The 60,948-nt window shown below is 35.6% G+C and overlaps 7 protein-coding genes across 9 annotated transcripts in view; 3 read left to right on the top strand and 4 right to left on the bottom strand.

Moving 5' to 3' along the window:
* Positions 1-746: 746 nt before the first annotated feature.
* On the bottom strand, positions 747-7,416 carry LOC140784478 (succinate--CoA ligase [ADP-forming] subunit beta, mitochondrial). The gene is made up of 12 exons (XM_073131917.1): positions 7,013-7,416; positions 6,665-6,775; positions 5,768-5,879; positions 4,844-4,908; positions 4,145-4,222; positions 3,624-3,698; positions 3,334-3,486; positions 3,082-3,216; positions 2,676-2,840; positions 2,329-2,451; positions 1,128-1,199; positions 747-1,022 (listed from the first exon to the last, which is right to left on the bottom strand). The coding sequence occupies exons 1-12, from the start codon at positions 7,112-7,114 to the stop codon at positions 945-947; spliced, it is 1,269 nt and encodes a 422-aa protein (XP_072988018.1). The 5' UTR covers positions 7,115-7,416; the 3' UTR covers positions 747-944.
* A 1,571-nt stretch (positions 7,417-8,987) lies between these two features.
* LOC140784010 (pentatricopeptide repeat-containing protein At2g13600-like) lies at positions 8,988-11,102 on the top strand. The gene is made up of 6 exons (XM_073131188.1): positions 8,988-9,169; positions 9,584-9,659; positions 9,813-10,089; positions 10,190-10,258; positions 10,529-10,705; positions 10,822-11,102. The coding sequence occupies exons 1-6, from the start codon at positions 8,988-8,990 to the stop codon at positions 11,100-11,102; spliced, it is 1,062 nt and encodes a 353-aa protein (XP_072987289.1).
* Positions 11,103-11,305: 203 nt separating this feature from the next.
* Positions 11,306-16,730, bottom strand: LOC140784149 (protein disulfide isomerase pTAC5, chloroplastic). 2 transcript variants are annotated; one of them, XM_073131380.1, is made up of 6 exons: positions 16,036-16,730; positions 13,803-13,898; positions 13,561-13,653; positions 12,557-12,797; positions 11,666-11,703; positions 11,306-11,573 (listed from the first exon to the last, which is right to left on the bottom strand). In XM_073131380.1, the coding sequence occupies exons 1-6, from the start codon at positions 16,582-16,584 to the stop codon at positions 11,460-11,462; spliced, it is 1,131 nt and encodes a 376-aa protein (XP_072987481.1). In that variant the 5' UTR covers positions 16,585-16,730; the 3' UTR covers positions 11,306-11,459. The 2 variants fall into 2 exon arrangements, with proteins under 2 accessions (XP_072987481.1, XP_072987482.1); XM_073131381.1 differs by having other exon boundaries at positions 11,306-11,564; positions 16,036-16,650.
* A 640-nt stretch (positions 16,731-17,370) lies between these two features.
* On the top strand, positions 17,371-21,585 carry LOC140784148 (beta-glucosidase 18-like). The gene is made up of 12 exons (XM_073131379.1): positions 17,371-17,799; positions 17,919-17,985; positions 19,120-19,178; positions 19,256-19,331; positions 19,430-19,504; positions 19,597-19,684; positions 19,816-20,068; positions 20,153-20,268; positions 20,367-20,619; positions 20,708-20,810; positions 20,892-21,000; positions 21,162-21,585. Exons 1-12 carry the CDS (start codon positions 17,683-17,685, stop codon positions 21,367-21,369), a joined length of 1,524 nt encoding a protein of 507 aa, XP_072987480.1. The 5' UTR covers positions 17,371-17,682; the 3' UTR covers positions 21,370-21,585.
* Positions 21,586-21,679: 94 nt separating this feature from the next.
* LOC140784147 (pentatricopeptide repeat-containing protein At3g09040, mitochondrial) lies at positions 21,680-26,946 on the bottom strand. 2 transcript variants are annotated; one of them, XM_073131377.1, is made up of 6 exons: positions 23,744-26,946; positions 23,046-23,117; positions 22,763-22,908; positions 22,554-22,666; positions 22,005-22,297; positions 21,680-21,891 (listed from the first exon to the last, which is right to left on the bottom strand). In XM_073131377.1, exon 1 carries the CDS (start codon positions 26,919-26,921, stop codon positions 23,772-23,774), a length of 3,150 nt encoding a protein of 1,049 aa, XP_072987478.1. In that variant the 5' UTR covers positions 26,922-26,946; the 3' UTR covers positions 21,680-21,891; positions 22,005-22,297; positions 22,554-22,666; positions 22,763-22,908; positions 23,046-23,117; positions 23,744-23,771. The 2 variants fall into 2 exon arrangements, with proteins under 2 accessions (XP_072987478.1, XP_072987479.1); XM_073131378.1 differs by lacking the exons at positions 21,680-21,891; positions 22,005-22,297; positions 22,554-22,666 and having other exon boundaries at positions 22,808-22,942.
* Positions 26,947-28,985: 2,039 nt separating this feature from the next.
* Positions 28,986-57,743, top strand: LOC140783544 (UDP-glucose:glycoprotein glucosyltransferase). The gene is made up of 37 exons (XM_073130449.1): positions 28,986-29,366; positions 29,975-30,388; positions 30,503-30,656; positions 33,829-34,000; positions 35,722-35,795; positions 35,906-36,002; positions 36,149-36,261; positions 36,352-36,467; positions 36,860-36,917; positions 37,202-37,354; positions 37,514-37,612; positions 37,740-37,904; positions 38,979-39,047; positions 41,230-41,318; positions 41,419-41,581; positions 42,161-42,295; positions 42,371-42,476; positions 42,567-42,661; positions 42,749-42,861; positions 42,994-43,204; positions 44,058-44,126; positions 44,288-44,433; positions 48,834-48,935; positions 49,718-49,865; positions 50,167-50,223; positions 50,297-50,427; positions 50,530-50,618; positions 50,693-51,036; positions 51,123-51,218; positions 51,573-51,634; positions 52,642-52,744; positions 52,846-53,004; positions 53,141-53,281; positions 53,405-53,448; positions 53,936-54,050; positions 57,052-57,204; positions 57,280-57,743. Exons 1-37 carry the CDS (start codon positions 29,200-29,202, stop codon positions 57,457-57,459), a joined length of 4,902 nt encoding a protein of 1,633 aa, XP_072986550.1. The 5' UTR covers positions 28,986-29,199; the 3' UTR covers positions 57,460-57,743.
* Positions 57,744-59,805: 2,062 nt separating this feature from the next.
* The window catches only part of LOC140784009 (subtilisin-like protease 4), a 1,968-nt gene continuing 825 nt past the window's right edge, over positions 59,806-60,948 (bottom strand). The window contains exon 1 of the mRNA XM_073131187.1: positions 59,806-60,948. This exon is cut by the window's right edge and continues 825 nt beyond it. Within this exon, the coding sequence (XP_072987288.1) occupies positions 59,806-60,948 (1,143 nt within the window).

The following is a 60,948-nucleotide window of genomic DNA, read 5'->3' as shown; positions in this document are numbered from 1 at the left end:
GTTACTTTTTTCTCTGCAAAGATGAAAAGAAATAGAAAGGAAAAGAAAACTATATTTTCTCTTTTTTTTCCTCTCTTATATATTCAAACAAAAGAATAGAAATTATTTCCTCTATTTTTCACTTCTCTGTTTCTTTTTTTCCTCTCCCCTCCTCTTCTTTTCTATCCTATTCCCTCTATCCAAACATAACCTCCTCTTCTTTTCTATCAAATTCCCTCTATCCAACCATAACCTCCTCTTCATTTCTATCCAAGCAGAACGTTAGTGCTACAGTACTTAAATGTACCTATTAATATCTGTATCACTGACTTGGTTGTTAGTATTTGAATTTTTTTTTATATTAAGTATTTGAAAATTTGAATCAATGAAGATGTACCTATTTATATTGGCCGCCAAATTCCGTACTCTTGGACCATGCATAGGTGGGAGACTCATTTATCAAGGTTAATTTTATCATTTATGACCACATTACAGTGAAGCTATTAGCAACAATTCTACAAGTTATTTTTAGATAATAGTTCTAATAGTGTTAGCTAACGGAGGACTCTTGCAATCAAGTTGTTACGGCAAAGCTAAACCACGTTTCTGGCCTTGTGCCAATCATTATCACAAGCTGTTTTACTCTATCCAATTAAATTCATTTTCTGGAAAAGTATATGGTTGTTTGCGAACATTCATTTTGGATAGAAATTTTACATCACGAGAACTTTGGATTTGTGAATGACGCACCAGAATGGGCAACAAGATAATTCAAAGAGTCATCCATTTGAAGATGGTGGAGGCTGAAAACTTGTGTTCAATTACATTATTCCAACGGTCAAACTCAACAGAAATTTGCTAGAAATAATTTGATACCCAAAATTTGTAGTTCATGCTCCCATGATCTATCATAGCATGGGTTTGTTTTTATAAAAAAAATCCAAGAATGACATCGGCCACAAATTCTAATTTGTGGCTGCCTTCACAGCTTTCTCTGCAGCATCATCCAGATCCTCTGCGGTGATCAAGGTCATCCCGCTCTCCTATAGTAACACAAATATCATCAAACGATGTTATATTGGCTTCTTCATTTCAGGGGTATAGGAGCTCAATGAGGTTGAGCAAGAACCACATCATAGAATCCTTACCTTCAGAATTCTTTTGCCTTGATCAACATTGGTGCCTTCCAAGCGAACGACAACAGGGACTTTCAATGAAACCTGAGAAATATAGTGAAGAAAGAGAACAGAGTTATTTAGTTGTAATGGTGGAATTAGAATTACAATTCAACCGAAAAAAATGACATTGTCATTAATAAGAAATAACTTTAGATAAGAAAATAAGGTTACAAAAACTATGCGTATTGAGCTAGAGCATGTTTTATATGGAACCCATATGACAGGAAGACATCTCAAAGCAAACCCACCATAAAAACAGTCAGGATTGGGATCCTTTCCACATGGTCAAATCAATTTGAGCAACAGAATCTGGATCAGACAACAGAAGTCTGACAGAGATGTTGGATATTTCTGGTTCAAAATTAACAGATTACATGATAAAAGAATTTCTGTGACACCCATTGCCAACAAATATCCAGGAAAAGTACAAGAACCAAGCCTCTAGCCCCAACTATTTTGGGTCGGCTATTTGAATATTTTTTCAGCATTCATTACTTTCAAATCTACTTTCATAGTTTTGTGGCAGAAATTTTATTTTGGCTGCTATAATCTTCCAGCTGTATCTGGGGGCTTGAGACCAGCTGATGAAAAGTAGCACAGTAAGCACATGACATGCAGGGCTGAAGAACTAGAAGCGGTGACGTCCGTAATGATTCCATCTCCTAGGGCATCAATTCCTAATATTTCAGCCAAATTTAAAACCCACTGACATTTAAGTCCACGACTAAAGGATAGAATGCATTTAGCTCCCTATTGTTATTGCAAGTTTGCAACCATAAGTAAAAGTCACATGAAGTATATAAATGTAAATATAATACCTGACAGAGCCAAAAGAGGTTAACAAAAATCCAGTCCACCAAAAAGGCTACAAAGGAAATAATACAGAGTTTGCAGAACCGTGTTAAGAATTTGTCTTTTAAGAACAATTCCTTCTAGAAGAAGTTACTTGAAGAAAAGAATGTACTACTGTTCTCAATTTACCTCATTTGACTCCTTATTGAAACCTAAGGTTATCAGCACTTATCTACCACAACCACATTTAATTAGCATAATTATTATCCCATGCAGTCATGATAACAAGAGGAGTTTAGAAATGTTCTGATAGATATAATCAAAGTGATAAATGTGGTTGGTTGTTGAACCAGAAATAAACATAACATAAAGTATAAACCTGTTTAGCTGCGTTGACAATTCCACTTGCTATCACGTCACATTTCATGATTCCTCCAAAAATGTTAACCAAAATAGCCTTCACTCTGTCATCAGATGTTAATATTTTAAATGCTTCCACAACCTGAGCAAGAATCATATAATATAAATTAGCATTCACAAGAAATCTTGGATGTCATAATGGACAAATATCTGAAGAAGACTACAATCAAGATTTTTCCTTAGATGATTTTTCATCGTCACGACACTGTTTTTTTCATGCCTATATCTCACATGGCCATTCGACGTAAACTTTGAGCAGGCAACCATACACCAAAGAGCAGTTAGATGTTCAAATGCAATATATACCTGCCCTTCAGATGCATTGCCACCAACATCAAGAAAATTGGCAGGTGTTCCACCATGCAACTTTATAATATCCATAGTAGCCATGGCAAGTCCTGCACCATTCACCATGCATCCAATTTCCCCATCCAACCCAATATAGTTCAAATCTGCTTTGGCAGCAGCAACCTGCAAAAGAAAACAGGAAGTGAGAATTAAATATCAATGAAATTTTTGGTGAAATTGAAAAGTGGGAAAATCAGAAGTGGAAGCTTCTAAGTCATACAGACCAGAAAAAAAAAGGATATTGTTTGGCTCACCAACGTTCAACCAACAAAAGTACAAATTAAGTCAACAAGTAGCCTTTCTAGACATACATACAAGCAAACAGTTAACAAGTTCATCAGGAAGACCATAACCGATGTTGTACCTCTCTAGGGTCTTCTTGTGATGCATCACGGAGGGCAAATATTTCCTTCTGCCTAAAAGCAGCATTATCATCAAAGTTTAACTTCGCATCAGCCGCTACTAGCTGGTTATCAGATGTCTCAGCAATTGGATTTATCTAAGAACAGAAGTAATCATACTAATAGGTTAGGAAGACGAGCAGAAGAATTAGCAGATTTGTGTCAAACAGCTAACAGAAAGAATTGAGAGTTGAACAAATTTCTAAGTGGATTGCCTCTAATTGTGTGCAGTCACATTTGCAAAAAAGTTCATATAACTTCTTCACTTGTTCTATTGAAGAATTTCTGTCCGCTACTTTCGGTTCCAAACCATCAACAACTTTAGCTGCATCTTCATCTGTTATTCCCTTGAACACATCAATTGGAACCTTGCCATAGAAAGAAGGAAGGTTAAGATGTCATCTATGAAATTATAAAAATAATGGAACTCTCAGAATGAACTGAACCAGCTAGCCATGTCATGAAGATATTTTCCTGAGAAATGAAGAAACTACGTATATATTACCTTAATAATCATATCTGGGAACTTCTCTGCAAGGTCTTCAATGCTAGTTCCCCCCTTTCTGCAAGCTATTATGAGCTGAAATAAAGGCAGAGCAGTAAGCTAAAAGATGAAGAAAAGAATGCACAATGACTAATGAGTAATTAATTCCATAATTTGAGGAAAACAGAGTGAGTATTTAAATGATTTCAGTGGTAACATTTCTTATGAGTATGCTTATTAGTTATTACAAACAACAAGACAGTGAATACAATGCAAAAATCAACGTGTATGCTTCATACAGCATCAATGTACACTGCAACAATATCCAAGTTTACCAAAAGTTCATAAAATAAATGTAGATAAAGAAAAATAAAAAGGAACTCTCTTTTCCACTGTTATGGTAAAATTGCAGTTACATTATACACCAACAAAATCAGCAAATAACACATTCTAGAATAAACCAAAAATATAAGCAAGTGATCTTCAAGAAACAAAGAAGCTGCATGAAATAAGAAAGGCAGGCTCTTGATCTAACAACATACTGGGCCAGCAGTCTTTCTATCAAGGGTGATGGCAAAGTACATCTCGTTAACAAGTGATAACTTCTCACACAAGTAGACCTGCAAAAAAACAAAACAAAGCAATTCTAAGCATTTTAACACTAAAATGCTAAAAGAAAATTACTAAACAAGTACTAAAGCATGGTGCATGTGATGACATACACCTAGTGCTACATTAGCAGCATGAAACCAACAAAATTTTAAACATCTTGTCTTTTAATGCACCTACATTTTTATGCACATCTCCAGCCAAATATGTGCATTTTGCAAATGAAACATCTTTTATTCTCTTTAAAACAACTCCCGACCAAAACTACTGCTAAGCCTAAAAACACTGGTGTAATGGTACTAAAACCCTGTGTTCCATTTGTTTACTATACATAAAATTTACAAACCCAAAATGGTTTCCTCGTTTTCTATCCTCACATTTTTCTGCTTCATTCTTCCTCGACCGTGTCTACCGAAGCTAACGGAATGTTGTGGTTAAATTATAATTGGGGATCTTTCTCAAGCATAAATGGGAGAATGCTTTGTAGGATAAATAAACTGTGTATATTTTGTCAAACAATCAAAGTATACAACTCATACAGGATGTCTTGTAGGAGAAACTTCCATGGCTATAACAAGGAGAAACAACAATTTAGTTACAACAACAATGTCCGTATATCAGTAAACACTAACCTTGCTCACAATCTTCCCTTGTGGGCCAGTTTGTTTGGTGACAAGAATCTGGCCAAGCATTTTACCTGTAAAGGAAATGAGCAGTCTAACTAAAAACATTGATATTACAATTCTTGTATGTGAATATTCAAAATTATTTTTTCAGCAATAGCTTACAAGTAGACAAAATGAACAAGCTAAGCAAGTTTAGCAACCCAAATTGAAGTGCGCCAACAACATTCATTAAACAAAATTTCAAACATATAGCTCATTAGATCCACTTTGAGAGAAATTATAAATTTCTTAAACAATTTTAGACCATTATCTTTCAGGAGGTTTTACTATACTACAAGTTGAGTCAGTGCTTAGACAATACTGAAAGAAACTTTCACAGTTATGAATACAATATACACTTTTTTACTGAAAAAATATACCATTCTAATGCATACTTTAGTAAATATCTGCACAGACTGGCCATGTAGTGTGAGAACAACCTCTTTTTCTATGTGATAAAGCATCAGTAATTAATAAAAATTGTAAATATGTTTCTTGGCTACTCAAAGGTCCCTTTGCAGAAAAGAGAGGAATGAGTAATGCAATTTTCAAATTTTTGTGCTAACATTAAAAATGAGTAATGCAATTCTTCATTTCCATCATTGAATCCTAAATACATACTCTACTTAATGTTCCCACTTCCTCATAAGAAACCTATACGCAATATCAAAATCATTGCTTAAATGTTATTAGATTTTGTGTGACACATTGAAAAATAAAATAAAGAAGACTATTTATCAAAAAGAATCTGAAAAGAATACAATGAAGCTAGAATTGAAACCGATCGAACCTGACTAAGATGTTTTGTTTTTTAACTAAGCCAAAACCGAAACTTCGAACTATGATAAATAGAATGCAGATAAATATATTGAGTTACAAGATCTCTTGAACCTGCTATATCTTCCACCTCCTCAGACTTAACAATATGCACTCCACCCTTTAGTCCACTTTTGAAGGTTCCCAGGCCTCTTCCACCAGCAAGAATTTGGCTTTTAACAACAATCTGCACAGTCATCTCTAAGATGAGTCAGACTCAAGGAATATGATTACATCAACGAATATGAAAAGAGTGTAACATCCAATTTAGAGAAATTGCTGGATGAAGAAGAGAAAACTTTATGAATTCTTGTCGCATAAAAGATCAAAACTCCTTTGCTTTGCTACTGCTTATTATATGTTTCCTATTTCCTAACGCCAAGAAACTGATAATAGAGTGAGTAGATAATATTTTTCCTCTCATACATTTAAATTTTTTGTTTTCTTAGCAATAAAATGATATAAAACCATTTTTCAGCTGGGCTGGGACTACAAACCAGAGCATACAAATAATATCTGAACTTTAAGAAACTCATTAATCTGGAACAAGTGATGGATGAAGCTTTTCTATTTCATGCATTTACAGGCTACTACGGAACTGCAAATGACAACAAAAAGATGAGAGCTGAACAAACATATGATTCATAAGTTGTTCTCCCAGCAAACCATTCAAGCTACTCCCAGAGATAACCTAGGGAATGAGTACAGGCTTGATTTAGAAACAATTAACAGTAAATCTGGTATCTCATTACATTGTTGGCAATCAATTTAATCACATTACAACAAGCAATCTGCTCACAGTGCTGTTGCTTTGTTGTGCTTCATTCTCCATACTTACCATTTGGAAATTAATGTATTTATCAACTATAAGAAAGAAGATAATAGTACTGACTAACAAATTACTTGCCTAATGTCATAACTAAGGTAAATATCATAATCTACAGAAAAAAAAAAGGAAAAAGAAAAGTATACCTCCTTTTCATTAGGAAACATACTCTTGATGGCATCCTTAGCCTCTTCAACAGACGAGACCGCAACTCCTCTTGGAACGTTTACCCCATATTTGCCCATCAATTCAGCACCCTGCCCCCGAAAGGCTACACAAATTAACACTATACACCGACATAATAAATAAAATCCAAAAACATGGAAAAAAAATGTCAGATCAACAGTCTAGAGACATCAGATTACACGAAGGAAGCATACAAGAGAGAAATAGCACATACTTATTTAATTCTCTTTTTAAAACCTATTTCCCCTAAATTTTAGATAAGTGAATCCAGAAAGGCATAGGCTCAAAGAGAGGGATCGGATCGCGACCTGGTACTCGTGGATGTTGAGGCGCCGCAGCTGCTGCTGTTGCCATCTCCCCGCGAAGGAGAGAGATCGAGATACGAGCTTTCCAATCGATCCCCTCACCATTCCTCCTCTAGCGAGGTCGATCACAGTAACCAATCGGAAACCCTAGAATCGAGGAGAATCCTTAAGAACGGGGGAGGAGGAGAGAACCCTAAAAGGTTTGCCTTGGCTCTCTCCGCTGCGTCCCGTCTCTCTAATTTTACTGCTGAAAGAATATTTGCAAGCAATTGGATTTAACCGAAAGAAAAAGGGAATTTTCACTTTCTAATAATAACCCTCGACTTGTCTATAATTGGATCCATCCCTTTTCTTCTTCTTCTTTTCAAGTTTTATTTTGTATTTTCCCCCTATTTTTATTTTAGCTTAGAAGGCTCTTATGATTGATTAACAGAACTAATTAAATTAACAAGCCTTCTGTTAGTGTGATCTTACTCACCATGTTAAATGGTCAGTTATTGAGAAAAAAAATTAAGAAAAGAAAAAGAAAAATTATGGGAAGAGAATCTTGACCTTCCAGTTGGCCTGTTGGGTCGAGTTGGACTTGGAAAAGTTAGAAGCACGACAGCCGCCTTTGAGATTTACTAGGCGACCAAACAATTTGAAAATTATATTTACACAAAAATGGAGAACTGTAAAATATCTAAATTAGAGAGAAAACGAGGAGAAAAATGTAAAGGTAGTCGGAAATAGGAAAATTTATTGTCTTTGGACAAAAAGAAATATTGAAATAACATCTGGAATGTCAAGGAATCAAAGTTCAAATTTTAAGAAAGGTTTTTTTTTTTAACCCCTATGTCTCTAATTACTCCACTGAAGTTCTTTTTATCAAACTAACTCTTTTTATAGTTCATTTATCCAAATAGATAATAACCAAATTTAATATTAAAATAGCACCGTAGCCCTAAATAAATTTAACGTTTTATATCAAAAAATTTATTTTATAAAACACTCAATTATTCAGTGTTCTATACTTATAAAATACTAAAGAGTTAAACGTTTTATTAGAAAAAATTAAAAATATAAAAATAAAAATTTGGAGGAGCTATGTTGTTGGTTGCGGAGAATTACTATGTAATTTTAATTTATAGTTTTTTCTCCTTATCTTCACAAACGACATATTTTTATGATTAAATATATTTATAAACTTTTTTTATATTTTTCTCGTTTGAGGTTTGATTAAGCTTCAATCTAAATTATTATATTTATTTTTATTTTATTTTTATAATGACATATTATATGTCTAGAATAAACTATCAATTAAAAAGTTATAAAGATATTATCTACGAAATGAGTAGTTAAGTATCTTAATAATAATTAAATAGTTCAGTATTTTTAATTAACAGTTTAACGTTTTACGTTGTTTAGATAAAATATTTAAAAAATTAAAGTAAAATAGACGTATTTTGATATTAAATTTGGGAAACATGTCGTTGTTTGGTCAAAAACTCTCATTCCACGACCATCGTTTTGAAGCGATTATTCGGATGCAGACTAAAGCCCTGAACCAGACTGACAAGCTTTGCCCTTTTCTCCTCCTCTAGTCCTCTTCGTCTTCCTTGTTCCTCTCTTGCCACTTCCTCCCCCGTTTCTTCGACCAGAACCACTCCCTCAGCTCCATTTGCACACTATTCCTCGAGATCCTTATATCTATACTAATCTACTAGTCTCATACCCAAAACAATGCCTTCAAAATCTCGCCTACTACCCGTTAAGCCTCAAAGAGCACAAAACTCCCAAAGCTGCAAGACATTGCACGCCAGAACATTGAGGCTTGGTTTCCATTTGTCCAACAAGCTGGGAACGCCCTTATCGACATCTACGCCAAATCTGGCATTTTGGGTTATGCCCAGAAGGCCTTCGACCACCTGAGGAACGCAATGGTACTGCTTGCAAATTCGATACTGGCTGGCCACTCAAGGTGGATTCTCCCACTGAGATGGTATGTGCTTTCCGATCCATCCGGTGTTCCGATGATTGGCCTGACCAGTTTGGCTTTGCCATGGTTCTCTCTGGGCCTGCAAGATTGGTTTCTCTTGATTTTGGTAGGCAGGTTCATTGTGATGTTACCAGAACTGGATTTGGTTCCAATTCATTCTGTGAGGCATCTCTGAATGATATGTACTTCAAATGCGGCTATGTTTTTTATGCTCACCATGTTTTTGATGGGATAAGTAATAATGATATAATCTCTTGGACTAATAAGTAATCATGATTTTGGTAGGGGAGTTCCTTAATTAGAATGTATGCTAAATGCAGCGAGATAAGAGATGCAGTAAAGTATTCTACTTTCGTGGTGAAAAGAATGTTGTTACATGAAATGCAATGCTTGGTGGTCTTGTTCAGCATGAACAATCACAGGACGCCGTTGAATTGTTTTTGGAGATGAGATGACGTGGGCTTCAGACTGATGAGTTCTCTTATTCTAGCTTTTTGGTGCATGCGTTTACTAGGAAAGTTTAGATCTGGGAAGACCGTTGCATTCTGTCATAGTAAAGATTAATTATTATTCGAGTTTCTTTATTGGATATGCAGTTTGGATATGTATGCCAAGTCTGGAGAGTTGAATGATGCCAAGGCACAGTTGGAGCTCTCATTCCCGATAGGGATTGTGTTATTTGGAATACCATTATAGTTGGACTTTTACACAATGAAGATGAGTAGCAAGCATCGAATATGCTCAAGAAGAGGAGGACAGAACCCGATGAGATCTCCTTTGCTAGTCTTGTTAGTGCTTGTTCTAGCATACGAGCAATTGAGGCAGGAAAGCATATTGACTGCTTGGCACTCAAAGTTCAATCCGAGTTCAAATCATTTTGTTGGTAGCTCCTTAGTTGATTTTCTATGCAAAACTTGGGGATTTGGAGGTTGCCAAGAAGGTTTTCTTAAGATGCCTGCAAGGGGTATACTCCCAAGAAATGCTCTGATTGCGGGTCTTGTCCAAAATGATAGTAAAGTTGAAGCTTTTGACTTGTTTAGCCAAATGCAAGCAGGTGGCTTACGCCCATCTTACTTCACTTTTGCAAGCATTCTTCCTGCTTGTACTGGGCATCTTGGACAGTGACAGGAAAATAAGTGCACTGTCACACTGTAAAATTTAGTCTTTATATGCTGATGCTTTCTTAGTGGTCTCACTTCCAGGCATGTATATGAAGTCCGAAATGCTTGAGGATGCTAATAAGCTTTTCGTCGAGATGCCAGGGAATAAGAGTTTGGTTTTATGGAAGGCCATCATTTCAGGACATGCTTAGATCGGTTATAATTATGAAGCATTGTCGTTGTTCTGGAAAATACGCAGCTGTAACTTTCCGCCCAGTTTTGCTAGTGTTCTAAAAGCTCGTGCTGACTTAGCTGCTTTCAGTGATGGCAAAGAGGCTCACAGGCTCACCACCAAGGTTGGCTTTAGTTCTTACGAAGCTACGAGCAGTGCACTCAGGGACATGTATTGCAAGTGTGAAGATGTAAATTCTTCCTTTTAAGTCTTCAAAGAATTGAAGAACAAAGAGAATGCTATCTCATGGAACTCTATGATTGTCGGGTTTGCGCATAATGGTTATGTTAAGGAAGCACTTTCTACATTTCAAAAGATGCAAGAGTCGCTGAAAAAGCCTGATGATATTACTTTTCTAGATTTTCTTGCTGCTTGTACTCATGCAGGTTTAGTCTCTGAAGGCGTTTCTTTGATGCCATCACCAGATAATATAGAATAGCTTCTAGGGTGGATCATTATGCCTGTCTGATTGATCTCCTTGGTCGTGTTGGCTATCTTAAAGAGGCTCAAGAACTCATTGATGAACTAGCCTTTGAATCCGACAGCATGACCTGGTCTACATTTCTTGCAGCTTGCAGAATGCACAGGGATGAAATAAGGTGGAAACTTGCAGCAGCAAAGCTCAATAAATTGGAACCAGACAACTCTTCGCATTATGTATTGCTTTCTAATTTATATGCTGCATCTGGTAATTGGGTTGAGGCTAATATAGGGAGCAATGCAAGAAAGAGGGATCAAGAAGTTACCTGGTTGTTGTTGGGTTACAGTGGAAGTTACAACTAGCTCATTCATAGCAGGAGACAAATTCCACAACAATGCCAATGACATCTGTGAAGTTCTGAAGGGTTTGATTGGCACAATGAAAAAATCTGGCCATCTTGTTGAATATGATTTACTCTTGCTGGTTGAACTTGTTTGAGATCTTTGATTGTTCCATTGCCTACCATTTTAGAATGTGCGCTTGGAAGAACTGGTGAAAAACTCTCTGCTTGAAAATCTAACTCATTTATTTTGAATAAATGGAAGTACCAATATGACATTTTCATATATTTGAAGTCAACTCATTTCTTAATTCTTACTATTAATCTGTTTTCTTAAGCAATAACACAAAAATGGTGTGATATTTACAGCAACTTCCAACTAATTCTCAATAGTAGTCTTCCTCCCTTCACAAACATCACAGATTGTGTAACCCAGGCCTTCACAATATGGACATTTAGTTCCTTCATCAACCCACTCCAAAAACTGCAAGAACTTTGGTGCTCAATAATGAGAAAGAGCAGATATATGAAGAAAAGAAGGAAATAGTGGGAGTATATGTTCTCTAATATAGAATAGAAACTGACCTGTGGCTCAATGTTGGGTTCACCAGATCCATCACATTCTGTAGGAAAATAATTTTTTTCAATAAGCCTAGTGTTTTCTAAAGGATTAATAATTGTGTTCAGATGATGTGACAAAATGGTCCAGAGTAAGCATATGATTCAAATATACTACTGATGAAATTTGAGTATACTAGGAGTTAAACAATGACATGTTTACTGGTTCTCTAAGAGAACACAGATGTCAGAAAACACATTTCCCCAACTGAAGGTGAGAGCTGTAGTTAACCTGCATAACATGGAAATTTAAAGGTCCAGTTCACAAGAACATTGAGAGATCTAAGTGGAAGGTTGTGTACTGAATTAACACTGGTCATAAGGAACGAATCTAAAATGTCAGAACTGGTTCTGACACACTATCTTGAATTTGTGGCACTCAATTGTGGCACCCTCTTGATATGTATACAGTTCCTAAGAGATTTTAATCATCAACAATCACATAGGGACCTGTAACTTAATCATAAATTAGAATTCAAGGAATTGTATCCCGACAAAGTTCAAAAACTAATATGCAATGCTAATTTCCTAACCTAGAAAAGATAGCAAAAGAATGTTTGGTGGATGTGTGTGGATAAAAATATTTATCTTAACCTTGTTGCTGTACCAAAACAGGGTCTGAAGGTAAGTATGTAAGATGAAATGTCATACAGCACCAACTGTGATGTAGTTTATAGCTAAAAGTACATGAAAGCATGGTATTGTGAACATAGTATTTCACAATTATTCTTCTAAGGGAATACAGACGCATTAAATTAAGTTTTCTCATAATCCAAAATAACTGCCTCGAGAGTTGTGATGAATGATTTCCAAGGGCACAGATGCAAAAGAATATAAGCACTGTATATGCTTTAGTACCTGTGCACATTAGACGCCCTTCTCCACGACATGTGAGGCACTTTGTAGCAGACGCATTACTTCTGCTGATGGGTTTATTCTTCTGCAATAGCCTAGATGGCTCTTCCCACCTGTTTTCACCTAGAAGAAACACTCTGTTTTGAGATACCTCAACTTCTAAATCACCAGTTTCCTTCACAACAGTTTGCTGAATCTCTGCAACTTCTGTTACAGAAGCAACTGCAGCTCCATTTTCACCAACCTACCAGAAAATTCAACTTTTTCCATTAGAATTTTCACCCATAAATGGTAATATTACCGATTTAACATGTGAAGTATCTACAAGAAGATGCAATAAAAGACGTGAATGCCCTAAAGTAATGACAATCCTAAATTTACAGTATTTTCATGTAGGAAGCAAACATTTTGGTTTGATGTGTCGCAAGATAGTGAACTAATAACTCGTAAGATAAAACTAACTGTGCAAATTGGATGGCACTTAGTTTAAACTTCAAAGTGCTGCACAACAAATTGAAACTACGGTATCTCCATATTAAGCAAAACTCAAATTCTTTCTTGTTAGCCTCTTTCTAAGATGCACAAACTTTAGATGGCTACTGCTCAGTTGCATGAGCTCATATTGCAACCAATCAGGCAAGAATTCCTAAGTTACAACTGGTCTTATAGGTTCAGGCCACACCGCTCTTTCACGATTGCATCTGAGTTTGCCTTGACTAGTTACTATGAAATCATATAGGTCTGATTGTTATGTCAGTAACCACTCATAAAATTTGATCAAGTTGTCAATAAACTGATCAAACATTTTGGGGATTTAAACTATGGCCTATAGCTATATGCTTGATGAAAAAAAGAAAAAAGGACTTCGGATGGTAATAAAATTTGTGAAGGATTCCAATAGTGAAAACCAGAGAATATCCTGGAAGCATCCGGCCTAATGCAAAAGTGCAGTAAATTTTTTTTTGTAACTTGAAGCAACAGAAAGAAATACGACTTGCAGCATTTACATTCAAGCTGGAACCTTTCATCCTCTGCTCCATAAATAACTTTTCAAGTAGCTCTGATGTCATAATCCCATCCTCTGGGGTCCCTAATGTGGCCTGCAAAATGAATGTGTTACTCTCATGTCATGCTGGTGTATAAGACTGTAAACAAAGCATACACAAATTTTATTTTCCATAGAAATTATGAAATATAGCTATCAATTACTCTTGAAATTGGTTCACTAAAAATATGAAAAACCACAAACCTGCCACGTTTTCACTGCACGTTCAGTCCCACTTGAGAAGTAAGAGTATTCCGTATCTTCTTCGCCTGAATAAAAGCCCAGACTTTCCAATGCTTCCTGCCCAACAGCCATTAGAAAGACATAAGTTTTTTAAGATGGTTCCACATAGAAATGGTACAACCTGAAAAAGCTGTTTGCAAACTTGGTCCTAATTAGACAAATTCACCATCAGTGTCCAGCTACCCTAAATGTATAACAAGCATCCAACAAGATCTTGATTTTTGTATTCATTAATATAGGTATGAAAATCATAGAGAAAGCTGTGATATCCCAAGTAGGTATAAACAAGAAGAAATTTTAAAGATAATGTAGTGAATTTAACTGTGTTTGTATATTTTTGCCTTCCAGTTAAATAGAAATAACATGGTGCACATTCATTTAAGCTTTGTTCAAAAGAGAGAAGTTTCATAATTTTGTCAATTATTATGACCAAAGATGGTGATGCGAACTGGGTTAGCTCGAATCACATCATAGAAATATTGGGCTCGATGAATCGAATTTAGTTATCTTATTTATTCTGCTTATATAGTTTAGTTAGAGTTTTAGTATATTAATATTTAATTAATTAGCTAAGTTCAGTTCAATTCAATTTTGCACAGTTGTGAAAAAATAATTAGAAGATATTCATCAGATGTCTGAATATTATGAAACCACTTAGATAAAATCGAGATGTCATGATCTACAACTTCTATATTCAAAGTCTCTTCAGATTCTATAGATGGCTGAATAAAGAACTAATCCGAAAAGAATAAAAAAGATTGATTTAGCTAAGTCATGTTTATCTCTAATTCATGCTTACTTCTAATGTAAGCTTATAAAACAAATCTTAATATGAGTCAGATTAGGACTAGCCTCTATATATATGTGGAGTGCAACTCTAATTTAGGAATCAATCATTAAGCAAAGATTATTCGGTAAAGGCTTGTCACCCCTAATCTCTTCTCTATCTTCTCTTGGTCGCCGACCAAACCATCTCCCACAACCGAGCCATCTTCTTCCTCCTCAATCTCTACTCTCTAGTTTACAACCAAGAGCACTTCAAATTCTACACTAATCCACCATTCACGTCTATCCCGCCACCACTGACCTTTGGTCGTTGTACCCAACATAACTTCTAATCTACTCATCCGATCGATAAGATTTTAATTGTATTAAATTTCTTACTTTCAGAAAAACAATATATCAGAATCTTAGCATGTTCCAACGATTAAATCAACCAGCATTGCCTTTGAAAATTCTTTTTTCAAATCTGTTTAGAACTGTTATGAATTGGATTAAGTTGGTTCGTAACATATGGTCACTTAGTGCGTAGGAAGCATGTCATTGGGCTTCCTTACTGGGATATCCTGATGTCCAAGTACTTCAACAGAGAGGAATGCCCTACTATCTGGGCTAGTTTTGGCATCTGCACTTCTATGTCTAACATTTTAGATTTACTGTCAGCATAGCTATCTTATGTAAGATATAAGTTTGATATACATTGTATACTTTTAACCATAATATTTCTTTATAATTTGCACTTCAAAATGCTGCAAAGCATTAATGAACAAACAACTAATAGCTGACTAGAGTCTCATGACCTAGTCTGAATAAAATACTATGTTTAGTATTCTTCTTATGACCAATGACTGACATCTTTTCCCCAGATCTATTACATCTTTTTGCAGAAACAGGGAAGCCCTTATAAGTTATAACTTCTTAATCCTGTGTAGCGTACGACTGGAAAAATATGATTGATCAAATATGCTTCAAAGAGGTGCTGTTCATTCTGGTTTTTGTTGTAAAAGCAGCGATCCTCTAATTTCTCAGAATATTATGACCCTACAAGCAATATAACTTAGAGAATGCAAAGCTTTAGATGGAGTCATTGTTAAATAATGCAGTACAATAATTGATGACCGGATCATAAACTTTTCTAAGGATCCTCCAATTATGGCTTATAAGAATCAATATCAGATGAAATAGCGTTTACTTTAATTTGTTAAAGAAAATGACAGTCCGAATATCCTCAAAGAGGCCAGCTTCTTTATATGATAAGTTATCGATCATTCCAGCAATTCGTAAAGGTAACAAACTCCAATGATTCTCATCAGTTTCAACTAGTAAACTAAATTGGTGAAATAGAAAATGCAAGCTTATCCGATTTAAAAATCAAAACAAAACCAATATCATGCAACTGTACTAACAGCCTAACCTGCATTGCTCGAACGTCCTCCCCTTCCGCTCCCGTCCTCAGCATCCTCCGCTCAACTTGCCTCTCCCAAACCTCCTCTTTCCTCTCCTCCGCCACTTCTGAAACCCTAACTTCCTCAAGCACCATCTCTTTCACATCAGCCTCCTCCACCAGTGCCAGTCTAGACTCTGCCGCCGCAATCCTTCCCTGCTTCTTCACCACCGCTTCAATCCCCGGGCGGTCGCGCTCCAACGCCTCGATTCGAAGCCGGAGGGCGGCGATCTCGGCGAGGAGGGTCTCCCGCTCCGATACCCATCGGGATTCCTCGCGGAGCCACCTCTTCTCCTCGCGGATCCATCTCTGCTCCTCGCGGAGCCATCGCGCTTCCTCCCGCTCCCAGGAAGACGGAGAGGAGGAGGAGGAGGAAGAGGCGGAGATGGGGGATTTGAGGGAGAAGCTAGGGATTCTGCGCACGCGAAGTGGAGTGGCGAAATGGGATTTGAGGGGTGGGCGGTGGAGTCCGGAGAGGAGTGCGGGGTTGGAACGATGGAGAGGAAGCGTCGAGGCCATTTGGGAACGTTTAAGAGAAGTGGCGGGGAGGGAGAGATAGGAGAACGGATATTTAGTTGTTCTTTTTGCATATCGCGTCCAGAATTTTCATCTTACTATAAAACCGTCCTCTTTGTGCATATTTATAAATAAGCCCCTTCATTTAGCTATATTCACAAAAATAAGAATCACATATAATTGGCCTTCCACTGAACTTTTTCTTTGTACCCAAATAAGCCTTCATAATAAACTATTTTACCGTTCTAGTTTACTCATCAAATTTATTATTAAAAAAGGTATGTTTGAATTAATTCAGCTAAAATTACTAAATTGTTCAACAATTTATATAAATAATAAATTGTTAAATAATTCAACAATTCTACAGTTTATGGAAAAAAGCTAAATAAAACAGTTAGCTCTTGAGTAACTGAGATAGAGACGTAAGATTTTTTTCTCTATATGATTAATATTAGAAATAAACAGTTGAACGTTTTAGCTAAACTTTCTTTAATAATAAAATTAATAAGAAAACTAATATAATAAATAATATTTTAAGGCGATTCAATTCGGTCAAACGGCTCCTTTCACGACATAGTTCGAGTTAGGTAGGGCGATGCCATCTAAGTAAGTCACACCAGCACGATATGGTGTAGCACGAGAATCCACGGGAAAGATATGTTCGAATAATATTCGTAGATTACAGACTAATAAGTTATCCATCTAGATTAGTAGACCAGGAATAAATATCACGGATAAGTACTGACTATTTCTATATGTATCCCCCTAAACATGTGACTCGTAGGTTCCACGTCCAACTCCGACATAACTCATCAAACCTCTTTAACTTCCTCGGAGGAAGCAACCACCGCTGACTTATTTTCACATCGCCGAGAAATGAAACGTTAGCACACGTGGCAAAAATGGGTGGTCTATCCCGTGAACTAGGTAAGATTTTTTTATCTTGCGGGATAGGGATTCTAAAAAAACTATGTCAAACCATCTCTTCCCCCTATAAATGAGAGCAAAGAGAAGCACCAGAATGCATTCATCTCTCTTCTCCCCCCCTCTATCGCTCTCTCCTCTACTTTCCATTTCTGAGACATCTTAAGGGGTTAAGATATGAAGTATTACATGGCGCTTGCTGTGTTGCTTGGTGTGCTCTCCTTGGTTGCTGCCATAGAAAGAAGCGACTTTCCTCCATTGTTTCTTTTTGGGACGTCGACTTCCTCTTATCAGGTAGATTCATCCACTATATCTTCTTCATCATGTATGCAAGAGAGAGAGAGAGAGAGAGAGAGAGAGAGAGAGAGTTTTCGTTTTTCTTTAAACTAATATGAGTGCATTATGAATATTAGATTGAAGGTGCATATTTAGAAGGTAACAAAAGCTTAAGCAATTGGGACGTGTTCACCCACATTCCAGGTAAGTATTTAATCACTTGCGAATAGTTTTCTTCTCTTTTAAGGAAAAAAAGAACTTTTTAAGGGGTTATGTTTTGATTTAGTATATAAAATTGAGTGCATATATTATTTTTTTTAAATTGATGCACATTTTATTATAATATAATATACGTAATTTATATAAATAATGCATACTAAATCTATTATTATAAAATAAATAAAATTTTAATGTACTTAAATAACAAAGTCCCTTTTCCTTCCGGCAAGAAGGAATCAATTACTTGTTTGATTTAATGTCTGTGCAGCAGCCAGAAGGGCCAAAAGTCAAGGTATAACGTCAATAAAAGCCTATGTACAAGTGTCAAAAGGAACAGACAAGAAATTAATCAGGGATCCAAATAATTACCAACTAGGGCACATACTGGTCTCTGTTTTTATCTGAGGGTTTCTGAACTGGTTCAAGAACCTTTAATCTGAGACAGTATTTTAATTTTAATTTAATTTTTTTTATACTTAACCAAGTTGACTTTTTTAAAAATCAAGACTACAAATTAGACTAATTAATCAAGCTCGGGGTTTAGCTCTTAACTATCCTAAATTAAGTGAAATATTTTTCTAATAGTTCTAATGTGTAATTACCTGTGTATGGCATAAGAATGAGTGCAATAATATATATAGAAAGATAGTGAATATTAGCTCAGATGAAAGCATAACACATGAGAATATAAAAAGGTATCAATTATGCAATCTTTTGCTACAACGTCTGAGGAATAAAAAATCGACAACAATTAACCAAGAAATAAATATCTATGCTGAGATCATGATTAATAATATGAAACGTGTAATATGCGGTTCATAGAATAAATATGAGATGTCAATTTCTATCTGTCTAATTATATACCTAACTCTGTCCTAAGTAACTACCAATCACGTAAAATAAACAAGTTTACTGCGCACGAAAAGCTTATGTCAATTGCAATCAGATGTCATCCGTTGGTTTCTCTCGATTCTTCTATAACTCCAGACTTTAATTAAAACCAAATATTTTAACTTATGAATCTATTATTTTTGCAAGGTTATAAAATTATTCATTTCTTCTTCAACGATCTTCTTCTTTTCTTTTTTTCTTCTTTTTTTTTTTTTGAAAAAACTAAAGGTAACATCAAGGAAGGTGACAATGGAGATATTGCCGATGACCATTATCATCGTTACATGGTGAGCAAATTATTCATGTTAGAGTTGTACTGGTATGAATATAAGTGGAAAATTGACTTTATCTGATTCACTAACAGGAAGACATTGAATTGATGCATTCCCTTGGGGTGAACTCCTATAGGTTCTCCATATCATGGTCTAGAGTTCTACCAAGTGAGTTATTGCTCATGATGTGGTAATATATGCTATCTTTTATATTATTCGTGCAAATTTTGATTCAGATTTATCAGGAAATTATATGAAATGAACAGGAGGTAGGTTTGGGGAGATAAATTCAATAGGCATCCGATTTTACGATAAACTAATTGATGCATTACTGCTCAAAGGTACCACCTATCTTCTAGCTATCACTGCATAAAAATAAATATGTAGAAATTAAGTTACTAAATATTCTTGTGTTGCTGTTTAATTCGATCAGGAATACAACCATTTGTTACACTAAATCATTATGATATTCCACAAGAACTCGAAGTTCGATATGGCGCATGGCTGAATTCAGAGATACAGTATATTTTCTTTACTTCACCTCACACATTTTGTATCTACCTATATATTCATGCATGCTAAGTTAGTATCATAATTTGAGAAAGACTGGTACAAGAGCTTGACATCCTCATTTCATTCTTTTCTTATGCAGGGAAGACTTTGGATACTATGCAGAAGTGTGCTTCAAAGCATTTGGTGACAGAGTAAAATATTGGAGCACATTTAACGAGCCAAATGTTTTGGTGAAACGTGGCTATTTAAGGGGAAACTTTCCTCCTAACCATTGCTCAAAACCATTTGGCACTTGCCCTAATGGCGATTCCGATACAGAGCCATATGTTGCTGCGCATAATGTAATATTATCTCATGCAACTGCTGCTGAAATATATAAAAAGAAATATCAGGTAGATAAGTGCACTGCAAGAGAATGTATCAGTATTTTTAACATCTATCTATAGCTCTTAGACTATGAATCTTTGGCTTTGTAGGTGAAACAAGGAGGCTCAATCGGCATTGTACTGTCAGCTGTGTGGTTCGAGCCCCTTCGAGATATACCAAATGATCGATTAGCAGCTCAGCGAGCTTTGTCATTTGATGGTCCATGGTAAATACTATGTAGTGTTTCTGTATTTGGATTTACAGATAAAGTTTGTAAAAGGTTAAGAATTGCTCGTTTACATGATAATATTGCTTGAATTGCAGGTTTCTTGATCCCATAATTTACGGAGACTATCCCCCAGAAATGCGTCAGGTATTGGGCTCAAATTTACCAACATTCTCATTTGAGGATCGAAGGAAGTTGAAGTATAAGTTGGACTTTATTGGAGTTAATCACTATACCACTTTGTACGCAAAAGACTGCATGTTCTCCCCATGCAGAATAGGAGATTCTGATCAAGGGAATGCGGTTGTTTTCACCACTGGAGATAGAAATGGGCTTCCCATCGGCACTCCGGTCAGAATTTTTTTTTTTACACGCATAGCTTTCATAGGAACTGAAAATAATATTGTGCGAAATAATTCATTTAGATCTTTGTTTGTAGACTGCAATGCCAACCTTTTATGTTGCTCCCGATGGCATGGAGAAGATGGTTTCCTACATCATGCAAAGATATAACAATCTTCCTATGTTCATCACTGAGAATGGCAAGTGATAATTAAATCATGCTGTAAACTCTAGAGATGTACAAATTATTGTGCTTAAAATGCTTATTTGAACGGAATTAGGTTATGCGCAAGGAGGTGAGAGATACACTTCAGTGAAGGATTGGCTTGATGATAAGGATAGGATAGAATTCCTTAGTAGCTACCTCACATCTTTGGCTACTGCCATGAGGTAAATGCAAAGTTTGATATGAAAGTATTTAAAATTTTCACTATAAATTATAAGATATATACTTCATTAGTTGTCTCTTTCAAGAAAGAGTATCATCTAATATGGATGGAGGAAGTATTGATGATGATAATAACGGAATGCTAAATTTGATCGGCTTGTAGGCAAGGTGCTGATGTGAGGGGCTACTTCATATGGTCTCTTGTCGACAATTTTGAGTGGTTATATGGCTACACTCTAAGATTTGGGCTCTATCATGTGAATTATGAGACGCAAGAAAGGACTCCAAAATTATCTGCAAAATGGTACAAAAAGTTTCTTGGAGGCAAGAATAAATTGCAGAAGATGAGCAATTATATGAAAATGGTGTGATCGACATTCTAGCTAAGATGGAATTATATATATGTACACATCATGTTACTATCTCATAACATGATGCACTCCGTATGTGAGACATATTCATAAGAAAGTATGTTTATGAAAGTATGAAACATCTATATGTATATATAGTGGCATTTTCTTTTCTTTCCAATCGGTATATGTAACACATTCTTAAGAAATTATGTATGTATATGAGTTTGAGCAGTAGGACATATATCTAATAGTAATAAATAGTTTAAATGACAAATTTCCTATATTAGTCAAAGTGAATTTCCTTTAATACTTTAAATAACAAGAAAACTTTAGAAATTTTCTGATAGATATAATTAGTAAAAGTGATAATAGTGGTTGCATGTTGAACCAGAAATAAGCATAATATAAAGTATAAACCTGTTTAGCTGCATTGATAATTCCATTTGCTATCACATCACATTTCACGGTTCCTCCAAAAATGTTAACCAAAATGGCCTTCACTCTGTCATCAGATGTTAATGTTTTAAATGCTTCCACAACCTGAGCAAGAATCATATAATAGAAGTTAGCATTCACAAGAAATCTTGGATGTTATAAGGGACAAATATATGAAGAAATCTCAAATCAAGATGTTTCCATAAACGATTTTTCACCTGTCACAACTCCAATTTTTCATGCCTGTACTCACATGGTCATTTGACGGAAACCTTGATTAGGCAACCATACAGCAAAGAGCACCTAGATGTTCAAATGCAATATATACCTGGCCTTCTGATGCATCCCGACCAACATCAAGAAAACTTTTATAAAAAAAAAAACATCAGCAGGTTCCGCCATGCAACTTTATAATATCTGTAGTAGCCATGGCATGTCCTGCAACATTCACCATGCATCCAATTTCTCCATCCAACCCAATATAGTTCAAATCTGCTTTGGCAGCAGGAACCTGCAAAAGAAAACAGGAAATAAATATTAAGTATCAATGAAATATTTGGTAAAATTGAAAAGCAGAAAATCAGAAGTGAAGCTTCTAAGTCATACAGTGATACAGACCAGAGAAAAAAAAGAGAGGATATTGTTTGGCTCACAAACATTCGACCAACAAAAGTACAAATTAAGTCAACAAGTAGCCTTTCCAGACATACCCACATGTAAGCAAGCAGTCAACAAGTTCATTAGAAAGACCATAATCAATGTTGTACCTTGAACAGAGAGCAAATATTTCCTTCTACCTAAAAGCAGCATTATCGTCAAAGTTCAACTTTGCATCAGCCAGTACTAGCTGCTTATCAGATATCTCAGCAATTGGCTTTATCTAATAGGTTAGGAAGGCAAGCAGAAGAATTAGCAGATTTGTGTTAGACAGCCAATAGAAAGAACTGCAAGTTGAACAAGTTTCTAAGTGGATTACCTCTAATAGTGTACAGTCACATTTGCAATAAAGTTCATATAACTTCTTCACTTGTTATATTGAAGAATTTCTGTCTGCTACTTCAGTGCAAAACCATCGACAACTTATGCTGCATCTTCTTCGTGATTGAAAACATCAGTTGGAACCTTGCAATGGAGAAAATGAAGGTCAAGATGTCACCTACGAAATTATACAAATAATGGAATTTTCAGAATCAACTTAACCAGCTAATCATGTCATGAAGATATTTCCCTAAGAAATGAAGAAACTACGTACATATTACCTTAAAAATCATATTTGGCAACTTCTCAAGGTCTTCGATGCTAGCTCTCCCCTTTCTACAAGCTATTATGAGCTGAAAAAAAGGCAGAGTACTAAGCTAAACGAAAATAAAAAGGAACGCACAATGAGTGATTAATTTCATAATTTGAGGAAAACAAAATGAGTATTTAAAATTTTAAATGATTTCATGGTTAACAATAAGTGATTAATTTCATAATGTGCATGCTTCATACAACATAGTAACACTAACAAGGTGAATACTTGGCAAAATCAACACTAACCACAATAAGAAACAAGGTGAACATAGACAGATGCAAAAAAAAAGCAATTAATGTACACTGCAACAATATCCAAGTTTACCAAAAGTTCATAAAAAAATGACTAAGAAGGCATCAGCTTTCTTTTCCATTGTTATGGTAAAATTGCATATACTTATACACCGACAATTAACATATAAACGCATGCTAGAAGAAACCAAAAATATGAGCAAGTGAATCTTCAAGAAACAAAGAAACTGCATGAAACCAAAAAGGCTAGGCTCTTGATCTAAAAAGAAATGACTAGTTCAACTAGAAAACAAATTAATATAAGAAATGAGTTGAACATCAAATATCTGAAATGTCGTATTAATACTTCTATTCATTCAAATAAATATTTTCTATCAGAGTAAGTTCTTCAGAACGGTTTTTCCAAGCGCACCTTCTAAAATGGGTAGGCAATGGAACTATCAAAGATCTAAACCAAGTTCATCCAGCAAGACTAAATCATGTTCAACAATATGGCCACATTTTTTCATTGTGCCAGTCAAATCCTTCAGAACTTCATAGATGTCGTTGGCATCATCATGGAATTTGTCTCCTGCTACGAATGAGCTAGTTTTATTCTCCACTGTAATCCAACTACGACCTGGTGACTTCTTGACCCCTCTATCTCGCATTGCTTCCCTGACAATCTTAGCCTCAACCCAATTACCAGATGCAGCATATAAATTAGAAAGCAATACATAATGTGAAGAGTTATCTGGTTCCAGCTCAATGAGCTTTGCTGCTGCAAGCTTCCCCCTTATTTCATCCCGGTGCATTCTGCAAGCTGCAAGAAATGTAGACCAGATCACACTGTCGGGTTCAAAGGGTAGTCCATCAATGAGTTTCTGAGCCTCTTTAAGATAGCCAACACGACCAAGGAGATCAATGAGACAAGCATAATGATCCACCCTAGGAGTTATTCTATATTCTCTGGTCATGGAGTCAAAAAAATGATGACCTTCAAGGACTAAACCTGCATGAGTACAAGCAGTGAGAACACCAAGGAAAGTAATATCATCAGGCTTTACCGGTGACCCTTGCATCTTTTGAAATGTAGAAAGTGCTTCCTCTGCATAACCATTTTGTGCAAACCCAGAGATCATAGAATTCCATGAGATTACATTTTGTTTATTCTTCAATCCTTTGAAGACTTCAAAAGAACAACTAATGTCCCCACATTTCGAATACATGTCCATGAGCGCAGTGCTTGCAGCTTCATAAGAACTAAAGCCAGCCTTTGTGATGAGGCTGTGAATCTCTTTGCCATCACTTAAAGCAGCTAAGTCAGCACAAGCTTTTAGAACACTGGCAAAAGTGGCCTCATCTGGGCGGAGATTACAACTGCGCATTTTCCAGAACAACAACAATGCTTCATTACTGCAACCAATCTGAGCGTGTCCTGAAATGATGGCTGTCCATAAAACCAAGCCCTTGTTCTCGGGCATCTCAACGAAAAGCTTATTAGCATCCTCAAGCATTTCAGACTTCATATACATGCCTAGAAGTGAGACCATTAAGAAGGCATCAGCATATAAAAGACCAGATTTTACTGTGTAACAATGTACTTGTTTTCCTATCACGAATCCAAGATGCCCAGTACAAGCAGGAAGAATGCTTGCAAAAGTGAAATTAGATGGGCATATGCCATCTGCTTGCATTTGTCTAAACAAGCGAAAAGCATCAACTTCACTATCATTTTGGACATGACCTGCAATCAGCACATTTCTTGGGACTACACCCCTTTCAGGCATCTTTAAGAAAACCTTCTTGGCAGCCTCCATATCCCCAAATTTTGCATATAAATCAATTAAGGAGCTACCAACAAAGTGATTTGAACTCAAATCGAACTTGAGGGCCAAGCAGTGAATTTGCTTTCCTGCCTCAATTGCATGTATGTTAGAACAAGCACTAACAAGACTAGCAAAGGAGATCTCATCGGGATCTGTTGCTTCCAACCGCATCTTCTTGAGCATATTCAGTGCTTCCAACTCATCTTCATTATGCACAAGTCCAACTATGATGGCATTCCAGGTAACACAATCCCTATTGGGAATGAGCTCCAACTGTGCCCTGGCATCATTCAACTCACCGGACTTGGCATACATATCCAATACTGCGTTTCCAACAAACAAACTCGAATCATAATTAATCCGTATTATGACAGAATGCAACTGCCTTCCCAAATCTAGACTCTCCAAGGAAGCACATGCACCAAAAACACTAACATAAGTGAACTCATCCATCTCAAGCCCAAGTTGCTTCATCTCCAGGAACAATTCAATGGCGTATTCTGGTTGTTCATTCTGAACAAGACAGCCAAGCATTGCATTCCATGTAACAATATTTCGTTCACAACAAAAGTAGAACACTTTACTAGCATCTCTTATCTCGCTGCATTTAGCATACATGTTAATTAAGGAACTCCCCACAAAAACATTTGAATCCAGCCCAAGCCTAATTGCTTCAGAATGTACTTGCCGACCTTCATCAAGGGCTGCTAGATTGGCAACAGCACTCAGCAAACTTCCTAGAGTAGACCGAGTGGGCCTTAGACCCCTGCTTTTCATTTCCTTATAGAAACAAAGAGCATCAGCATCAAGGCCATTCTGAGCATGCCCTGAAATAATGGCATTCCAGGCAACAGTATTTGGGGAAGGCATCTTCAAAAAGAAAGTTCTTGCATCTTCAAGTCTTTTCAAACTAATGCAGGCAGAAATGACAGTCCCATAGGTCACTTGGTCTGGTTTTCCACCTGTTTCCTCCATTATTGAAAATAACTCCAATGCTTCATCAAACATGCCAAGCCGCGTGTAACCAGCAATTATATTAGTCCAAGAGATTGTATCAGGATTACTTATCCCAGCAAAAACACGACGAGCATCAAAAACATGACCGCATTTGAAGTACATATCAATCAGAGATGCCTCGCAGAATGAACTGGAATCAAACCCAGTTTTGATAACATCGCAATGAACCTGCCTGCCAAAATCAAGAGAAACCAATCTTGCAGACCCAGAGAGAACCATGGCAAAGCCAAACTGGTCAGGCCAATCACCAGAACACCGGATGGATCGGAAAGCACATACGACCTCAATTGGAGAACCCCACCTTGAGTGGCCAGACAGGATCGAATTACAAACAGTTCCATTGCGTTCCTCGAGGTGGTCGAAGGCCTTCTGGGCATAACCCAAATCGCCAGACTTGGCATAGAGGTCGATAAGGGCGTGCCCAAGCTTGATGGACAAATGGAAGCCGAGCCTCAGTGTTCTGGCGTGCAATGTCTTGCAACTTTGGGAGGTTTGTGCTCTGTGGGGCTTTTCGTCGAATGGGTAGTGGGCGAGATCTTGAAGGCACTGTTTTGAGTATGAGATTAGTAGATCAGTATAGATGTAAGGATCAGAAGGAATAGTGTGCAAATGGTATTGAGGGAGTGCTTCTTGTTGAAGCAATGGGGAGGAAGTGGTAAGAGAGGAAGAGGAAGAGGTGGAGAGAAGGGAGAAGGTTGTTGGCCCGTTTCCGGGCTTTAGTTTGGATCCAAGAAATCTCTTCAAATGATGGGTCGTGGAATACATTTGACATGCCTTTTACATGCTACTAAGGTACTGCAAATGACAACAAAGAGCTGAGCTCAACAAACATTTTATTCATATAAGTTGTTAAATATATTTTATCCCTATATTTAATCTCAAAATTAATCTATATAATTCAAAAGGTCTTAAATTAATCTATATATTTACTACTAAATTGAAACCATCAATTTTTCTGTCAAAATTAATGGAGCATGTCTAAATAACCAAAATATCCTTCGTGTTATTAGACAAAAAGATTGGTTTTGATTTGATTTTTTTTAATTCATATTTATTTTGTTCCTAAAAATTTAATTTAAGAGATAATTCTTCTTATAAACTTTGAACTATTGGCGTTTTTCATATATACACCTAAACTTTTTTATCACCCATGTAAACCCCCTTCACTATAAATATTTACATATACAAAAAAGTAACTATACTGAACTAAACAAATAAATTATGAATCTAAGGGATATATGTGGTAAAAAAAAGTTTTAAATTGTGTAGAGAAAATAGTAATATTTCACTGATTCTAATTACAATTATTCCTAAATTTTAACTTAGGAAATGAGTAGACTCTGCTTGATTTAGAAATAACAATAGTAAATCTGGTACCTCATCACATTGTTGGCAATTAATTTACTCATTTTTACTAGAAGCAATCTGCTCGCAGTTTTGTTGCTCTGTTGTGCTTCATTAATTCCAATGGATTTAAGAAAAAAAAGGTAACTTTCACTTTCTAATAACAACCCTCGAGTTGTCTAAAATAATTAAGATTTCATAGATACATACTAAACATGGTGAGATACGAATCAAATCCAATTATCCTAGTAATATACATAGAACTCAATATGCATAATTTTCATATGAACTCAAAATAACACTGTGCAAAATTATTCATCATCTTAGTTCTTTGTTTATAGACTGCAACGCCAACCTTTTATGTTGCTCCTGATGGCATGGAGAAGATGGTTTCCCGTATCATGCAAAGATATAACAGTCTTCCTGTGTTCACCGATGAGAATGGTAAGTGATAATTAAATCATGGTGCATAATCTAATGATGCACAAATTAATTATTTGAACTGAAATAAGGTTATGCACAAGGAGGTGAGACATACACTTAAAAGTGAAGGATTGGCTTGATGATAAGGATAGGATAGAAGAAGGTAAACACAAAGTTTGACAACCAAAATAGTTAAAAGTTTCACTATAAAATATATACTTCGTTAGCCTCTTTCAAGATGATAATTATGGAATGCTAAATTTTGAAGGGCTAATAGGCAATGTGCTGTGAGGGGTTACGTACTATACATGATCTCTTAGACTTGGTTTGAGTTTAAGTTCCGAACTCAACTCAGATTAGTTTATTTTATTTCTTAGTCTTAATTTTTTTTAAAATAAACTTAAATAAATATAAGAAAGATAAAAAATATTTTAATTATTTAATTAATTCATACGAATTCTTAAATTCAAAGCAAACAAAACATTATCGATAATTTCTAGTTGTTATATGGCCACATTTCGGATTTGAGAACTATGAGACGTAAAAAAGAACTCCATGATAGTTTCTTGGAGGTCGGGGGCAGAAGATGAACAACTATTTGAAAATGGGACGATCAACGTTCTAGCTAAGATGGAAATATATATGTACGTACATCATGTTATTGTCTCAAAACATGATGACATTAGACATATTCATAAGAAAGTATGTATGAAACATGTGCATATATATATATATATATAGTGGCATTTTATGAGTTTGAACAATAGCTAACTTGATATATGTCTGATAGTTATAAATAATTTAAGTGACAAATTTTCTATATTAGTCAAAGTGAATTTACTTTAAAATTGATTAATTTTTTTTTTAAAGACGTAGTGAGTCTAAGTTGCAGCACATATAAGTGCTCCACTAAGTAACAGCCACGTGCTTTCGAGTGATCTTGGCCGTTCACAAAACACGTAACCAATCTAAGCCGTGTGATCACATTCGCAATTAGAATGTGTACACCGATCGAACGGCTACGAAAGCATTAATTACTTCAGATAAACTTTGATTCCTTCTATATTCCAATTCGCTTAAATACCCCCTTCGCCTGGGCTTAGCGCGGCCACCAAGTCGACGGCGAAGTCCACTACTCTTGGATCCTTCCAGGATCGGCGAGCGGAGATCGAAACCGTAGGCCTGTCCGGAATCCTGAATGGAATATCATAATATTTTCCATTGAATCTTGGATCGATCGCGCTAGTAACCGAAAGTTTCTGTCAAGGATCCTCCGATGGAGGAGCTCCGTCTCCGATCTAGGGTTTCTTTAGGGTTCTTGATCTCGCTGCTACTCTTGAGCTCTGCTGGGATCTTGTGCGTTGCCGGGACCCCGCGGCCCAAGAACGTGCAAGTCTCGCTTCGAGCGAAGTGGCCTGGAACTCCATTGTTGCAGGAAGCCAGGTGTGTTTGGTTTTGTGCTTCCTTTGTTAGATCCTAAAGTGTAACGTGAGACTACTTTAGTGTGAAAATTTTGGAATCGAAACTCGCTCCTCCGTATTGGTTGTGTAGTTGTGTTTCTATGTGCAGAATAGAACGGAGAGATCTCTTCTTGAAATGCAGAAGATGTTTTGACCTTATTCATGGTACTATTGGAAGAAGAAAATGTTTCTTATTTACTGCAATATATTAATATTACCTTCAGTGCATGCAGACAATGATGCATTGGTTGCTTGTGTTTTATATAAAAGTGGAGATTCTGTTAGGAGGGATATTTAGTTTGTGTTTTGCTTTGTAAAGTTAAAAGCTATGAATATGAAATGGCCTTCCAAATACATACCTCAAGAATAAGTATTTTGTACACAAACTACTGATATTTTCTTCTGTTCCTCTGCATTTGATGAGATTACTTTCAATGCAATTTATAGCTGCACAGCATGAGCTAATTATGGTGTCTCTTGTTTTCACTCAGGATTACTTGCTGAGTAACTTTACTTTTTAATATATACATTTATCTATGTAAAGAATGAACATTGATCATAACTAGAAGTTATTTCATTATTGCCCAACAGTGAATTGCTCTCTAGAGAATGGAAGAACTTATTTTGGGACTTCACTGATCTTTGGCTACAACCAGATAAGGGTTCTGAGTGTCAGACAGCCAAATGTTGCCTTCAGAGAATTGTTGAGGATGGCCGCTCATTTCTAAGCGAACACCTGGGATCAATTTTTGAATTTTCTCTTACTCTTCGATCTGCATCACCTAGATTAGTGCTTTACAGGCAGTTGGCTGAAGACTCTTTATCTGCATTTCCTTTAGATGATGACATATCAGTACTAGGTACTAGTGAAGCTAATAGGGAGATTTCTCTCAAAGCCATGGATCCCAAGAGTTCCGGAGGAATTTGTTGTTGGGTAGATACGGGTAGTGCATTGCTTGTTAATGTTACTGAACTTCTCTTTTGGATTAACAACTCAGCCAAACAGTAAGTGCCTCCTTTTTTGTTAAAGTATTACACCTTTGTGCCTATTTCTGACTTTTTTAATTATCTTTTGAATGAGCCAATGTAACTTGAAACAAATGTTGCATGCATGGACAGAGCTGTTGACTCTTCTGAGCAGCCTGAGCTTTTTGAATTTGACCACATATATCCTAGTTCAAGTATTTCTGGTCCAGTTGCTATACTGTATGGGGCTCTTGGGACGGACTGCTTCAAAGAACTTCATGTTGTCTTGGCTGAGGCGTCTGAAAAGGTTTCATAGTAATTATACAAATGTTTTGTCATACTTTACAAACCGCAAATTGAGATTTTTATCGATTGGAAAAATATGACATTTCTATGTGTCACTAACTTATAAATAATATCATGTCCTTGAATTATAGATATGACCTGTTCTGGTATAAATTTTATGGTAGTTAAAGGAAGTATAGATGATATGATATTACAATCTTGACTTGCGAAGTTTATTCTTATTTCATTTTAGTTTCATTTTATGAATGTTATGTAGTACTACTAGTGTTGAAGTTACATCTTATGTAGATTGTTTTTATTCTGTTTATTGCTGCTAATTTATGTAGCTAATGAGCTAACTTAGCTAAATGGGCGCAAAAGTGCTATGTATCTATGGAACTTGAGGATAACATTTGTTTTTTTTAATCCTTAAATTTGTACATTAAGATTATGGTATTGTACACCCTACTTATTGTTCCTAAAAAAACTAAAAACTAGTAAGTAAATAGTATCAAACTAAATTCAATACAAAGGTAAATTTATTTTAACTATAAGTTTCCATTCCTTTTACATGACTATATTATAACCAAATTCTTTTAGATAGTCATGAACCTTCGTTAATTTTAGAAGTAGTATCATAGTGTCCTCATTGCTTGTATGTATATGTGCATCGTATAGAATGCCAATAGTAAGCCATGATAGACCTAACCAACTATTATGATTATGTTACAAAGTGAAACATGAGAAGAATTTTTCATTATAAATTTATTAGTTTCTAACCCTTGCAAATGACTGGTAAACCGTACACAGCCATAATTCACATTAATTATTTATGTCTCTTAGGTTAGATACATTTTAGATTTGACCTAAATCTTAACAAAAATTAATTTCAGCCGGCACGACCGAGACGGATCGGTCGAATTTGGCTGAAACCAATTGATACAAGTCGATACCGGTCAAAATTGGACTGGAAGGATCCAGGTTATAAATGGATTAGTCGGGTCATAAACGTGTTATCGTCTTATAAATGAGTTGGCGAGTCATAAATGGGTTAGTGAGTCAAGTCATAAACGGGTTGGTGAATCAAGTCATAAACGAGTTAATTGGATTGATGTAATAAATATGAATACAACTTATTTATGACCCAAGCTTGATTAGATTAAACCTAAACCTCATTTAAAAGTCGGGTTACCGTGTTGAGTTATTGAGTTAGGTCAATTTTTGTCACCCCTAATTTTAATCATAATCATATTGTCTTCAAAGTTAGGGGAATTGATGGAGTGAGCAATTTCCTCGGAATATATGCTATCATGAATGTGCCTACTAGCGATGAAAGCTATTTGCTCAGACCCAACTAGTGAGGTTAGGACTAGCTTAATCTTGTTAGCAAGGATCTTAGCCAAAATTTTGTAATTAATATTGTAGAGGAAAATAGGCCTAAAGTCTATAACCTTGGCACGATTATCCTTCTTAGGAATAAAGGTGACTAAAGTCTACCCCTATGTCCATTGAATGGTAGAGGAGTGTTAAAAATGAACTAAGGAACTTACCAAGAATATCCCAATATTTGCTATAAAATCCAGCATGGAAACCAAAGTTTGAAAAATCAGGATTGGCTTTTTGAAAAAATGATACGTATTTGCTGGATTGGTCGCTTGGATTGAATCAAACTTTTTAATTAGGTAAAATTCTAAATATTATTTAAAATTATAGGAAAACTTTTAAAAATTTAGAAAATAGTTTACCAAAACTAAGAAAATAAAGAAAGAAAAATTATGGTGCAATAAATATTGAAAGGAAAAAGAGATTAGGAAGAGAGTGAGAAAATTAAACAAAAGAAAGAAAAACCAAGGTGTAGTGAAGAAGAAGAAGAAGAAGAAGAAGAAGAAGAAGAAGAAAAGAGAAGAAAAAAGGAGAGAGTGGAAGAAATAAAAAAAATTGAGAGAGAAATAAAAAAAATTAAAAAATTATATATATGAGTTTGTCGAAGTTCGTCGGAGTTTGCCGGAGAATCATTCCGTAAGAGAAATAATGGTTATATGATAAGGAGAGTAAAAAGAGTGAAAAAGAGAGAGAGAGAGAGAGATCTTGGATTGGGATCGGCCGATCCGATGAACCATGATGGAAACCATATGACCGGGAGCTTTCCTAATCGACATAGAGCAAATGGTGTCTTTCATCTTACACAGGCTAATAACTTTGAGAAAATCATCATTGCAGACAGCTATCAAACAAGGGTGGTTGGCCAGCCAGCTAAGGAGTTTGTCCCCTCATTATGATTGCACCAAAGATCCCTCTAAAAGACCACAAAAATAAATTCAATACCCTGGCAACTAGTGATCATGCTACCACTTTGGCCAGTAACGAGGTAATGCAATTCTTATGGCGATAGATCTTAGTGGACAAATGGAAAAGGCTAAATTTTCATTCCGTCCCTTAAGCCAACTAACCCTAGATTTGCTATGCCTTTTTATACTAATCTGCCTAAGCAAGGATCGAGACTTGCAGATAAGAACAACAAGGTGTCAACTATCCTCAGCACAGAGAGGATTGGAAAACTCTTTGCGCTCAAGATTAGAAATGAGCGATTTGCCGTTAGTCAAATTAGCTTCCAATCTACCAAATAATGCTTGTTCGAGTATAAACGAGAATTTTATAATCTGGGAGAGGATTTTTGGAAAGCGGGGGAGGTGGTTTGAATTCAAACTAGGGTCATGAGCAGACCAAATATTGTAAATAATATCCCTTACCTCAGGATAATTAAATCAAAACCATTCAAACCTAAAGGGAGGTCTATGGCTCTGAATCTCATTATCGAATGATATGACTAAAGGAGCGTGATCATAAGCTACACGGGGAAAATAAAGAAGTAAAGAACATGCACTTTAGATAACATAGAAATTAAGGCATCATTGTCGAAAACATGATCTGGGTTAACTGGAATTATCATTACCATGTCGATTGTTACACCAAGTATAAACTAAACTGTTAAAACCAAAATCAATCAAAATAGTTTTAAAAATAAAATTACGCAAAGCTTTAACCAAGTAATTAAGCCTAATAGCAGTTTTAGCATTCAACTATGCTTTTACACAACTTTGCCATTTGCTCCATTAGTCGTTATATACAGCCACACACACATATACACCTTTATTTTGATCTAACTTATCTAAATGAGTATCTGTTTTTATTAGGGAAAAGTTAGATATGCGGTGCGACCTGTGTTGCCATCTGCATGCCATCCTACAAGCAGCTATTGTAGCATTGTTGGTTCTGTAGATGCAGTAACTTTGGGTGGTTATGGGGTAGAACTTGCTTTAAAGAACATGGAGTACAAGGCTATGGATGATAGTGCAGTAAAGAAAGGTTATTCACTGATCCCTGATTTGTTTTTTTTCTCTCCCTTCGATATCATCTTACTAACCTATGTCTTCTTTCAGTCTTTGTGATGATGTTATTTTAATGTTAGAGTTGATCTTCACCAATTTTCCTTGATTCTCTACAAGCGTACGTCATGTTCCAGTTTCATCATGCTTAGTTTGATTAAATTTATTAAAGTTAGATTTCACATTCATCAGGCATCATTAGTTGCATGCACATTTAGCTGATAATTTTGGGTTGCTAAGTGAAATTCTATTTCAAGTTATTTGAAGACCCTCAAGCATTCATGATTTGTGTAATATGATGAATTATCTTCTGGTATGCTACTCTTACACAATATGACAATTTAGTTCCGAAGCATCTTAGTTGCTGTGATACTAGACTATCTTAAATTGTAATTGTGCTGATAATGGTGTAATACATGCCCGGTTTTTACTTCTAGCACAATCTCGTGTGCAAGCTTGCTGGAATGAGCTGTCCTGCTGTCCAGGAAGTGACGCGCTAACCAAGGACATTGGTGGGAGGTCGAGAAGGGATAGGGAGGGTGAGAGGGTCAATGAGGAGAAGAGGCCAAAAGGTGGCGATGCAGGGGTGTTGATTCATAGGATATAGGTTAGGGAGAAGGAAAAAGGTTTTGTAGGAGGATTTATGACTGACCCAACTTGGGATTTGAATCTGAAACCATATACTTGAGTCAACTTAAATTAAAGGGGCTTCTTGGTCGGGTTCTGAGCCGTTTCAAGTCCGAAAATCAACTATAGAGGCCTTTCTTCTTCCTCTCAACCCTATATCATATGAGTAGTGAACCCTTCACTGCAGACCTTGCTTGTTCTCTCCCGCCCTCTCTATAGCTTTTTCGCCTCCATTGGTTGCCTCTTCTTTATTTGGGCCTCCTCCCTTTTTTTGTTTGCACCGTGACTGTTGTGCACACATAGTTCCAAGCGGCACATAAAACCTTGATACATGCTAAAATTCTTACTTGACATAAGCATTATTTATCTAATAATAACATTATTCAAGTAGAAGGTTCTTGGAGAGGGAGGAGAAGACCAAAGGCAACATGGGAGGAAGTAAGTAACTACCAAGAAAAGCAAGTTAGCACTTGATCTGATAGAGAACCTTGCAGTAGGTAGAGTTGGAGAGAGGAAAGTATTCATATATCTAATCAAATGGTTGGCCACTACAAGCTTGGAAGCTGGCTGTGCTGTTCTTTTTTCATATCTCTCTAAAAATTTGTATATGACTTAAGCTACTAGAAGCATTAACTTGGAAACATGCAAGGTCAAGTTTAGAAAATATCGTGCTCTATGGACTACTATAGAAAGTCCAAACAGTCTTCATTGAGCTAGTTTTTAAGTAAAGGGGAGTCTTGCAGTTGAACTCTCTGATATGTTTCCGACATCTGTTTTTCCTTTTTTGGTCTATATGTTGAAAATAATGGATATAAAAAGGTTTTGCAGCTGTTATGTAGCCACTCCAGGTATCATGGTAAGTTTCATATTAGTTTATGATTTGATGGTGCTAGTTTACTTTTGTGATTTGTCAAGCACGACTCTTTCATCACTTATTGAGCTGTGTATCTCCCACCAGATTAAGTAGTTTGAAATTGATTATACCAAAGGTTTTAGTTTTTATCTATTATTTGCCATTGTCATCAGTTTTTACTGATATGTGTCGTGGAGATACTCACAACATGCAAACTGCAGGTGTTACACTCGAAGATCCTAGGGTTGAAGACCTCAGTCAAGAAGTTAGAGGATTCATATTTTCCAAAATATTGGTTTGTTCCAACTGTCCCAATGAGCTTAAATACTGAGGTTTAGTTAATAGGGATATATGGTGTAACAAACTGAACCTTATGCTCCATCCTCTTTTAATCTTGATGTGTAGGAACGCAAACCAGAGCTGACAACAGAGATAATGGCTTTCCGGGATTATTTGTTGTCATCAACAATATCAGATGCACTAGAAGTTTGGGAACTAAAGGGTACTTATGCACTGGAATGTTCTGAACTTCTGATTTATCCAGGATATCAACTATCTTATCATCTTTCCTGTTGCTAACTTTATGCAACTTTAAGGATGAAGTTCATTCCATTGTTATCAAATTCACACAACTTCCTCTCTTTGCAGATTTGGGTCATCAAACTGCACAGAGAATAGTTCATGCATCAGACCCATTGCAGTCAATGCAGGAAATCAGTCAAAACTTTCCGAGTGTAGTTTCTTCGCTATCTCGCATGAAGGTGAAAGGCTTCTGCTAGAAATCTCTGTAAGTCTTATTAGATGATATTGGTGTCGGATTTTGCAGCTCAGATGCTTTGGTTTTTGTGCAGCTTGATGACCCTATTAAGGATGAAATACTTGCAAACCAGCGGATGGTTCCTCCTGGCAAGTCTTTAATGGCTTTGAATGGCGCATTAATCAATATCGAGGATATTGATCTTTACCTGTAATACTCCAAAATTATCTGCTTGTGATATATCCATATCTTAATTTGGAGATAGTCAAAGCATGGCTTTCTATATTTTTAGGGTTATCAAGCCTAATTGCAAATTACGATAGCATCCTTGGTGCTTCTATGGACACTACTTTTTTCAGCAAGGCAAAATTTCTATATTGTTATTTATAGTTCTGAAACAGCATGCAAGCAAAAAGGTCTCGTTTTTTTACTTTTGCAGCCAATCTCTTTCTAACGAGATGCTGGTTTTGCCTTGTGTAAATTCTTTGTCAAGGATTCTGTAGTCCTCCAAAAAGTCCTTTATCTATTTGTTATATGTGCCATTTTGTCAGGAATTTGTACTGTTAATATATGCATTATCCACTTGACTTTCATGATTGTAGGCTAGTGGATCTGGTTCATGAAGAGTTATCAATGGCTGATCAGTTTTCAAAACTGAAGGTGATCTATTCTTTTTGAAAGTTTTCTCTATGAAACCCTCATGATAGCCAGTTTCTTGATGAGATTTTTATAAAGTGATCTTGTACCTGTTTGTTGGGATTAGCGGCTTGTTTTTCTTGTCATATCCTTGTTGTATCTTATTCTCTGAGTTTGAGGTGTTGTATAAATGTATCAGTTTTGGATCATATATTCGTACCTATATATATTGTTGTCTGTGCTTTATGGATATTCATCTATAATTGAGCTTGTAAGTCCAATGCTGACCAATTCTTTATCTATTTCAGCTTCCTCAAAATGCCATTCGGAAGCTGTTGTCAGCACCACCACCAACCGAATCTAGTGCATTTCGTGTCGACTTCCGTTCTTCTTATGTTCATTATCTTAATAACTTGGAGGAAGATGCCATGTACAAACGGTGGCGAAGCAACATTAATGAGGTTTTATATAGTTCTATGTTTATTATTTATATCTTATCCTCTTTGGTTAAATTGAACTGCTGCAATAGTAAGCATATAGTTGTATTCAATGTACTCTGCATGCACTGTTCATTTCTCTTGTCATCCTTTCATATGACTCTTTTGTTTTCTCCTGTTTAGATATTAATGCCAGTCTTTCCCGGTCAACTTCGTTACATACGGAAAAATTTATTTCATGCTGTTTATGTACTGGATCCTGCTACAATTTGTGGTGCTGAGGTGTGGCTCTTGCTCTCTTCAATATTCTTCTTAGTTTCTGCTTTCAAGTTTCATGCATTATTAATTTGTGTTGGCCCTGAGAATGCTGATATGTTTTTGTTGGCTTTCTTCTTCCTCAACTTTGTAGACCATCGACATGATTCTGTCTCTCTATCAAAATAGTGTTCCAATGAGATTTGGGGTGATACTCTATTCTTCAAGGCTTGTTGATGTTATCAAAGAAAATGGTGGCAATCTTCCCTCATCTTCAGTGGGCGGTCACACTAAAAGTGGTGAAGATATTTCCAGTTTGGTATCTCTCTTTCTTACCAATACTTTTTGAGTTTGTTGTGTTGGACTGTAGTTAGAATGTGTAATTCATATAAGCTAATGATTGACAACTTGGCATATGTCGGATGCCAAAGGTGTCATCTCTGATGCACAGCAGATATTCTGTGTTTTCTGCTCTATATTATCTAGCGGAATGCAATACCTATAACTGGAGGTAGTTGGACATGAACTAGAAGTTGAAATTTATTGGATGTGAAGAATATTCAGCTTTATCACATTGGAGATGTAATGTGTTTAGGTTTTATCTTTCTTAACCTAGAATATCATGCAATACCTGAAATCTAAAGGAACACCAGTTGGTACACTATTTGAACTTTTCAACATATAATTGAGTCTAAAAACTTTTCTTGCAGTAAAACGAATATTAAAAAAGTGACCTTTATAATACTTTCCACCAAATGGAGCTACTTTTTTCAGAACTTTGGAGGCTAGGTTGAGATTTTAAATGTTGGAGGGCCCTCACCCAGTATAAGTGAAAGAAAGGTGGAATTGCTTTATTCTAATAGGGCTATGATTGGTATTATATTTTATAACCATGACTAGTTTCCTACCTGGGATGAGGGTAACCTAATAATTCTTTTGTCAAAAATATAAAGTATAAACTGTTTATATATGTTTGACTATTCTGAAGCTTTCATATTTTTTAATAAAGTTTAAACAGCGACTTAGAGCGTCATCAGGAAATTATTTAACATTTGACATCTTGTTGGTTTGACTTCCTATAATAGAAGCAATGCAATTATTCTAACTCTGTTTTGCTGACTAAGCTAAGTATACCCTTCCATGTGAGGTCCACCTTAGGGTTTTGGTCCTTCTGGATTTCTATGATTATAAAGTGTTTGATGTTTTGACTTGCAACTGGAATGTTGTTGGGAAAAGGGCTTTCGATTCACGTCTGTATCTATATATGAAACTAGGTTTCAAAATTGAAATATGTTATTTTCTTGGTGTCCTATTTTTTTTTTTTTTCATATGCTCTGGGAATTGTGACTTCATGTTTTCCAGTGAGCAGTCTTTGTTTTTCTTTGTTCTGCAGATACTACGGTTATTCCTCTACATCAAGGAAGAATACACTACTCAGTTGGCTTTCCAGTTTCTAAGCAATGTACGTCTTCATAGAGAGTTGAACAATTATGAATTCTTATTATTTTTAACATGGGGTAACTGCTAAGTTCCATCAAATAAGAAGGATGCTCCTTTCTTTCATTACTTTTTGGTCCATTTATGTCTTTTCCCTAATGTCTTGTTATTGATCATTAGAACTAAATGGTTTGACTTCTGTTTGCATTTTAATTAAGGAACTTCTAATTTCTTTTTTCCTTCACATGCAAAAGAAGCATTTCTCTCATAATGGATAATTGACAATTGACAAAATTGAATTCTCTTGCTTGCATGTCAAATGTCATATTACATATTTGTAAATAATTTTTCTTCTGCGGCTAATGACATTTCTGTTGTCCAATTTTCTTATATTAGCATCACATGTTTTATTCATCTGAGCAACCAAGCGCTATCAACTGTGTTCTGATGATACTATCGCATCAGTACGATATGCACTTTTTTTCTTTCTGTGGGTGGTAGAGTTTCGAATCACATAATTAACAGAAATTTGACACCATGTATGTGAGCTTCATTAAAAATATTATGGATGCAAAAGTATCGGCTTCATAACGAATTTTATTGTGCAAGTAACAGAAGTTTGATTCCGTGTACATGAGCTTTACTAAACACTTCATGGATGCAATTAATATTGGCTTCATAATGAAATTACTAACATTCTGCAGCATGTTGTTACAATGCAGCAAGATATACATTAGATAGTTTCTTTCTATCACTGTATTCAAAGCAGCAAGGCCTCTTTGCCTCTTTCAAGAAATAATTTGTTTTCTTGGGCATGCTTATCAGGCCTTTGTTCTCCTTCCAGGATATCATACATTCTTCGAAGTCACATTTTAGTTATAGGGGAAATTCTAAATTTCGGGAAGTAATATTGAAAAGATACATTTCTCACAAAAATATACATGTAATATCATATAGGTGTACGGGGCTAATTATAAGATACAGATTGCAAGGATTCAGATGTTCCTTTGTTTTTGTGGTTCATCTGGTAGGGGCATCTGTAGGACCATAGTAAGTTGAGAATTTAGCAAACAAAAAAGTAGAAATACGAGCTTGTTTGGTGTTCCACAGTGGAAAATATTTTTCCTGGATTCTAGTTCTTTAATTTACTAATTACTTCCTTTAGGTCCTAATTCCTAAATGATTATGGAAAGGTAATCTTCCTAAAAAGGGCAAATATAGGAGGAAGGAATCTTCCCAACTGCATATAACACTACATTTGATTAGTCTAATTTGAGTAGGTATCAATGGAAGCACTTGATCGTTTTCTTTTAATCTTACGTTTCACTGCAGAGAAGAGAGAATGCCTAATATATTTAACAAACATTCTCATTGTTTAAGAAATGAATCTCTTATCTACACATAAAGGAATTGAAATTAGGTCTTCTTTCATATGTAAGACACCTTTCATGTTAGATTATAGTATTATATGTTGATGCTTTTTTTTTGGAAATTCTATTTGGACAGAGTAGTCACAATCATATTGGATAGCAATTATTTACATTCTCCAGACCAGATATTATGTCTTTTTTTAGTTATCTACTTACTGTTAGCGACTTAAAGTATTATGCTAGTTTGTACAGTTCTAATCGTCTTATCTTTTACATTTTTTATTTTCAATTGTGTCATGGTGCTTCATTTCTGCATTTGCTTTTTCCTTTTGTGGAATGGTGCCACTTAATACTAGATTACTGGGTGTATCATCTAAGATTCTGAAATATTCAGGTGTAGTATGGGAAAAAGGAAAAGAATCTAAAAGTGATATTTCGTTTTAGAACTTATACTGGGAACTGTCATTTTCGTTTCAAAGTTAGATTTTTATCTCCATGTTAAGCTTCATATGTAGAGAAGGATGATTGCCTAGGAGATATTCAGGTTCATCAATTGTCAATTTTGGAATGTTTGATTATCAGCCGCTTATATATATTTTTTCTTTACTGTCCTTTAGTATAAAGATTTATCAGATTTTATATATTGCATGCCTAATTTTTTGTCCTATGGCATGAACTCTTGAGAAGAAAATATTAAAAATTAAGTATGTATATGAACCATTAGTTTTAGTGCAATGCATCTTTCTAATTGTATGTTCAAATGTGTTGCAGATTTTATTGTTGAGATTGTCACAAAATTTTAGTGAAACTTACCCTTTGAATTCTTATTTGTGAAAGATAAACAAATTGTGGAGTGCTACTGATGATTTTAATGACGAGACCCTTGAAGCACATCATGTTGAAGGAGCATTTGTGGATTCTTTATTGTAAGTAGGCAGGCATGACACTTTATCTCAATTGGAGCTGCTTACTTTTAATCCAGATTAGGCATTTTGATAGTGTATTGTTGAATATGATATTTTGCAGATCAAAGGCTAAATCTCCTCCTCAAGATGTGTTACTAAAGCTAGAAAAGGAATCAAAATATAAGGAGGCGGCTGAAGGGAGCTCACTTTTTGTTTTTAAGCTTGGGTTGTCTAAGCTTCAGTGTTGTCTTTTGATGAATGGCCTTGTGCATGAATCAAGTGAGGTAAAATTTTATATGGTTGAATTTCACATTTTGTATTCTCATGTAAAATTATGCAGCCATCAATATTTCCATTGTATTGTTATTTATATCTTAGCTAAAAAGATCAGACGTTGCATGGTGATATGCAATTGGAAATATGGAATCTGTTTGAATTTGAAGTTTCATTTGTCTGGTGATAATTGAAGTTTCAATTGGCCGGTGATAATTTGAGTTTTCAATTGTCTGGTAATAATTTTAAGTTTCAATTGTCATTGTTCTGGTTTCTGGTGCCAAATTTTAATTGATATAGGGGTAGTAGCCAATTGCCAGCATAAAATGAATAAGGTGTGAGTGAACATTTAATTGGTGACCCTTGCTGATGGAGCAGACCTCTGCCTATATTAACTTTGAAAATTAAGTTGCAAAAGAATTCTGAAAACGAAAACCAAGACATTGGTATTCTAAACATGATATGTATCATGGTTTTATGACTTTATTTTGATGGTTTATGTTTTAATGCTAAGGTTTGATGCTTAGTATTATAGTGCCACTGGCTATACTAAATCAGCTAATGCATATTATTTACATGCTCTTGTTTAGGATTCGACTATGAACGCTATGAATGGGGAGCTCCCCAGAATTCAAGAACAAGTTTACTATGGGCATATCAACTCTCGTACAGATGTACTGGAAAAATTTCTTTCAGAGGGTGGTTATAAACGCTATAATCCTTCTGTGAGTAAACTATACATATCAAGAATCTGATCTTCAATATACTTCATCAGATAATCTAACAAATGTCATGTGCAGATTGTTGAAGAAGGTAAAGGCAAGAAAAAGTTTGCTTCACTCTTTGCATCATATACTGATAAAGAATCCATACTTCGTGATATTAGCTACCTACACCCTCGTGGAAGTAAGTTCTTTTTCATACTGGATTGCAACTCTGTTGTACTTTCAGTTCCAATGCAAATTATGTAACTCATGCCTTTGCAATCTATTGCAGCTGTGGATAAATTGAAGCCAGTGACGCATTTTCTTGCTGTTAATACTGCTTCAAGGGCTGGAATGAAATTGCTACGAGAAGGATTACGCTACCTAGTATAATCTCTTCCTGAATTAATATTTCCTTTTGCCTACATTTGTTGTTACATGACTATAATTATTTCTTTCCTTGGCTTGATTTAGATGGAAGGTTCTGAAAGAGCTCGTATTGGTTTGCTACTCTACACCAGCAGTAATTCTTCTTCACCTGCTTTGCTTTTAGAGGAGATTTTTGAAAAGACTGCTTCATCATTTAGGTGTGTTGCATCTACGTAATTCTTTATGAATGCGAATAATTTGTTATAACTATGTTTTATACTCCATTACATATAGAGATTAACATTGGTTCAACTTTTTTGTGGCCTGCTCAATTGATCATTTGGTTCAAGTAACAAGGAGAAATTCTTGGACTTTCTGTATGAACTGTGCACATTCTATGAAAGCCTATACATGTCTACATCATCGTTGGATTCTGACAAGTTAACCATAATTATGGACAAAGTTTATGAACTTTCTGGGGAATATGGCCTGCCAACTGATGATTATAGAGCAATATTTACTTGCTTTTCTGTTGATAAGATTCAGAAAAGAATGGATAAGGTACTTACATGATTCTAACTCCTTTCAAGCTCTTCATTTGGTGTTTCCCTTCATTTTTTTTGTTTGTCATTTTCTTTTTTTTCTTGGATCTTTATTTATTTTTTTATTTTATTATCTCAATTTGCATCATGAGTAGTTTCCTTCTAATGACTCTTTCTTTTATAATTATATGGTCTTGGATACTTCTTGTCAAGCAGTTTCTTGAAGTAACAAATGCTCAATGCTAGAATAGATTTACTGTGCTTTTGTTCATCTTATAAATTCTAACTATTTAGATCCTTGACATAAGTCCAAAGTTCAAATATCTGTGTTATATAGAATTATTTGGCTTTTCTTGTCTTCTTTGACCCTAAATGATCCGAGAGTTCAGAAATGGTGAGACACTGAATATCTTCTGTTTTGATATTCTAAAGTCTGCATTCTACTACAGTATTTCTATGCTAGAATCTAGTCTTAAATTAGTTAAAATGAATAAGACTTAGAAAGGTTTCAACTTTCAAGTTATCTTTACCTTTTCAGGTAATAAATGTTAATATTTTTTAGTTTTTTTTCCAGGAAATGTTGATTTGTTTATGTCATATTGTGTTCTAGACTTCAGAATAATCAGATGACACAGCTAAATAACACTATTACTCTCGTATATGTCACAGATAGTGTTCGCCATTACTTTGTTCATTGTAGTCTGCTGCATTCTTGTGTGAATGCTGCATGACCATTATATGGAAATGAGTTTTCTTTGAAATGGTTAATTGTGATTATGATCGTGAAGTGGTCCATTACTTCTTGCAAAAAATTATGTAACACTTCTCTAAATTTGTAAAAATATATTTTATTTGTTTATGTCATTATGCAGGTCTTAAACTTTCTGTTTGGGCAAATTGGTCTTGAATTTGGCAATAATGCTGTGATTACCAATGGCCGGGTGAGTTATGTGATTCAGGAATCCAGCTTAGACCTTTACTGCAACCATGCTTTCTGTCAATTTGAAAGCTCTTGAGCACCTTCCATGTAGTTATAAAAGTTTATTATTGGTTTTCTTGAGAAATATGCATATAGATTTAAATCTTTTTAGACTCTCCACAGATTTTTATCTTGAAAGACGGGGATTCATTTCTAAGTGACGATCTTGGCCTTCTAGAAACCGTCGAGTATGATCGAAGAACAAAATATGTTTTAGAAATTATTGAAGAAGTGGAGTGGGTAGGCATTGATCCTGATGGCTTAACAAGGCAAGCATCTCAGTTCTTTCTGTCTACTTAGACAAGCTTGCTCTTATGACCTTTGTGCAATAATAACTCTTTCTTTTCTCATGTTCCTTGTTATGTACACTTTTCTTCTTTAAGAATTAATTTGTATGTACTTATCTTTGATTAGGAAGTGCTTTAAGCAAGTGATTTCATAATGCGTGAATAAATAGCTGAAAAGGCGATCATATATTTTTCAGCTAATGAGTAACCTTTAATTGACCAAGTCATGCAAACTATTGGAGTATGTTGAGTAATTCTTCTTTCTCTGTCAGTATGTTGTCCTAGTACTTCTTTCTGATCTGCCTACCTTTTGGAATCTAGAATACAAGTTACTCTGTTACTGTTTCTAAAATCCAATATTGTCATTCTCCGCCCTATCACCAACCCCCATGGGAATAACATATTCATCTTTTTAAGGTTGTTTATTATGCTTACCTTCAAAATTTTCCGATTAAAAAGGGAACTTTTCAAGTGGACCACAAGAACATTGCTATCGAGCATAGTTTAACTTGCCATTATCTTTAATTATGTTCTTATACTTCTTAGATTCTTACTACTGCCTATCTAGATGACTTTGCTAATACCGTCCTGTTCCTTCCATCTAATCTTGCTCCTTTTGGATTCATCTCTATATTTTCAAGCAATGTATCCTTGGAAGCTTTTCATATCTTAGGGAACATCTGCCAACATCTTATTTGACCTTGCAGCTCAATTTTTCCTGCTTTATTTTTTTTTAACTACATTAGTTCTCTATATTAAAATAACTACATTAGTTATTTTAATAGTACATTCTTTTAGTATTGTATGGCATGTATGCAATAATGTTTTGAAGTTCGTTTCGGTTTCGAGCCCTAGGAAGAAAATGAAAAAAATCAGCCGAATGCCCCAAAAGGATTGGTTTCAGCCGATAGTGTCAAAGTCCACAATCTTGCAATCAAGGATAGTTTTGCTGACTTAGTACCTGCACTTGCATGGGGGTGTCGATGGTACCCCCAAATTCTTTTTATAACCGCTGTCTGTTGGTTGGATCGCCTCTTAGTGGGGACCCCTAGCAGTGGTACACCTTGATTTAAGGCAGCGGATGCGAGGAATCATCTCCAATGGTGGTGGTGAACAATGTGAGGGAGATATTGCTGGTGGGGGATCAATCGAGGAAGAAGAACAGTCACGCTTTTGAGGATCTTCTTTCATAAGACAATCTGCTGAAAGAGGATTTGCTTAATAAAGGATTCATTGAATTGGATCTTTCATGATCCTATTGAAGTATCATCTTCTTCCGTGCAGAAGGGCACGCATGTGACTAGGGCATCGTCCGAAGTGGGAATATCACCGCCAACACACGATTAGGCTTCCTGTCTTTCATTCCCTCTCTCTCAATCTCTCCATGTCTGCCCCTTTTTGTTCTTCCTTCGCCATTGGCATGGGGTTATGCCATGCCAATCACCAATTGTCACGCCCTTTGCCGGAGGCAAAGAAATCCTTGCTTGCAAATTTTAGTCTTGATCAATGAGTTATTGGCTTAGTTTTCACAACTACTATCCTGCATTGGGTGAATCTTTGACCATTGTAGAGAAAGTCAGCCATAGATACACACACACGCAGAATTGTTCACAAATCTTGTTTTGGGGTTTATACATACCCTAATGATAGAAATTAACTATAGAGATGATGATATGCGATTTTGAAATACTTCGTGAAACTCTACGAAAGTAATTATCATAATATCTAGGTGATCTATCTATTTCCAACTATACACTAACATTAGAACATTGTGTTTTTGTCATGAGCCAAAATCAGAATCATGACCGACCGTGGACTTCAATATACTTGAAATACATGAAGCTTAAAAATAAATATGTAAGCCCACAATGACAAGAATCAATATGAAAATATGACTGAAATAAATTTAGTCAAATGAAAATAACCAATGTCACTGCTAATGTGTCTCTAACCGAACTGAATTAACAGATAGTTTAAAACATAAAGACCAATAGAACTGAAAGATAAAAGACGTAGATTCTAAGTGGAGGTGAAGTCCTGGTGCATCTCGCTCAGTTGCCATGTTGACTAATATTTGAAATGTTAGAAAGAGAATCCCATGAGCTAACAACTATAGCTCAGCGAGTGGGATTCATTCAAAAGCTAAATAAATTTATAATTTATAATTTTAAATAAATCTAATTCTAGCGATATAAAAATGACAATTTTACTAAGCATGTTTATAACAACAGTAATAATAATAGCACATATAATAATGACATAAATCATAACTCATGTCATGCTTCGAGTCAATACGTTGAAATTCTCTCAATATTAATAATGACATATATCTCAATTAGGTCAACACCCTGTGGATTCATATTAACTAGAAGTTAAATCGAGATGACGTTCAAATCTTTTTCTCATAGCTGATTTGGTTAGGATCACCAGGAGGTGTCGTTGTGTGATAAACACACCCTGTCTCTTCTCTTAAGAGTCACTAGGAGGTGTTACTATGTGATAAACTCACCATGTCTCTTTTACTAACCGTTACTAGATATTAGAGTCACTACTGGAAGTCTTTCAATCAAATATGAGACTGTTCCCTAATTCTGCTTGAGTCACCTAAGAAAGTCACCGCGATGATCTAAAATAAAACTTTCTCCTAGGCTTTTAGGTAGAGACTTAAGTCACCATGGGAAATCGCAAGCGATTTATACCATGTATCAATTATATTTTTCCGTTTATGTTAATGATTATTAAAATTGCTAATTTGCACAAAGTATAACAATACACTGAGTCGTATATTTTTGTACACAGAAATTTAATAATTAAATTGCACACAGAAATATGATGTTTTATTTGCATACAGAGAAATACATGATCTGATAAAACATACAAAGTATAAGACGAATAAATATGTGAATGAACCCATTCACCAGAATCTAAGTGAAATGACTGAAATCTCTAGTCCACGTGTTAAAAATCATCATCTTTAATAAAAAAATAAATAACAAAATAAAAATAAATTTAATTTAACCCATATCATAATTATAAAATTTAAAACTAAGAAAAGGGCTAAATTGGCTAATTTAACCCGAAAAGAATTGGGCTAGGCTGCAGTTGGCCCACAGCCACCTCATAAATCCACTTAAATGGATTGGGCTAATGGCCCAATCCCTTAATACTATTTGTGTCAGGTCTTCTGGATTCGAAATCCAAATCCACCCAAATTTAAGTTGGTTGGCTCGCGCTAAGCTCGAGCTTAACTTCATCTTCTTCATCGAGGAGATAGAGAGAGAGAGCCATCGACAATCATCAGCTACCGGCACGACCAACCTCACAAGGTGGAGGAAAGTTGTGTGTGTGTGAAGGATGAGAACTTGCGCATCCAAAAGATTTTTTTTTTACTTCCAATTCGTACAGTCTTTCGCTAAGATTTTATATTGAAAAATCAGATATTCCTTTTGTAGTATGTTAAGATTTTACATAATAGGCATATGTAGATGTTCTCAACAGAGCTGTCTTATACACCAGCATGTTAGTATGCTATTGAAGTAAAATATTAGTTCATGCCTTCTATATAGAGTAATTTTCTTGCTATGTATTGTATTACTATTTACTAGCATGCTTTGTTCTTTTGGTATCAATTGTTTTAAGATATTGAGTTAGTATGTCTTGTTCCTTGCTGATGGTATTATTATTATAGGATGTTTTATCCTTTCAGAGTTACTTTTGCCATGTTGTTTGCATGGCTTGAACTCTTATTCCAACAATGGCGATGAGTTGAATTGCCTTTTTAAGTTGGGAATCGATTTTATTAATTTACTCCCTTTTTCACACTTTATGCCCAGGCTTCCATATAGATCCGGCCTTTTTTTCCTTTTTTTCTACTTCTTGACGAACAAATCCATGTGAACAATCGGTCTAATTATTTATTTACTTATTTGAGATATATTGAACTTAATTGGTGCCCTTTTACCCCAGTACATGTTCTGTTGTAAGTAACATATGTTTGTATGTTTATCATTTATATGCTTATAAATCTGGAAAGCCTCTCTTTTTCTATAATGTGAGATCTGCATTGTATGATTAATTATCTCATAAATTCTATACATACCGTCAGCCCCTTTCCTTTGAGATACTCTTATCTTTCATGTTGCATGACTAGAATATACCATCAGTACTATTTTGAAAATTGCAGTTTACATTTAAAAAAAATGGAAGAGTTTAATTCAAATTGCATGACTAGAATGTTCTCTATTTTGGAGTTATTTGGTAAGATTTCTGTTTACCTACCCTTGTAGCTTTGTGATATCATTATTATGCTCCATATTTCCAGAGATCTATTACTTAAATTCACTTGTATGGCAGCACAGTTGACTTTGATGTACTGTTTGCAGCACATTTTTTAGTGATCTCGTCATGTTGATTTCATCTTCAATGTCGACGCGTGAACGCAGTTCTGATAGAGCCAATTTTGAAATTTTGAATGCAAAACACAGGTAAATATTTACTTATTTGAGTAGAGAATCAGTGCATCCTTGTTCTAGATTGATGCTCTTTGAACTTGTCAGATGCTACTCTGCGCTAACGGATGAAATTTGCAGTTCTACCTTCATGTTTTGTTTCCTGATATCTTCCATTGAATATTGGTCTAGGTTTGGGATATATCTTGGTATTTATGCGGCTTCTGTTATGTATAGTTTATTGATTAGGATAACATTAATGGGATAATTAAGCATAATTTAGTCATCGGTAGTATTGCGGGAATATGCCTAACCTGATATCTGATTCTGCAGTTCTTCTAATGTAATAGTTGAGAATTTAGGGCTATGGTTACTTTCCACTGTCTTAGTCTTTTGGGTGACAAGTGTCATGATACTCTATTTTGGGAAGAACCAAGGTTTTATATTTGATATGGTATGATAAACTCTTCCTTAATTCCTTCCAATATAGTATATTTTGTTATATTAAGTTGCACTTAAATTATTAACTGCTATGACTTGCATAACCCTCTTTAGTCTAAACTCTAGAGCAAAAAAAGATTTGATTCACCAGTCAAAAGACAGGAGCTTGGTCAACATTTAAAGAAGAAAGTACATGCTGTAACAAGGAGGCCTAAAACATCATGGCAACCTGCATTACCAATTTTCAGAACAATACCTACAGTTGCTAGTTTATTTGGCTTTAGTTTTGAATTGTAATAGCTAGAGCTATATTGTCCTCATTTTGGATACAAATCCATGATCTTTTTAGTTCTTCTCATAGTCCTTTTATTCGTTAGTGCCGTCATTCTGGATAATGTGAATTCAAGTATACATATTGATGCTGTTATTGATCCGCTGAGCCCCATGGGACAAAAGCTATCTCCACTTCTTCGTATACTCTGGAAGCGTGTTCAGCCAAGCATGAGAATTGTACTGAATCCAATTGTAAGTTATTACTGTAATCTTAATCATGCTTTTTATTATATACGATTCACATATTTATCCAATTGAAGGACACCACTTATTGGTAAACCACCAGACTACTTGTTATGGTTGACTACAACATATTATAAACTGGTAGAGTTCTATGCTATCTTAGCAGTACCATCCATCTTTAAACATTTAAAACATTTTTCTAGTCGCGCAAATTGGAAGTTCAGGAGAACTTTATAAGTTTAAAGTTCCAAATGAAGAATTTAGATGCTTATAAACTTCTGTATTTAACTGTTTCTATAATATTTTGCAGAGCTCTCTTGCGGATCTTCCACTGAAAAACTACTATAGATTTGTTCTTCCCACAGTGGTATAACAGCATATTTTTGAGAATTACAAACTCTTGTATTATGCTATCATTTTAACAAAATGTCAATTTGTAGGATGATTTCAGCAGCATTGATTATTCAATAAATGGCCCTAAAGCATTTTTTTCAAACATGCCATTGTCGAAAACCCTAACTATGAATCTTGATGTCCCTGAGCCATGGCTTGTCGAGCCAGTTGTTGCCATGTAAGTTGCTTTCTGCTAGAATAATTTTTTATTATTTAAATATGCCAAAATCAGACATCATTCCATAGAAATAACTGGATATGGTCCTTTGACTTCTTTTAGCCATGACCTGGACAATATGCTGTTGGAGAATCTTGGTGATGAGAGAACATTGCAGGCAGTGTTTGAGCTGGAAGCACTGCTGTTGACAGGTGAATAATTGTTTTCTAAGGCATATGCTGGTTCTTTCTGGTAGTTTGTATTGAAAGAAATTACTACCTTTCAGGTCATTGTTTGGAAAAGGATCATGATCCACCACGAGGACTTCAGTTTATTCTTGGTACCAAACAAAGGCCTCACCTGGTGGATACACTTGTCATGGCCAATTTGGGTTACTGGCAAATGAAAGTTTCTCCTGGGGTGTGGTACCTGCAGCTTGCTTCTGGTCGAAGCTCCGATCTGTATATTTTGAAGGAAAGTGGAAGTATAGGTTATCCTTCTTCCAAACTTATTACTATAGATGACTTGAGGGGTAAGCTTATACACTTACAAGTAGAAAAGAGAAGGGGAAAAGAGCATGAGGAATTATTGAACACTTCTGATGATACACAATTGCAGGAAGAGAAGAGAGTATGTTATTCTGTGTACTTTATGTTAAACCAAATTTTAAGATATATACATTTTGTGCCTTTTTCATGGGCATAGCCTTTCCACAGGATAACCATAACCACTGGAATACAAAAATATTTAAATGGGCATCTGGTTTTATTGGCGGTAATGGCTTGTCAAGAAATCAAGCCAGGACAACACAGGTAATGTTTTTTCCCTTTTCTTTTATCCTTAGTGAATAACTGCTTCTAATGTAATATATCATTTGTTGCCTATGTTACAATTTAGAGAGACCAAACTTGTGTCTGAAGTGCCACACTTGTTTGCCATTATCTTATAGCTACTAAATTGGACATTATCATTACAATATAGTATGCTCTGAAGAGATGCCTTGCTGGTATTTCCTACCCTGCTCCATACCCTTGGCTGTTCCCCATTACCGTTTCTTTTAGGTGCAGCGATTGCACTTCATTAATATGTAGTAGTGGAGATATTTGGACGCATTTTATCTTATCAAACTCTTGTTGCCAATGATACTTTATGAACTTGCATTTCAGGATCAAAAGGGTGGAAGACATGGAGAAATGATAAATATATTTTCTGTTGCTTCTGGACACCTGTAAGTGAATAAGCACATTTACTCTAAGGTTCTATATTCTCAAAATCAGTTGAGGATATATCTCTTTGATCTGTTTTTTTGTACCGAATGATCATTTCAAGGGGCATAGTCGTAATTACTATACCAACTTGAAGAATATCAAGCTTTGGATGCTACCACATTTGTTCTAAATTAGTAAAAGCTTCCCTTGATTTTTCCTGTAATGATGAGGTGTGTAACTAACTCACTACTAACTTCAAATTTTTGGGGCCCGAGGGTCTACAATTGTTATGATATATCATTCCCACAAATTGTGATGTAATGCTGTGGATGTCAAGAAACCATCACAATTTTTGAAACACCCTTTTTCTTTCATGATAATCATTTTATATCATCTTGCAATGAGAAAAGCTGAATAGTATCTGCTTGACATAGCAGTTTGTACATATCATGATGGTACTACAGGTCAGAGGTCAACTTGGTAACTTGTATAGTTGTACAAGTTTATGCCACTTGATAGAGTATAAGAACTAACAATGCAGTTAAGAGTACATCACTATCTGAAGTAAGGCCCTCTCATGTGGTTGTCACATAATTGGCATTGTACTGGCATGCTCTACATGTGTACACAAGCAACTCTAGAAACTGCATACAATTATTGTATTGAATATAAGTTTGATAGTTTTCTTCTATGCTTTACTCGGAAAAATGACTGATGATGATATATTTGAGCAACTGCATAATCTCAATACATTTTCTTTTTCTGTACAGTCATTTAGAATCACTTGTACTATCTTTACCTTTGCAGTCTTGGAATTAGAATTTTTTGTAACTCTTTACCCATAGTTTTTTGGTTCATGTACTACAAAAGTTGCAGCACAAAATTTCATGCAATTATCACTGTCAAGAAAGTGAATGCACAACAATGTCTGTGAATTCTTTATGTACAACAGTACAATAAATGTTTTGAATATATTTAAAAAAGAAAAGGTTTATGATTTGGACTTCATGAATTTGTTTGTTTTTAGGTATGAGCGCTTCCTCAAGATCATGATACTGAGTGTTCTCAAGAACACTCAAAGACCAGTAAAATTTTGGTTTATTAAAAATTATCTTTCTCCCCAGTTCAAGGTATATTTTTAATCTTTCCAGTGCATTCACTTTTGTAGTCAAATCATGTGCCTTTCTCATGTTGAATACTTGTATTTATAAATTTTAAACCTGATTTGCAGGATGTTGTACCGTTTATGGCACAAGAGTATGGATTTGAATATGAGCTTATTACCTACAAGTGGCCTACATGGTTGCACAAGCAGAAAGAGAAGCAGCGTATAATCTGGGCTTACAAAATATTGTTCCTTGATGTTATTTTTCCGCTTTCACTCAAGAAGGTTTTTTCATGATCTCTCATATCATTGTTCTTTGTTATTTATTTTCCTTTTTTCTGAAAATCTCAGGGGACTAACTCATCTCCTTACATAAACATTGATGATTTTTTATATGATTTTCTTTTGAAACATCGTGCAGGTAATTTTTGTTGATGCAGATCAAATTGTTAGAGCAGACATGGGAGAACTCTATGACATGGATCTAAAGGGAAGACCTCTTGCATATACACCATTTTGTGACAACAATAAGGAGATGGATGGCTATCGGTTTTGGAGACAAGTTAGTGCCCTTTTCCTAATATTGGACTTTTGGAGATTTTGGTACCAATATGTCCAATATTTTCATTCAATTTGGTTATAGAGCTGCATAATGAATTTCTAATTTTCTATATTCTCGTTGAAGGGTTTCTGGAAGGATCATTTACGAGGAAAGCCTTACCATATCAGGTAGGCACTGTTCTGTCTTATAGCAAGGGCTGTCAAAAAAGTTTGTCAGCTCGCGAGGCTTGTGAGCTTAGCTCAAACTCGGCTCGAGCTCTAAATGAGTCGAGCCGAGCCGAGCTAAACTTAGCTCGCTCGAGTTCTGCTTGAATTAGCTTGATATATATATTTTTTAATATATTGTAATATCTATTATCCGTCTAAATATCTATAGTAATATGTTATAGCACAGTTGGTAATGCACTTTAATCTCAAATCGGATGATATGGGTTCCAATCCTAGATTTTACATGTAAAATATTAATTTTTATAAATTGGTTGGATGACATTTAGTCCCACATCTGGAAATGAAGGGTTAGGAATCATCTTTATATGTATCTAACCCTCAAAATATTATAGCTAAAAAGTAAATATATAATAAATTTTTTTTAAAAACCGAGCCAGCTCGCTCGTTGTCAGTATTCTAAAATTTTGTCTATTGGACACTCTTGCAGTGCTTTGTATGTTGTTGATTTGGCCAAATTTCGGCAAACTGCCGCTGGAGATACACTTAGAGTTTTTTATGAAACTCTTAGCAAGGATCCCAACAGTCTCTCCAATCTTGATCAGGTGATGCTCTTCACTGATGATTTGCTTTTCAAATAGAAGTAAATGTCACCTGTTTTTCTTTTTCAGTCTTCAATTTGAATTACAAAGAAGAGATAAAGGATAAAGATACATTAATACATCAGTTGTGGCCAAAATGTATTCCATTTGTGAATGCTAGTTTTATTGCAAAAACTGTAGAATTATATTTCTTATATCTGATTTAAAAAGTGATGGATATTAATTTTATGACCTGTCAAACTGAGGTACAGATGTTGAACTGCCTAGGTTGGTATTATTCCATGACATTAGTCAACTGGAAACTTATGAGGGTTTTCTTCAAGGCAGCGAAAGAGAAAGGGTTGTTTTGTTTATTTACCTAATGCATCGAATGTATTGTCTTATGAATATATGAGTGAAAAATAGGAAGTCTGGAATTCATTAGGAAATTGTCAAAGTAACTTATTGATTTTGCTCAAATGTTTTCATAAACTATAATTCGACTTAGAGATGGGCAACTTGTTGACTAAGCTGGATCTGCTGAACCTGAAATGAATCCCATAACAAGACATGCTCTCTGGGAAAGCAATGTACGCACATAATCTGGCTGGGCATCAAGGATCTTAAATGTTGCACGATATTGTTCTACCAGGTAGCACATCATGTACTGACGGTGTTACCATGAGAATCTTGCAGTGCTGCTATACCAATGAAACCAAATCTAGGGAGAGAGGGAGGGCAGGAAGCTTAGGCTCCTTGGAGGGGGAAGAATGAAAAGATTAAATTGGAATTTGAGTATGAAAAAAAATCTAAACCAGATCCTAAGGCCTATTAACTGAACCCTATTAACTTATAGATTTTTTCTATATCTCCACAATGATATATTTTATGACTAAAATGGATAGTTTTATCTATATTTTATCTTTATATTTTTATCTATATTTTTTTCGTTTGAGGTTCGATTAAGCTTAGATCAAAATAATTACATTCTTTTTCTTTCATCTTTATAACGGCATATCGTATGTCCAAAATGGGCTATCAGTTAGGAAGTTATAATCTACGAAAATGAGTAGTTCAACGTTGAATAATTTAGTATTTTTTACAATAAAACACTTAACTTTTAAGCATTTTATATGTATCTTCTTTTCTTAATAAAGCGTTGAATTTTTCAGCATTTTTTTCTTTTAATAAAAACGCTGATCATATCATCGTTTTATTTGAAAGAATGTTGATATGATTAGCATTACTTTTGGCTGAGTAAAACGTTTAACAATTTAGCATTTTACTTTTGGCTTGTTAAAATGCTAACAATTTAGCGTTTTACTTTTAGCTTGTTAAAACGCTTAACAATTTTGCGTTTTACTTAGGGCTACAATGAAATAGATTTCTTTTGGTATTAAATTTGGAGTGTAATTTATTTCAGTAAATAAAGTTTAAAAGAGGTCTAGTTTGGTCAAAAACTCCTTATTTGTTACTATAGTATAAATCTCATTATAATTATTTTATCTAGCTGACTTTCCTTTAGAGTGTGTTTGGTTGATAAGAAGTGGATGAAAAAAAAATGTTTTAGGAAGTGAAAGTTTTTAGAGATATTTCTCATAAGTAGTCCTAATAGTATTTAGTAAAAATTGAAAGTGGTTAGTAGAAGTGGATAATTATGATAAATTGATAATTGATGATGAATTGATGACGTGCAATATAAAAAACTGGAAGGTGTCACTCTCTTATTTTCAAAGAGGAAGTAAAATGAGCAAAACCATTGAAGTTAGGTGGATTTAAAGAAGTGAAGAAACTCACCTCCTAATCCAAGGTATGTTTGGTTGACGGGAAGTAAGAAAGGAAAGTGACACTTTCAAGAAGTCCATAAGTTTATTATGTTTGAATGAAGAAAGTAAGGTGAGAAGTGAGTTTCTCCAATTCTCTCAAACCACCTAACTTTCCTAATTGTAGCTCATTCCACTTCCTTTACGGGGAGCATCACTTTCCATCTTTTTTGTATATTGTATGTCATCATTAATTACCATATTTACCCACTTGCACTAAATATTTTCATTTTTTATCAAGCACTAATAAGTAATAAGTTATGATTACTTATTTGAAGCAATATTTCAAAACTCAGTATCGAGATCAAGATTGGGATTGGTCGTTAGAAAAAATGATATGTATCGGCTTTATTGGTCGTATCGGTTGTATCGGTCGTATCTGCCCATCCGTATCGATCAAACTATTTTTTAATTACGTAAAATTTTAAATATTAAAATGCATGAAAATTTCTAAAACTTTAGAAAAATAATAGAAAAATAAAATAATAAAAATTATTCACATATAAAGCTTAAAATTAAAGAAAAACTAACTCAAAATCATAATGAATTCTGAACGGAATTTGGTAAATTGTTTGTAAATTATTGCTGAAGAAATAAGATAAAGAGAGAGATCTCTCTCTTCATTTGTGTTCCGTAGCAATAAAAAAATAAGAGTTAAAAGGTGGGCAAGAAATAGAAGAGAATGAGGAAAAGAAAAAAGAAAGAAAAAAGAACTTACCCTAGTTCACCAGAGTGTAAAATAACGGGAGGGACTCATCGGATGAACTTGGTGAATTGTGAGGGGTGGCAGGAGAGCGTGTGAGAGATAGAAGGTAAAAACTAAAACTTCAAAAAAAAAAAATTAGGGATACCAATTACTAATATTTCCTAGTCAAATCCATTTTAGATTCGACCTAAATATTAAAAAAAATTAGTTTCGGCTGATATGGCTGAAACTGGCCGATCCCAGACTAAAGGGATTGACTGATTTTAGGAACCATGATTAAAAGTGACTCTATTAGAAACATTCGCTACTTTCTTTCCTCTATATCAACTAATCAAACCCTTGGGTTACTGAAATAGTGAAGGAGTGGCTTCGCCTGGAATGAACTGCAAACAACCTGCTGAGATGTGAATTTGATAGACAATTCTTACACAATGAGAACAGTGATGAAGATTTATGATTGATTCATTAATGATGATATTACTTCTGTCATATGCAGGATCTTCCAAACTATGCTCAACACACAGTGCCTATATTCTCTCTTCCCCAAGAATGGTTATGGTGTGAATCTTGGTGCGGAAATGCCACAAAGTCAAAAGCAAAGACCATTGATCTCTGCAACAATCCAATGACAAAGGAACCAAAGCTACAGGTATTTCTTTCTGGAACCATTATATTTACATTATCCTATAGAGCATAATGATTGCGTTTTCTTTCTATTTATAAGGGTGCTAAAAGAATTGTATCGGAGTGGGTTGATCTTGATGCGGAAGCTAGACAAGTGACAGGAAGAATATTAGGGGAGCAGCTAGAACCCCCAGAATCAGCTCCTCCTACATTATCAGAGCCTGCTAGTTCATCGAGTGATCATAAAAATGAAGATACAGAATCCCTGTCTGAGTTGTGAGCTTCACACACTTTTGCTCAAGTTGAATAGATCTACTGAAAATTCTGTTCCTTGGGTTTTTTCAAGGTCATAGAAATGTGGCGCTTCTTCTAATTTAAATGGATTGGGAGAGCTAAAGTGCAGGTATAATTATCAGTCTCGGCAAGTTTTACTTATCTATCTATTTGTGACCAATTTCTTGGCAGAATGCCCAGTAAACATTTCATTCTTCTTTTGTGACTGTTTCTGTATAAGAATTTTCTGACTATGTATAAGAAAATTTTGGTCCATGTTTAACGTCTAAATCTGAATGCTGGGTACCTTTTTTCCCTTTTTATTTTTATTTTTCTTTTGTAACGGTGCTTTTTTATTATTGAAATATAACATAAAGCAATTAGCAAACTCTGGTTGTCCATGCTGTGTTGTGCAACTCCAAGACCAAGAAAGGAAGGTTTCATTAGGTGACTTAAACATGTGACAGGTTGCATCTGCATAGCAACAAGCAAAAGGTAGGATAGTTCCATGTATTGTCACCTGGATGTGATAGGGTACATCATGGACTTCTCACACCATTCTTGGCAGTGTTAGCAAAGAAAAAAAAAAGATGTTAGGTATAAAGACTTTGGCTAGAGACTTAAGACTTTAATAACACTTACATGAACCAATTCGTAGTAGACATGATGCTGGTGCATCATTGGTTCTGGAAATCTGTAAAAGCCTTATGCTGTGATCTTTAAACTGATGTTGATTTTACTCACAAGTTTGCAGCTCTGGCACTAGTAATGCATGGCCATACACTATTCCTATGATAGATTTCTAGAATCACATTAAGTCCTCTTTGGCCATTGGAATTTCTTCATGCTGCTTACTTTTGAAATTTTTAATCTTTGTAAGAACAGATACTTTAATATGATCACTCATTTTTCTGTTGGTTAGATTTCCTTGGTATTCTGAATCCCATTAAGTCTGCTGTACAATTGATATTTATCTCTATCTTCCATAGAACAAGCAGATTGGACATTAATTATAATAAGAAGTGCAAGGGTTTTAGCAAGTTGAGGTTGTAAGTTTTCAGTTTTTTTTTTTGGTTATTCTTGTTGGTAAGATTTCCTTTGTATTCTGAATCCCATTAAGTCTGCTGTACAATTGATATTGATCTCTATCTTCCATATAACAAGCTGATTGGGCATTAATTATAATAAGAAGTGCAAGGGTTTTAGCAAATTGAGGTTGTCAGTTGTCAGTTTTTTTTGGTTAAAAGTTTTTCAGTTTTCGGGAGCAAAGGCATGTGGTTTCTTGTTGCAATTGACATTGTTGCTACGATCTGATTACTGTCCACAAGAAACATAAATGCCTTTGTGATAAAAACCTGAAGAATTTTGCCAGGTGATTCTTGTACATGTGATAACACGTCTATCCCTTTTCTGAGAAGCCCAGTTTTAATTACTAAAAGTTAGAAATACACAAGAAAATGTTACAGAGAGAAGGAAGAAGAGAATTTATCAGGAGATAGTGAGGATCGCAAGAAACAACTTCGCATCTAGAATTTTGAGAGAAAAATACGGTCGACAGTGGAGGTTTGTGCTCGCGCTTGGTTAAGCGTACAAGAGTTTCCCATATTGTGACACTGATAGATTTTGTCAATTAGTTGTATCGATACTTATTTACTATATATGCTTTATTCCGTGCTGAATTTACAAAGCAAAGATAAATCTGAATCCTCCTGTCAATCCCTTATTAGCTGCCCTAAAAAAAATTAGTGAACAGTGTTGTTTTATGATAAAAGTCTATCTCAGTTAAAATATTTTGGCGCGCCCCTGTGGAGCTAGTGAAATTTATAATAATTTTATGATGTAGGGATTTGTGCTAGAGATAAATAGCTTCGCTACTTGAGAATTTTTGGCAGCTCCTGTAGAATATCGGAGCTGAAGTATGTCGTACGAGAAGGAAATTTTGTTTTTGTTTGGTAAGACTTCTCTTTGATCTTCCCATTTTTAGTCATGTAATGATATTTTGCCTGCGCTGTTATTTGTCCTCTGAGAAAGGCTAAATTCGCAAATACAATTATGCCTTGTTATTTCCTTTGGTATCCCCTTCATTTGTTGCTAGATTTTGAAGAGTTCTATTATACTTCAAATGACCAATCTATAATCTATGTATGTTATTATTTGTTGTTGCTCCCTTTTGATGGATCCCAAATAAAAATAAAAATTATCAATTGTATGGGTTCCCATCTATGCAGGGCCGGAGGGAAACATACATCCAACTTTATTACTCACATTTTTACGACGTAAATAGTTAACAAAACTTACAAGCAAATAAAACGATGTATCTATCGGTAATTCCTCAACCAAAACTTTTAAAAGCTCATACGAAGGTGACAGATATGGGACTTCTAACAACGTACCTGTTTGAGACCCACCTCAGTTGCCCTTCAGATATGCTCCCTTGCTTTCCACCAGTATCTTTGGCACTAAAATAGACGTTGAAGCTCATGTTCTGATTCATCTCACTGAACTCCAGCTTCTCAGGATAAACTTTCACCTCAACTCCTTCTGGTGCATTAACCTGCACTGCGTAGATGGAGTCCTCGTCCCCTACGTTCCTCACTATCCGTGTGATGGTCTTCTCTGAGTTCGTCTCCAATGTCACTGAGATGGACGGATAATTCAACTCCTCAGCAGTTGTGGGGTCGACTGTCGAACACTCCGTCCAATGGCGAGCGACGGCGGAGACTTGCTTATCAGTGTAACCTAAACCACAAAGGTAACCTAAGTAGTCATTTGGTTGGATATCATAGACTAGGCCTGGATCGTTGGCTCTCGATGGATTCACATGCCCGGCTCCGATGCTAAAGAATCCGGCGGCGTTCCATGTTTCGTCGGTGATTGGCTTACCGTCGCCGTCTAGGATATCGGACGAAGTCATGATCGCTGATTTAATTGCGGCGGGTGACCAGTCAGGGTGCGAGAGCTTTACTAGTGAGGCAATTCCGGCTAGTAGAGAGGCAGACGTCGACGTGCCGGAGATGACGTTAAACCACGAGGTTGAATTAATCGTCGCGTCGAGCGACAGCGGGCCGACCGGGGACGGCCACGCGCCTAACACGTTTACGCCGGGGGCGATGACGTCGGGCTTTAGGATGCCGTCGTTCACGACGCTCGGGCCTCTCGAGGAGAAGGCGGCCACCGCCGGAGATGGCGAGGCGCGGTATAACGTACCTTTGAAGTCGATCGCCGCCGTGGGGTTCGACGATGATTTAACATAGGCGATGATCTTGGCCCCATCGGAGTAGCTGACGTGGGACGTCGGGAGGACGTGCGCTCCGGCGGCTGCTGTGAAGCCCTCCTTCTCATCGTTCACGACTATCATGGCGGCGCCGCCGGCGGCCTTAACGACGACGCCTTTCTCGACGGTACTATTCGATCCACCGTTGTGGCAAACCACCACCTTCCCTTTAACGTTGATCCTTTTCAAGGATCCATCGCTGCAAGCCTTCACGCGTACGCC

This window comes from Typha latifolia, chromosome 3 (assembly GCF_019914945.1).
Source record: "Typha latifolia isolate L0001 chromosome 3, TyphaL0001v2, whole genome shotgun sequence".
NCBI lineage: Eukaryota > Viridiplantae > Streptophyta > Magnoliopsida > Poales > Typhaceae > Typha > Typha latifolia.
The sequence above is the reverse complement of the archived record's forward strand: the minus strand, read 5'-3'. Positions and strand labels throughout refer to the sequence as shown.

What these genes read in the sequence shown, in the direction of transcription:
- LOC140784010 (XM_073131188.1), top strand. Translation starts at nt 8,988, where the DNA reads ATGGTATGTGCTTTCCGATCCATCCGGTGTTCCGATGATTGGCCTGAC. An exon ending in CGAGATGCCAGGGAATAAGA is followed by an intron (nt 10,259 to 10,528) that starts GTTTGGTTTTAT and finishes CTTCCTTTTAAG; the next exon opens with TCTTCAAAGAATTGAAGAAC. An exon ending in TGCTGCTTGTACTCATGCAG is followed by an intron (nt 10,706 to 10,821) that starts GTTTAGTCTCTG and finishes GCTATCTTAAAG; the next exon opens with AGGCTCAAGAACTCATTGAT.
- LOC140784149 (XM_073131380.1), bottom strand. Translation starts at nt 16,584, where the DNA reads ATGGCCTCGACGCTTCCTCTCCATCGTTCCAACCCCGCACTCCTCTCC. An exon ending in GTGCAGTGAAAACGTGGCAG is followed by an intron (nt 13,654 to 13,802) that starts GTTTGTGGTTTT and finishes TTCATTTTGCAG; the next exon opens with GCCACATTAGGGACCCCAGA. An exon ending in AGGGCGTCTAATGTGCACAG is followed by an intron (nt 11,704 to 12,556) that starts GTACTAAAGCAT and finishes ATTTTCCTACAG; the next exon opens with AATGTGATGGATCTGGTGAA.
- LOC140783544 (XM_073130449.1), top strand. Translation starts at nt 29,200, where the DNA reads ATGGAGGAGCTCCGTCTCCGATCTAGGGTTTCTTTAGGGTTCTTGATC. An exon ending in CTTTCCAGTTTCTAAGCAAT is followed by an intron (nt 39,048 to 41,229) that starts GTACGTCTTCAT and finishes TATTTGTGAAAG; the next exon opens with ATAAACAAATTGTGGAGTGC. An exon ending in ATCTTTCTCCCCAGTTCAAG is followed by an intron (nt 52,745 to 52,845) that starts GTATATTTTTAA and finishes CCTGATTTGCAG; the next exon opens with GATGTTGTACCGTTTATGGC.
- LOC140784148 (XM_073131379.1), top strand. Translation starts at nt 17,683, where the DNA reads ATGAAGTATTACATGGCGCTTGCTGTGTTGCTTGGTGTGCTCTCCTTG. An exon ending in ATGGTCTAGAGTTCTACCAA is followed by an intron (nt 19,332 to 19,429) that starts GTGAGTTATTGC and finishes TGAAATGAACAG; the next exon opens with GAGGTAGGTTTGGGGAGATA. An exon ending in TATGTTCATCACTGAGAATG is followed by an intron (nt 20,811 to 20,891) that starts GCAAGTGATAAT and finishes GAACGGAATTAG; the next exon opens with GTTATGCGCAAGGAGGTGAG.
- LOC140784147 (XM_073131377.1), bottom strand. Translation starts at nt 26,921, where the DNA reads ATGTATTCCACGACCCATCATTTGAAGAGATTTCTTGGATCCAAACTA.
- LOC140784478 (XM_073131917.1), bottom strand. Translation starts at nt 7,114, where the DNA reads ATGGTGAGGGGATCGATTGGAAAGCTCGTATCTCGATCTCTCTCCTTC. An exon ending in TCAACATCCACGAGTACCAG is followed by an intron (nt 6,776 to 7,012) that starts GTCGCGATCCGA and finishes TTTCGGGGGCAG; the next exon opens with GGTGCTGAATTGATGGGCAA. An exon ending in GGAGGTGGAAGATATAGCAG is followed by an intron (nt 4,909 to 5,767) that starts GTTCAAGAGATC and finishes TTTCCTTTACAG; the next exon opens with GTAAAATGCTTGGCCAGATT.